Here is a 72,089-nt window from a genome sequence, read left to right on the forward strand (position 1 = left end):
GGTACTAGTTTTTGGTGAGTTCTTGTCTTAGAACAATGATCTAACTCTAAGAAAAGTGTCTCTATAATGTCCAACTCAAGGTGATTCCTAAGAAGGTCAAGAACCTTTTTCTTCTAAGCTAGTGGAATCACATCACCCACGCTACCTTTCTTCCATCAGAGCCCCACCCCCACAGAAACTTCCTTTGAATACTCACTATCCCGTTTGCCACCCCAACAGACATTTTGAAACGAGATAAGTAAAACAGAGGGATAGAAGAGAGAACCGACTTGATCAGGCAAATTCTCCCAGCCAAAGACAATAGCTTGCCTTTCCAACTACTCAGTCTTCTCTTCACTCTATCTACCACCCCAGCCCAAAACTCTTTTTTCTTATGACACCCTCCTATCGGCAAACCTAAATAAACAAAAGAAATTGTCATCACCTCACAATTAAGAATTGTCGCAAAACGCTGAATTGATATTTGTTTTACCCCCACACCTCCTAACTTGCTCTTCATAAAATTCACCTTAAGCCCAGACGCAAGTTCAAAATAATTCAAAGCCGCCTTAATATTGAAAATACTTTTAACATTAGCTTCACAGAAGAAAACAGTATCATCAGCATACTGCAACATGTTAACCTTCACCTTCTCTCTACCAATCTCCAGACTATCTATCATCTTCCTCTTAGTTGCCATTCTAGACACGCCTGCCAAGCCTTTCGCTGCAATAAGGAACAAAAAGGGGACTAACGAGTCGCCTTGTCGAAGTCCTTTTTTTGGGAAGAACTCCTTAGACGGACTACCATTCACTAGCACAGATACTGAAGCATACTTCAAACGGTCTTTTATCCAACAAATCCATTTGCCGTAAAAACCAAGCTTTTCTAACATATAATAGATGAACTCTCATCTTACTGAGTCATACGCCTTTTCAAAATCGGCTCGGAAGAAAACACAGTTTTTCTTCCTTCTGTCATCCATACGTGTGTATAATTCATATACATTATATCTAATAAATTACTGTAACATCATTCTATAGTATCATGCATTATTTAAATAAATTAAACTAATAACATTCAACACAATCATTACAATATATATCATATCCTTGCATCACAATTTGGAATCAACTCAAAAGATATATCATTCTAAGATATATGGGTTCCATTCATCCTGCTATGCTTAAATATAAATTATAAGAAAACTAAGAGAATAAGCTATAACTTTTATGAACACCTTAAATTCAAACAAAATAACTTAAACTTCAAAAATCACAACAATTTTAACTAAAACTAAGAAATTTAACTTTACTCACTAAAACAGACATAGTAAAGTCATAGAAATTATTTTAATTAATTCCAAAGTTATTATAAAGTTAACATCAAATACTACAATTTTCCTTAAGACTACAAAATATAATTAAAAAAGAATCTAACCACTGGGTGCCTACAAAATCACTTATCAAAATTAACAAAAGAAATTATCCCAAAATTCGAGTTCCTAGCTATGGAATTTTCAAAGTAAGACCAAATTCACAAGACACTATCTTTGTCCAGAACAACCCAAAGCTTGCATGCTTTCCCAGACAAAAATAAATAAAAATGGAAAAATAAGTGGGAAATTGAAGAAAGGAAAGACGAGAAAACTTTAAATTTATACTCCATATTGATACTATGTTCTCATTCTTAATTAGCTTGATTGTGGGATTTTGAAGTGAATGAGAAGAAATAATTTGAAGAATAAAACTTGAAGCGGAAGAAAGAAAAATGAAGTTGTTTCGTGAAAGAGAAAAAACTTTTCAAATTGTCTATTCATAACCCTACTTATCTACTAATTTCACCTCTCTCTTTTTCGTTAAGTGTATTTATATTGCAGCCTAAATAAAGCCCAAAAGCCCCTCTGGTTTTACTTTTAACATTTTCTTATAATATTGTTCTTACCCACTGAATTAAACGTAATTATTATAATTCAATAACATTATCAAGAAAACTATTAAATAGCAATTAGATTTAAATATAAAAAATAATTAATCATTGTTTAAATTAGATAATATTTTTATTTTTATTTTTATTTATTTTATAAAAGTTTTCATGTTAGGCACCATTATGCAACTTGACATCTCAGCAAGGCTGACACCTCAAGTAATAACAATCATTTGTCATCACATGGAAAAAGTATTATTAAAAAAAAGAAAAAAAAGAAAATACAAAAATATGGGGGGACTAGACCAAAACCCACATGTTAACAAAAACGATACATACCTATTCATAAAGAATTCTAAGAACAGACTAGATGGAAGTCTATTATACCAATGAAATGATTCTCTATAAATGAACCCTAAATTAGCCAACTTATCAGCACATGCATTCCCCTCCCGAAAAATATGAGTAACCCTAAACCTGATTGTCCCATAGTAAGTAAGACAAGAATTTCATCGATTACGAAACATCCACGGAACATTAGTCCTAACAGTAAACGCAGCACAAACCAAGACCGAATCACATTCAAGCCAAACATTAGTAAGTCCCATCTTTTGAGCTTCCTCCATAGCATGTATAACTCCATAAAACTCAGCAACCAAAGCAGTCTGAACTTCAAGAAACCCTGAAAAAGCACCAATAAATTCTCCCATACTCCCACGAAAAATACCTCCACAAGTAGCAAGACCAGGATACCCCCTAGCAGCCCCATCCGTGTTAATTTTAACCCAACCTGGTGAAGGAAATTCCCATCTAACAGGAAGAGGACGAAGAACTTTCCCACTACGAGTCTTAATACCAAAAAGCTTAATCACGTTGAAATCCAACATATCATTCTTCATTGAAGCTTTAGACGAATTTCCCACTAGACAAGTTAAATCTTTAATTACCGAAATAGCCTTAGAAACTTCAATCTTATCCTGAAATCTAGCATAATTCCTCATACGCCATATCATCCATATAGAAAAGGTTGTCACAGCAAGCTTAATCAATTTAACCAAAGGACTACCATCACTCTTAATAAAAGAAAGAAGATCATCCTTATTAGAGAAATGAGAAGTAAGAAAAATCTTTCGAACCCAACCCCAAATATGTAATGCAGTAGAACATTCAAAAAATAGATGTTGAATAGATTCTTCATGCTTTTAACAAAGCGTACACATAGAACATATATGCAAACCCTTATTCTGAATATGCTGATCCGTAGGAAGTCGCCCATGAAAATTTTTCCAGAGTACTAGAGTTTTGAAAGGCGGAATAGATGAAGACCAAATGAACTTACCCCAATCACATGGAACTCCTGGTTCCAAGAAAAAAGTCCTAGCCGATTTAAGAGTGAAACGACCAGACTCATCTAGAGTCCAATTAGGAATATCTTGTTCCTCTCTAGCCATGATATGATTAAAAAACTGCGGCATCTGCTGTAAAGATAAGGGAATATTCCAATCATAACCTGGCCAAAATTGAGAGACTGTATCTGGAATGCTAGCCCCATCAGATAACCCTGCAATATTTGCTAAAGAAGTAGTAGAACACCATTTATTATTCCAGAAATTAATAAAAGAACCTGTACCAACAGTCCAAGAAGTATAATCAAGTATGATAGAATAAAATTGCTTAATTCCAAGCCAAAGAGAGGAGGATCTATAAACCATTCTAAACTCGTATTTTGATTTAAGAACTCTGGCTTTCAAGAGTAAAGACCAAGGTTTGTTGCTATAAGCAAAGTTCCAAGCAAGCTTAAGAAGATATGCATTATTTTCATGATGAAGATTAATAATATTCAAGCCTTCATCCTCAAGAGGTGAACAAATTTTCGCCTAATTAACGGTAGCGATACCTTTTTTCATAATATCACCAGTCCAAATAAAATTCCGACACCACTGCTCAACTTGCTTAATAAGTGAAACAGGCCATTTATACATATTAAAACTATAAGCTAGAAATCCAGTAATCATTGTATTAACCAGCTGGATCCGACCCATCATGCTAAGAGATTGACCTTTCCAAGATGCTAGCTTCAATTTGACTTTATCAGCCAAAGGTTGAAGAAACCGACCCTTTGGAGCACCAACAAAGATAGGCACTCCTAAATAATTGAAAGGCAAACAACCATGACTACAAGAAAGAATATTTTGAATTTTGGTGACAAATCTTGGAGAATTATCCATGGTGAAGAAACTACTTTTAGAGTTATTAATATATTGACCAGAAAAATCACCATATGTTTTAAGAAAAGTACTCAAATTTCGAAGAGACTTAATATCCCCCCCTACAAAAAATAAAAATGTCATCAGCATACAAAATATGAGAGGGAGTGAGATAACCTTTCGGACTAGCCATATTTAAAATCTTTTTATCATTCACAAGCTTAGAGATACCTCTACTAAGAACTTCCTCTGCAAGACAAAAAAGTAAAGGAGACAATGGATCACCTTGTCTTACACCTCGACTGCAGGGAAAAAAACCCACCAAACTACCATTTATTCTGATAGAAAGCATAGCTGAACGAAGAATTGTACTAATCAAACTGACAAACGAGGGGTGAAAACCAAAGCGTTTCAAAACTAATAATAAGAACTTCCAACTCAGAGTGTCAAAAGCTTTATGAATATCAACTTTGTAAGCCACATTACCTCCTCTAACCTTTTTAGAAAGCATGTTAATAGCTTCAGAAGCAATACCAATGCAATCCTGAATCTGTCTACCCTGCACAAACCCATATTTATTAGGAGAAGTGATTCTAGCAGCCACAAGAGCAAGCCTATCCACTAGTATCTTGGAAATAATTTTAAATTTGAAATTAGCAACATCAATTGGCCTGTAATCTTTAATGGAATCAACACCCTGAATCTTAGGAATAAGATACCACATTACTGTTCATTCCAAGGAGAACCCAATTTTGTTTAAAGAACTGTTGAACAACATTACAAACATCTGTCCCAATAATTTCCCAGCAAGAATGATAGAAAACACCACCAAAACCATCAGGACCAGGAGCACTATTACCGTTAAGATTAAAAACAGCATTCTTGATTTCAGAAAAATCAGGACATTTAATCAACATCATATTCTCCTCAGAGGAAACCATCGCAGGAATATAAGTACCAATAAAATCTTCCATATTATCAGTATCCAAAACATTAGAAATAGACTCAACATAAAGATTTTTATAAAAGTCCAAAATATGATCCTCAATGATTTTAGGATCCTCCGTAACCTCATTATCAATCCGTAGACAATGAATCCCACTAGAATTATTTCTCCTTTTAACCACAGCATGGAAAAATTTTTAAAGATTAAAATATTATTAATATTTAAAGTGATTTCTATTATTAATAAAAATTTATAAAATGATTTCTAAATTGGTATCTAAACTAATTATCAAGATTTTAGTTACTAATATTTTAGATTATAAATTGGTCTCTAAAAAACTAATAAAGACTAATTTTGAAATATAAAGTAGTAAGTAGTTAAAACCTTGGTAGCTATTGGTTAGATATCAATTTAGAAACTATTTTACATACCAATAATTTGTTTAGTTTATAAAATGATCTCTAATTTAGTGAAATAATAACTAATTATTATGATCTTTAAAATTAATTTATACTTAATGATTTTCTTGTAGTATATGGTAACTCATATAATTACTTCAAATACATATTTAATTAAATTTAATTTAATTATGTGACACCCTTTTATTCTCAATATTTTTTAAGTAATAAAATGTGGAAAATAAAAGATAAAATGGTTCACATACGTCACTTTGAATAAAACTGAGGAAAAATTACAAAATAAAATAAGTTTAGAAGATCTTTACAATTCTTAATAATATAAATCATAATAAAAATTCAAAATAAAATTAAAATAAACAATTAATCATTTATGTCACAATGTCACACCTAAATCAAATTATCAAATAGAATAATAATAAATAAATCATAAGTTTCTTCACCTATCACATCTCTTTCCACTCATTAGGAATATGTTAACTTAGATTGTGATAGATTGTGTTTGGATCGAGGAAATAATGTATGGATGTGTGAGGATTTAAGAGAATGAATGAATATGTGAGAATTTGAGAGGAAAGTGTGAATAAAATGAATTTGTTTGACTTGAGGTATGCTAGAGTAGATTTGTGAGAAAAGTTTACTGAAATTTGGGGTGATGTGATGACTATGAGAAATTTTTTAATATTTTTAGAAGGTGTAAAATATAAATTTACAAATTTACTATTGTATTTAAAAATATTTAAATAATGAAATATGAAGTATTTTTATGTAGATTTGAGTTAATTAAAATATTGTAAATTATTTGTTATACTATTGAATAATTTATTTTAGTACTGTTATATAATTATTTTTGAAAAAATATGAGTTACTTAATATTGTTGAAACATACAAAAAAAAAATCGTAAAAATATAATTATCTAAGCTTATACAAATTTACAGTTACATTTATTTATACATTTTCAAAGTTTTTCTATTAATTGAATTAGATTGTATGTACCATGTAGATATTTTAGAGGATATTTTATAATGACATTCAACCCAAACAAAAAACACAAATAACAAAAAATCACGTAAGAGTGAGGAATATATCTTAAATATGTTATAAATACATATAAAAATTTCAGGTGAAACTAAACATTCACATGCATGCATGAACATATACCTAATTAAAAACTCACTTATTTTGAATCAAAAGCACTAATTCTCTTATATCTAAATACATGTGTTATCATTGCATTGCATGAAGTCGTCACATATGAAGTAAGTTATGACTCAAATATAAAAGATGATTCTCATAATCTACTATAAACTAATATGAATTATAATAAAATCGAGATGATGTAATTGATTATGGATATGTGTCATTAACAAAAGTATCTCGACTTTACTTATATCACACAGTGTTGTATTTTAGTATATTTGTTTTGAAATATTTTTGTCAAAAGTGATGTATGTGCACAAATATGATATATTATACTATACATACGTATAGATTTATCCAACTAACATTACATTTTTTTTTATCGGCAAAGAATAAAATGAATAAAACGGGACACTTCAGGGGTATCCCAACCCTTATACAAAACCCAACACCCGCATATAAGATACAGGCTACAAAACAGGCATAAACAATGAAGCATCTAGTAAAAACCCAAAATAAAACATGGCAGAGAGATTTAAAGGTTATAACATAAATAACCCACTATTGAAAACAGCGTATTAAAACTAAGCTTACACATAACCTGCACTTACTCTAATTTTAGTTGCTCCTAGTAGCTTCAGGACTTGCTAGCTGAACTAGTCTTGTTGGTCATCACACGACAGTCCTTCTTGCCAAAAACTTCCACCTCCAACCAGCAATCTGCACCTGACATCTACTACCAACCAACCAGAGACTTCATAACAAACCTGCATTCTTTCCATATCTTCGTCCTCACCCAACCTTACTTAAACACCCTTGTCCACCTTTGTCTACTACCATGCATGGAATACCTGCTACATATTAAACCCACCTGCCAAAGACATCCAACACAGCTGCTGCATAGGCCTGTCTCCATCAAAGATTCTGCATTGCACCCTGCTCCTCCTTGTTGTTACTCCAACACCCTACAACCACCACTTGCACCGCATTCGATCGATTCCACAGCCTCCAGCTAAGCATGACACTACCTATCCTACTGCACCGAGTTCCACCCACCTATTTTGGCATTAGCATGGTGAAGATCCCCTTCACCAATGTTCCTCTTTATTCCATATCCCACCTTATATCTCTTATATTCCAGCATTAGATAGAGTTGCGCCAACATCAAGTTCCACCTTATCTGCATTAGTACCTTCTCTGCATAACTTAAACATCGGTAGAGATTCCCAATACTTTCACATTCTTCTTGTTAGAATTATTCCCACTCCCGAATCTTGACTCAACCCAACCACTTTCCTTTCCCCATTGACAGTCTTCTGACCCAAGACTGCTACGTCTTCCAGTACCCCCATACACCTCACTTCACTCCTCTTAACACCTTTAGCTCACAAGACACTGGATTGGATTTAGGTGCCATTCTGCTAGGGTATAATTAAAGGAATGCATTATGTATTTCATCCATAACCATGCTTTGATTTGAGCTAAGTGGAAAATTTCTTCCTCGTCAACTACCCCTTGTTTGAATACAATTATATTCCTTTGCTCCCACAGACACCGTACTACCGCTGCCCACACGCCTTTCCAGACACAATTCTGTTTATGGTTAATCTGGAGTAAGCAAAATTGTTCAAAGTGACACTGCAAGTCATAATGTTGGACATACAGTATTCCCACCCATCTAAGACAGCGATCCCATACACGTTGAGCAACTTTACATGTCACAAAGAGATGTTGTGTTGACTCATTCTCGCTGCCACACATCACGCACAGTAGTGAGGGGACTGTTACCCGTCTTCTCACAAGGCATGCTCTAGTAGGTAATCTATCTAATAGGACCCTCCAAGTTGTTACCAACACATTAGGGAAGGCTTTAGTCTGCCATAATTGCGTAAACACCCGACAAGGTCTGCATCTAGAACGTTGATTGATACGTTCATACGCTGATTTCACCGAAAACATACTTGAGCTATCACCACGCCAACTCAAGGTATCCTTGGCTTCCCTGCTCAGACTAACTCTATCTACCGTTGTTAACAGCTCGTTCTCTTGTTCCACTTCCCACTGGAACCGTATCCTTCTCCACCTCAACCTCCAACTCCATATGTCTTCCTCCCATACACCTACCTCACTCACCCTCCTACCTTGATCCAATGACACGGAATATAGCCTTGGATATATGACACTTAGAGGACTAGTACCTAACCATGCATCCTCCCAAAACCTCACTTTGTCCCCGCTTCCCACCTTCCAACCTATTTCAACATGGAACCAACTTTCTTCTTCTCCCTCCCCACAACTTTTACCTAGATCTTTCCACCACCAAGAGGGGTACTTCTTATTGTTGCAGTATCGATCTTTCTCTGTGCCATATTTTGATATCAGAACTTGTTTCCACATACCTTTTTCTTCACCCATAAGCCTCCACTTCCACTTTGCTAGCAGCGTCCTGTTAAAATTCCTGACATTTTTAATTCCCAACCCGCCCTCCTCCATGGGTTTACACAATTTCTCCCAGCTCACCCACAGTATAGTCTTCTTCTTCTTCCCACAACCCCATAAAAAACTTCTCTGGATGCCAATAATTCTATCACATACCACTTCAGGTGCCTTAAAAAAGGATAGGTAGAAGAGCGGAAGAGATGTGAAGACCGACTTGACAATGCATATTCTTCCCGCCAATGACAGGAATCTCCCCTTCCAAACGTTCAGTTTTGCACTCAGTCTATCAATGATCGGTTCTCAAAACACTTTCTTTCTAGGGTTACCTCCAACTTCCAGTCCCAGATACTTAAAGGAAACCCTCATTAGGTTGCAATGCAGAGCTTTCGCATACACATCCAACGCCTCTGTGCTAACATTTACACCTGCTAACTTGGATTTATGGAAATTAACCTTCAGCCCAGATGCCAGTTCAAAGCATCTGAGAATGACCTTTATTATGAACACATTAGGAAATGATTCTTCACACAAAAACAGCGTATCGTCCGCAAATTGTAGGACACTAACCTCAACCTCCTTCCTGCCCACCTTGATGCCCGTAAGCAAGTTGGCTTTAAGCGCCTGCCTTACTAGCCCAGACAAACCTTCTGCAACCACAATAAACAAAAAGGGAGCCAACGAATCTCCCTGTCTCAATCCTCTTGTGACTTTGAACTCCGATATGGGGCTACCGTTAATCAATACTGATACCGATGCAGACTCCAGACAGGCTCTGATCCACATGATCCATCTTCTATGAAACCCAAGTCTCTGCAGCATATCAAGGAGGAACACCCAACTTACCGAGTCATACGCCTTCTCGTAGTCTACTTTTAGGCATAGACCCCTTCTTCCACATCTATTTAACTCCTCCACAACCTCATTGGCTACAATTACACTATCGAGTAACCCTCTATCCTTCAGAAAGGCTGACTGACACTCATCGATGACCGATGGTAACACTTTCTTCATACGGCACGACAAAACCTTTGATATGATTTTATACAGGGATCCCACTAATGAGATACGTCTATACTCATCAAGCTTTGTTGGATCCCTTACTTTAGGAACCAAAGCTATAAACAACGCGTTACACCCTTTCGGTATGTTTTCAGATTCCTGAAATGCTTGGACTGCAGTAAGAACGTCGTGCTTGAGGACTTCCCAATTATGCTTAATAAAATTGAAGTTAAACCCATCTGGACCTGGGCTTTTAGACCCTTCACACATCCACACCGCCTCCTTCACCTCTTCTTGTGTGATATTAGAGATATGCTCTCACTATCCTCCTTAGAGAGCTTCTTGAACTGAACGTTATCTAAACGTACCCCAAAATCATAACGAGCCTGAAATCTTTCTTCAAACATGGCTTTTGCTTCCCTTCTTACCACCTCTGGCTCCTCAGACCTTTGTTCTCCCACGTGTACTCCTTTTACCTCATTTCTAAGCCTCCTCCATCTAATTACCGAGTGATAGTACTTAGAATTGGCATCCCCATGCACTAGCCAATTGGTTCTAGCTTTCTGCCTAGCCAAAGACTCTATTTTCTTATTAGCCACTCTCACTTGACCAATGAGATCCAGCCTCCTCTCCCTGCTATGGTCGTCCAGGTTGTCTACGGCATCTCTTGCATCAAGATCCTCTATTTCCTTCAACATTATTTTCCTCTCAGTTTCCATATGTCCGAACACCTCTTTATTCCACACTTTGAGGTCACACTTAAGGCATTTCAACTTGTCTTTAACCTTTATTATGTTGTCTCCTTGGATTGCGTATGCGCTCCACTTAGCTTTTACCATCTCCTTGAACCCTGGTTCCATCTGCCATGCATCAATTGTCCTAAACGGCTTGGGTCCCCAGTCTCTTGACTGACACTTTACTACTATGGTGCAGTGATCTGACACCTCCCTTGGCAAAATGTATTGCTTAGCCATTGGCCATTTCCGCAACCATTCTTCTGACTCCAATACTCTGTCCAGTCTACTTTTTGTTGTCCCGTTTGCTCTATACCACGTGTATTTCTTGCCCACCAATGGTAATTCCACCAGAAAGTTGCTTTCAATAAAGTTATTGAAGCCTATTATCTCTTTCTTCTGACTGCCCCTTTCACTTACACCTTTCCTTTCACTTTCACACCTCACAGCATTAAAATCTCCGCACAAACACCATGCCCAATTCAGATTTGTACTCATAAGGGTCGTAAGTCCCTCCCATAGTGACTCCTTCTCGCCTATATTACATGCCGCATATACATTGACCACTGCGCATCTCAGATTGGCTTTAGTGTGCAACCCGAAAATCATAATAAACCCTGTACCTACCACATGGCTTTCATACTGGAAAGCTTGCTTATTCCACATTACAAGCAAGCTTCCAGCACCTCTGCACCCTTCATTATGGATCCATCCTACTTCGTTGCTCCCCCACAATGAGAAACACCTAATGTCTGAGAACTCTACTGACTTTGTTTCCTGCAAACAAACCACCTCCACATTGTCGTGAGCTATAGTGTTCCTCACGTATTTGGCCTTCGTCCCACCTCCCAACTAACATTACATTAATAGTTTTGCCGAATATTACAAATTTAATAAACCATAATGTACCATTTAATTATTAACATAAAATATGTATGATAAGATGTTAAACCTTACAATTAGACATTATTATTGATATTCTAAGAGATAAGTTACTTAGTGCTAAACATGCTACTATGTATATTTATTTTTGTTAGAAATTGAAAAAGTATAAGAACAAAAGGGGATTTAAGCTTAATTAACAAAAAATTAAATTTATTAATGACCTAAAGTTGAATCTTGTCTTTCCGATTTCCAATCATGCACAGTAAGCCAACCTCTCTCTAATTTCAATATGATTGAACATGTGATCTGTTTTACGTACGTGCATGCGTGGTTTGAAAAAGAAAAAAAACACGATAATATCAATCTAGTAAACAACTAGTCCATTAATGTAAATTTTTCGAGTCACTTATGAGATAGCATTATATGAAAAAGGAATGTGATAAAGGTATATGAAAGGAATCATGCACATAAATCCCATCATGTTAGAACAAAAAAATCTAACTGATTAAAACAGAGATGAAATCTTTAGTCAAATCGGAGGCATTGCATTTGGTGGTAGCTAGTGTAAAATGTGATGGACAAATGCTAAAATCATGGAGTGGATTGGTTGAATTTGATGGTGGATCCACACCCACCATGATCACACTCACTTTGGGTCATCTATCTACTCAAAATCTAAATTCTGACTGTTGTGATTGTGAAGAATGATGAATTATTGGGGTAAAAAGTGGGGTAGATGAATGTGTCACTGTTTTGTGATCCTCTTTTTGAACGAGAAAAGAGGATAAATAAGTGAATTATGTTGGAGTGAGATGGTAGTGTGTACCATTGGTCGCAAGCAATAGTGGGGACTGACTCAACTTACCATAAAACTTTATAATGACAATTGTGTGGTGATGGTTGAGGAAGTAGATGAAAAATTCCACTACTCATTATGCTGAATTTTCTCATTTTCATATGAAAATAGAATAATTTTATAGGTTAATTATCCAAATGTTCAAGTTTTAAATTTTTTAAAATGGGTGAACGATTTTATAGTGAAGTTTTAGAGTCTGTTTAGATTAGAGGTGTATTAACAGCAGAAAAATAAGGAGAAAAAAAGAAAGCCACGTAAAAATACATGCAATTATATATTAATAAAAAAAGTAACTATATTAATAATATAAATATTAAAATATTAAAATAATAATAATAATAATATTTAAAATTAATTTATAAAATAATAATATTAGTTAAAAAAATTAAAATAATGATAATAAGTATTAATTAAAATCATTTAAATTTTTTAATTTTATTGAAAATAAATTCTACATACCCAAATATTAATAATAATAATAATAATAAATATAATTATTTATATAAAAAAATTATAATAATAAATAATATTATTTATATATAATTAATTAATTTTTTTATATATTAAATGAATTTGAAAATTTTAATTTTTTTTTCAATCACAGCATCATATTATTTATAGTTTTTTTATAAAAAAATTATGTTTAAAAATGATAAGAGACTTGTATTTTTTTTATATAAAAGTTTAGTTAAATTATTTTAAAAAATATTTTATATTTTATTATTTAAATATTTTAAAGATAAAGTTAAATTTTTAAATTTACATTTTACACATTTAACAAAAATTAAAATTTTCTCACAATCATCACATCACTATTCGATAAAATTTATTCACATATTCAGTCTAACATACCCCAATTCAAACATAGTAAGTTTTTTTCACACTTTCTTTTCAATTCCTCACACTTTCATCTTTGACATACTTAACTTTCCACTTCCCAATACAAATAAAACATTAATGTATTTGAAAACAGATGATATGATTTAAGTGAAATTATATTTTAATAAATTCGTGTAAGATGATTTATTCATTTCAATAATTTTTTAATATTTTTATTTATTTATTAATTAACTTATCAAATTAATTTTATTTTAGTATAAAAAATCAAATTTTCCATTAGTTTATTATCTTGGAGATCCAAAATTTAGGGATTATGTAATATATTAGTCTATAGAGATAGAAATTTTATGTTTTTGTTGATTATTTAATGTTAAAAAACTGAACTATTTTTAAGATCTTATAAAAAATGTTATATTAAAAAAGAAAGGAAATCAAGAGTATTTTAGTGCAAATAGTTTACTTGAAATTTTATATCACTTTTACAATATATCATATTAGAACAACTTTGAAGGTTTACAACTTGAAGAAAGAATTCTTAAATATCAAGAACAATATTCTTTACAACCTCATGGCAATTAAAATTAAATTATAAAAGTAACAAAAATTTATTTCCAAAGTAAGATATATTATTATTAGAGAAAAACTAAATAAAATATTATATTTTAAATAATATAATACAAAATCTTAATTAAAAATGTTGTATTATAGAACCTCAAAGAATTATATTAAATGCTTTATTTTAAGACATTAAAAAATGGTTGAGAACCACAATTAAAAGGCATATTTTGTAAATTAAAAAAGAAGAATGTCTAAGATGTTCTTGATGACTACCATACGCTCCTCCGTTCCGTGTGGACCCGTCCGTACAGTTTCTTTAATTCTGAAACACCAACGTCAGGTCACCGTGCAGTTCATGCCCACGTGACCCGACCAATCTCTCACATCCATCATTCAACTTTCTCCGTTTCGTAACTCCACCTCCACACCTATTTATCTACCATTATCCTTGTGAGAAAAACACCTATTTTTTCATTCTTTAGTGTTTTATTAAATATTATATTATTTAATACTTTTCAATTGAATTATAATTTTTTTAAAATTTATCATTAAAACTAAAGTTTATTTTAGTTTTAAATAATTTAATATCATTTATATACATATAAATTCAAATTAACATAAATAATAATAATTTAACAATAAAGTTAATATAAATTTATTAACAATATAATATTTTGTTAAAATTATATTTTCTATTTTTTTTTTCTTTCATAATATATACATATATTATTGGTTATTAACAATTAAATAAAAAAAACTCACTTTTATGTGAATTAACGAAATTTGTCAATTCAAATATAATCAGTAGTGTAATTTTTTTTTTATATTTATTCATGAATATTATTGTTTTTTTTTCTTTGTCACATGTTTGCTCTTCATCTTTTTCTTAATGTCATAGGCTTAGTAGGCACCCCACTCTATTTACAAAATCTTACGAGTATGTCATAACTATACTCATATAAAACCAGGACCATCAAAACTTTCCATAAAAATATCTATGATTTAAAGATTTTATTTAAACTATTAGTTCTCATTCTCTCATACTTAGAATATTTTCTATTAGAATAAACAATTTACTAATTCATTCACAAATAATTTACATTGTATTTGATTTAGGGTGGTACTGTAGTCGCATATGGATTTCTGAGAGAGGGGAAGTGAGGATGAAAGGGAATGAAAATATGGAGGATTTAGGATGCTCTCAAATATGAAGAGAAATAAGAGTGGATTTTGTTGAAAGCCACATAAGATGTAAAGATCAATGTGCCCTTACTTTATTTACGTTAGAGAGTTGCATACACTGTCATTACATCTTCGCATGGAGATTCCTGACTTTGATTAAGGAATCTCTTTGACCAATTTGAATGGAAAATGAATGCACAAGTGTGTTGGTGAGAGAGTATGTGCATCATAATTGTGATGCACGAATATATACAATAAACTAAAATAATCAAATTTATCAACTACTTTTTAAATTAATAAACTTCAAGCAGTTTTCATCAATTAACATCTATTTTATATAACAAACAATCATGCAAGAAATTTGGAATTTGTGACCATGTCATTTTCACATTCAAATCTTCTAACCTAGTGTTATACTGAAAGATAAAACTAGTTTCCCTCACCTGAAAAATTTATAAACACCCTCCAAAATTTAAGTTTGAGATACTACACACTAAAAAATTACATTAAAAATATTAAAAATTAAAGTTATTCTTAATTATAGTGAAAAACCCTTAAATAACTATGAACGAAATAACGGAGTGTATTCATAAAACAAAAATGCAATAATAAGCATTTAATGTACTTTAATACATTAATTTAATAAGTTATTGATGAACATTAAGTAATAACAAATATATATAATGCTTTAAGCTAGTATTCATGTAAACATTAACGAATGTTATTTATTACACTTAATATATATTTCGCATTAATAATTTAATTAAATATAGCATTTATGAAATATATTATATTCATTAAGTTTAATAAATATAATGAAAAATATTTAATGAGCTTTGCTCAAAGTATTTAAAGTTACCGTTACTTTTAAACAATTCAACAAGAATTAGTACATTTTATTTAAACAATTAGAATTATTTATACTTATATATAAAGATGTTCTTAATTTTTTTATTAATATTTAATTTTATTATTGTATTATAAATATTGTGTTCTTTCTTATTTTTTCTAAAACATATTAAAACAGTTATTAAAAGTAGTTTGGTTTTGAATGTAGAATAATTTTTTTTTTAATTTAATTTTTTTGTATAAAGGGGATTCCGGTCTCTAACTTCTTTATTTTTTTTTTCTTATTTTATTCTTATATTAATATTTAATTTTATTAATTTATTATGTGCGTATTTTTTATTTTTTTTAAACATATTAAAAAATTTATCAAAACCAGTTTTGTTTTCAATGTAAAACAGTTTTTTTTTTAATTTAATTTTCTGAAATATATCTCAATTTCTTCAAATTTCATGAACGGTTCAATTTGAATTTTTGGGATTTTATCACAGTTTTCTCTCTCTTTATTCTTCCTCACTTTATCTATCTTTTTCAAATTTCTTGAATCCCAATAACACAACTCTCATGTTGTTTGTGTCTCTCATACATACAGATATACATAAATCTATATTTCATTTAATTAAATATATAAATATATATATAATAATAATAAAAAATAAAAATACGAATGTACATCTGTGGAAGTGTATGTGTTCTCGCTAGTTATTATAATGTAAATAGATTTCACATGATATTATTACATTATTATTATTTTATTTTATTTTTATTTTTTTTATTATTTTCTCTAATGACAATGAATTATTATATTTTAGAGATTTTTTTAAAGATCGTGCCGGTGCGAAACATTTTTTTTCTCAACTGCGTTTTTTTTAATTTATAAGAATTAAATTTAAACATTATTTTTGGAAATTAAACTTCTTGTTCATACCAAGATTTTTACAAGACTCTCGTTTATATTAATTAAACCAATTGGTTTAAAAATAATTGTTCAACATTAAGAATCATTCAAAATGCAAGTTGGATCGAGAATCAATCTTATGACAAGTTCATCAAGTAACAAATTTTGATCGTTATAGATTTGGTGATACCTGATAGAGAATTGGTAATATTTTTAAATCAGTACAAATTAGAGCACATATTATTATGAATTTGTTTTCATAATTTTATTACAAACATGTAAAATAACATGTCTAATTTTCGCTCTCCAATTTTCCTACAATTACTTTTCCAAGTTCGGGCACTTTTGCAAGCAAGAATCAACCACACCAGTGACAACACCACGACCATCTGAAACATAAAAGCCATTGTAAATGAGATGAAAAAGAGTTAAATTAAAAAATAATAAAAACATTAAAGAGATGTGAATGTGATTAAAGAAGAAATACCAATATTGATGGTGACAGATTTGTTGACTCCACAATTTGAAATACAATTGAAGGCAATCGTAGATCCGTTATTACATTTTGCAATACATTTTGCAAAACATTCAGGATAGGGAAGTTCTGAAGCAAAACATGCTAGAGCACATTCTGCTGGACAGGGAAGTTTTGCCTCAATATTTAGAATTTGTACAAAACCCAACATAATCATCATCAAAATTGCAACTCTCTTAGTTTTCATCATCTTATCCCCGAAAACTACTCTAACTCTCTACACTCTAGATCAAGGTTTTGTATAAATGAGGGTTGCGTTTTAAGGAAAAACGTGTATCAATTTAAAGGCAAAATAAGTGTCTTCAAAGTAACTTTCTCTGCTAATAGGTGTCAAAAAGAGTGTAAATTTATGTCTCATTAAATTTGTGAATAGATTATGTATAGGGCGGGCTAAAACACGTTCTGCATATTTTATTACTTTAATATTGTTTCACGATTCACTTACATTTGATGTTGAAATTTTTTTTTGAATGGAATGATTTTTTTAAATGTTATGTGATTGAATGATATGTATTATATATGAACGATAAAAATTGTATGAAATTGATGTCATACATTAGGGATAATGTATGAGTTGTTGTTTGATGATATTAAGTATGAAAAATCTATGTTTAACAGATATCATCTAGCTTCACTGATGATCTAAGTCATATAAACTAAGATATCAGGTGATGAGAAACTGAGAGGGAGTTCATACACACCGGTCCCACGGTAAGACACTCAGTATTGGATGTTTGAACTTATCCCACTGTAAGACACTCGGTATTGGATGTTTGAACTTACCTTGATCCTTTCTCTTGGATTTGCTGGTAATCTTTGGATCAAGTGTTAGTCTCTGGTAGAGGCATACTTAATGAGTTCCGGAAGACATAGTGGGATTGAAATGAAATCCAATGACTATGATTGAAAATAAATCCATATGTAGTCTATATGAATGATGAAACTGATATTAAAATTTTATATGAGAATATTTAAAAAAATGTTTATAAATGATTAGTTTGATTGTTTTTTTTTTCCATGAATTAAATATGTTATGAAATTTCTTTTCATTAGCTTACCATTACTTTTCTTATTATGTTGTGAATTGTGATGACTGTATTACGTACACAAGCAGATGATCACATAGGTGTTGGAGGGTCTGGAGGGCTTTAGGATGTAGTTTTGAACTTTATATTGTTAATATTTTTATTTCTATAAATCATAATCTTGTAATAGAAATATTTTGAAAAACTTGTATAGAATCAGTAGAACTTGTATTGTAATAATTATATGTATTTTTTGGGGGTGTTACAAAAGGAAAGAGAAAAAAAATGGAAAATAGGGTACGCACAAACAAGTGAGAAGTAACCAAATAAAGATGAATTAAAAATTGCTTCTTAAATCAATTTAAAAAATGTTTTATATGAAATTACGAAATGTTCAAGATAATTTAAAAGAATAAAATATTGGGATAAGAGTAAAATAAAAAAAAATAAAACGATTATAAAGAAAATTTTATTTTATATATAGGTATAGATGATAAGTCTATTATTACCTGCAATATATGATTTACATTATGATAATAGTTTATACCCACGTTTATAAAAGATATTTGTTATTGAAATGCATATAATATATTATTATCACACGTTAAAATGAATGTCATGCATTCTGTAATATAATATTAGCAAATTAATATATATTCCTTAAATGTATACACCTTTCAAGGAAAATTTTTTATATCTCCAAAATTAACAATCTAAAAAAATTATTGCTATAAAATTTAATATATTAGTAAATTAAAAATTCAAGTGTCATTCCTTTATTCGATGCACATGAAATTATATGAAATAATTTGCATAATATGCAAAAATCTCGATAAATAACATGATGTCCATATTTTTAACTGTTCATGTTGACAAATTTTTGGTCAGTATATTACATTCTTAAAATAAAAATACAATTAGTAAAAATTGTTTTGTAATAAGAATTTAATGTACTTTAATACATGAATTTAATAAGTAATTAATGAACATTTAATATATATGTACTTGGGTAATGCTATTAACCTAGTATTTATGTAAACATTAAAGAGTATTATAAATAAGCTTTTTATTTACTTTAATACATGAATTTAATAAGTAATTAATGAAAACTTATTGTATATGCATTTAGGTAATGCTAATTAGCCTAGTATTTGGGTAAACATTAAAGAGTATGATTTAAATACATTGAATAAAAGCATTTAATATATTTTAATTCATAAATTTAATATGTAACTCGATTTCACATTATATTATCACATTATTTTTTTTTCTAATGGCAAAGGATTATTTTGTTTAAGAAACTCGTAAAATTAAATTGCCATGATAATTAAGGTAAATATGATGAGTATTATTAACATGATTGAACATTCATATTAATAATATAAATATATATATTCATACTTCAATTTCTTGACCAAAAATTACCATAAGAAAAAAATATAATATATATAATAATTAGTAGGATTGGAACTATTTTATTTATTTATTTATTTTTAAGAAAAAAAATATAAAGTAATTAGTCACTATATCTACTAAATTATATACTATTTTAGACAATAAAAAATTATTGATACTTAAAGTGATTTCTATTATTAATACAAATTTATAAAATGGTTTCTAAATTGGTATCTAAATTAGCTATCAAAGTTTTAGCTACTAATATTTTAAATTATAAATTAGTCTTTAAAAACTAATATAAACTAATTTAGAGTATAAAATTTTAGTTATTAATATTTTAAATTATAAATTATTCTTTCAAAAACTAATATAAACTAGTTTAGAATATAAAGTAATTAGTAGTTAATCATTAGATACCAATTTAAAAATTACTTTATAAATATTCATTAATAGTAAAAACTATTTTTTTAATTTATAAAATAGTCTTTAATTTATTTAATGCAGTAACTAATTATTTTAGTCTCTAAAAATAATTTTATTTAATGATTTTCTTGTGGTGTATATTTTATTTGAAATTTATTGCTGACTAAATTTAAAAAAAAAATCACAAGATTTATGATAATTTCATATCTATAGGTGGTAAGTTTTTGGAATGATCCGTTTTATCTAAGTATAATTTACATGATTGGTTTTGAGCTCAACATGTGTGTGAGGGCTGTTTAATTATCTGTGTTATTCATATAATAATTGCCATAATTATTCTTAAGATGAAAACTATCATGATATATATTTACTGATTATAATTTTGTGATCATATAGTTCAAATTAAAATTTATTAAATACATAGGTTATATTTCAAACTATGCTAAAGGCTGCGTATTTGTTTCTTTGGACGGTTAATTCATTAATTAATCAAAGTAACAGATTTTTTTATTTGCTGTATTGGAAAAGCTTCAAATTTTAACTCCAATTGTTTTCTCAATTGGATGGTTGAAATTGAATGTTTATTTTGCACTAATTTTTGCTTTAGAGACTTTTATTTTATTATTTTTATAAATTAGTGCAAAATATTACCAATTATTTGACTACTATGTTTTGAAATAAAAACTGGTTAATTGATAATGAATTTTTAACTACTTTTTCTTGTAAAATTATCTATGGAGATTAAATTTAGTTTTTTTCATGACATATATATTGAGAAAAGATTTACAAAAATATTGTAATAAATTAATGGGTTAAATATGTTTTTCGTTTCTATTTTTATGTGAAATTGATTTTCATTCTTAGTATAAATTTTAGACCTTTTAAATATTTGTAGTAATGAAATTATTGTAATGGGTTAGTGCCAATTTTTTACGTGACAAACGAATTTTCGATATAAACTAATATGTTAAAATATATCTGAATGACTTATCGTTGACTTGGATATTATAATATAGTTTACATTGAAAATTTAATTATTATGTCAAAAAAAACTGATAAGAAGTTATTCCAATAATTTTCTTACTACAAATTTTTAAAAGATCTAAAGTTTGGATTGAGAATGAAAATGAATTTCAAATCTTAAATCCTAATATAAGAAATAAGAATGAAAAACATATTTAACTTTAAATTAATTAATCAATTGAATCATGCATCAAAAACATGTCTTCCTAATTGGGATCGTTGAAATGAAATGTTAATTTTGCACAATGTTGTCTTTAGAAAATTTTATTTTGTTTACCTTATGGTGGTGCTATTGGAAATAAATAATCACCACTTTAAAAATTTCATAACAATCATCACGCACAAGAATTGTCTATTATTGTTTTGAAATATTCTAACAACAACTTATTAGTTTTGCAAGTTTGGACACTGTTGCATACAAGAATCCACCACATCAGTCACAACACCACGATCATCTGATACAAAAACCATTATAAAAAACCCATGATTAATTCAATTATAAACCATAAAAACAGTAAACAAAGATTAGTGTGATTAGAGGATAAATACCTATATTGACGGTGATGAACTTGTTCACGCCACATTTACTTACACAATTGTAGGTAGAGGGAGACATTGCAGGACATTTTGAACAACATGTTAAAAAACATATCGCTTTAAAAGTTGCACGTAAACATTTTAGAGCACATAATGCAGGACATGGGAGAGTTGGCTCAGTTTTTACCATTTGTGTAAAACATAACACAATCATGATCAAAGCTGCAATTCTGTTAGTTTTCATCCTATTTTTTTCCATAGCTTCTCTCAAAGTCCCTATACTCTATCTCAATATTTCTTGTATAGATGTTTTTGTTGTGATATTTTAAGGAATATCAATATCAATTTATATACACACAATAATATTTGTAAACTAACTTAAACAAAAGTCAACTTATTTTAAGATTAAATTCACATTAAATTTGGTTATAAAGTCTTTTAAGATTAAATTAACTCTCATTAAAAATTGTGTCAAATCACTACAAGAAAAACTCAATTTATCTATGGAAGAATTTCGTAGTGTGTCTGTGGGTAACGAAAACAATATATTTTATTTTTAAATTTTCAATTATTATTATATATGACATGACATTTATTATTAAAGTTAAAACTAAACTACACTAGATAAGACTCAAAGCCAAGTCTCTTAAGGAATGACTAAAGAAGCTTTAACCATTACACCAATCAAGTTTTGTTGTCATGATTATTATTATACTTATTAGTATGATTATTAATTTTATAATATTAATAATATGTATACTTATTATTTATGAATATTAGTTATAATTTTATGATTATTTATATAATAATAATATTTTTAATATTATGTATATAATTATTATGATAAAAGTTGGTAGGTAATAGAGATCCGTGGATAATAGTTGGTAGGTAATAGAGATTCGTGAGTAATAGTTGGTAGATAATATAGATTTGTGGATAATTGTTGGTAGTTAATAGAGATTCGTGGGTAATAGTTGATATGTAATAGAGATATGTGGGTAATATTTGGTAGGTAATAGAGATCCGTGAGTAATAGTTGATAACTAATAGAGATTTGTGGGTAATAATTGATAGGTAATGCTGAATTTACCTACGGATTCAGATTTGTGGGTAATATCCATAGGTAATGTTGTCCATGGTTAATATTTGTATGAAATGCTGAATTTATCTATGAATTTAGTTCCGTAAGTAAAAATCCGTAAATAATACTGATTTTTTTTTTGTAGTGAAGTCTTTCAAGAGGACCACATCCAAGTTGATGTGTGTATAACTAAAATAGAGAAGATAAGTTTCTTATGTTATTCAATAAACTAAGAATTTACGAGATTGAACACTTGAAATAGAGGGTTAAACACTCTCATTTGAAAAAAATAAATATTGAAAGTGATTAGTATAAATAATCAAATGTGTGCCCTATAAATTATATGATTTAATAAGATTGAGACTTGTGTTTCTTAAAATGCAATATATCATTTGAACAAAACCACACAAAAAAAATAATTAAGGTTGTGACATAAGAGGAAAAATACATTTGGATATTTGAGTGAACTTTGTAAATGGTAAAAAAAGTCAAACAATTGGGAGAGAATAAAAATTTGTAAATGGTAAAAAAAGTCAAACAATTGGGAGAGAATAAAAATAATTGTGCAATGAAAGAAAAAAAAGAGCTACTAAGGACCATGGAGAAGAATGAATATAAGTTTTTTTGGTTTTGTAATAAACAATAAGTGCTTTGGTAATTTAGAGATGGAATAAATGTGAGGACATTAATGTGTATAAGAAAGGGGACGCTATCATGAAATGAAAATTAATTTTAAAGATAAAAAAAATTGTTATATTGACTAAATTAGATAACTAAATTGTTATATTGATTAAATTAAATAATTTTTGGTAATCTCATCCCAACCTTCTAAAAAACAAAAGGCCTAATAATTAATATAATAACTAATTATTTGTTGTCACTAAGATTAATTTATATTTGATGACCTTTATGTATATGTTAATTTACATAATAAAATTTAAAAAAAGATATTACTTATACCTAGTTAGGATGAAATCTGAATTAAAATGAATATAATCAAATTTCAAAAGATCAAGTTTATTTCTCATGTCTACTTTTTTTTTATCCGTTATAGTGTAAAAAGTATTTAATGTACTTTAATATATTTAATGTATTTGTCATGTCTACTTTTTTTTATCCGTTATAGTGTAAAAATTATTTAATGAATTTAATAAATAATTAATGAACATTTAATATATATATATATATATATATTATATTTGGATAACTTTATTTATACTAACGTTAAAGAATGCTATTTATTGTATTTATTAAATGTCTATTTTGCACAAACTTTTATTTTGGGGATTTTTTTATGATCATTTTATAGGTGTGAAGTATTTTTTTATTTTTTATTTTTTTATAAAGTTTTCGTGTTAGGCATCACTATGTAACTTGACATCTCAGTTAAGCTGACACCTCAAGTAACAACAATCATCTGCCATCACATGAAAAAAAATATTATTAAAAAAATAAAAAAATAAAGAAAATACAAAAATATGGGGGGACTAGACCAAAACTCATATGTTAACACAAACGATACATAGGTAGATTATACCTATTCATAAAGAGTTCTAAGAACAGACTAGCTGGGAGGCTATTATACCAATGAAATGATTCTCTATGAATAAATCCTAAATTAGCCAACTTATCAGCACACGCATTCCCTTCACGGAAAATATGAGTTACCCTAAACCTGATTGTCCCACAAAAATTAAGACAAGTATTCCATCGATTCTGAAGCATCCACGGAACATTAGTCCTAGCAGTAAACGCAGCACAAACCAAGGCAGAATCACATTCAAGCCAGACATTAGTAAGTCCCATTTTTTGAGCTTCCTCCATAGCATGTATAACTCCATAAAACTCAGCAACCAAAGCAGTTTGAACTTCAAGAAACGCTGAAAAAGCACCAATAAATTCTCCCATACTCCCACGAAAAATACCTCCACAAGTAGCAAGACCATGATACCCCTAGCAGCCCCATCAGTATTAATTTTGACCCAGCCTGGTGAAGGAAATTCCCATCTAATAGGAAGAGGACGAAGAACTTTACCACTACGAGTCTTAATACCGAAAAACTTAATCACGTTGAAGTCCAACATATCATTCTTCATTGAAGCTTTAGACGAATTTCCCACTAGACAGGTGTGAAGTATTTCTCAATTGGTTAATTACTAATTTCTTGTGCAAAATATGATTCTCAATTGGTAATGATTTTATTTTTCTCAATTACGTTTACAAGACTTAATTTGAATATTATTTTTGGAGATTAATCTTAGTCATTCACGGATGAACAACATATTAGTAAGATATTTACAAGAATCTTGTTTATATTAGTGAACATAGTTAAGAATCATTCAAAACCCTAATGCGTTTATTTTTCATTTTTCACTCAAATATAAGGATTATCTAAAACCCGTTCAAATTTTATCAACTGTTTTTGTATGTATGAATTTGAGCTTAAATAACATTTTTTTAAATAGTTAAAATATCCTAAGTTTTTCATTTCAATAGTTAAAAAAGAAGATTAGAAATTCTGGAAAAATTGACACAAAATCAATTTCATAACAAGTTCATCAAATAACAAAAGTAGTTCGTCCTAAGTTTGACCATACCTAATAAAAATTGGTCGTATTAACTTAAACTTAATGAAAAACAAAGAAAATAATAGTCTAACTTTTTTTCATATTCTTTATTGCAATTATCTAAGAGAAACAATCTTGCTCTTGAATGTTCTTACAAGTTATTATTTTTGTTACTTCAGACACTTTTGCAAGCAAGAATCAGCTACATTGGTCACGTTACCACGAACATCTGATACACAAAATCATTGTAAGAAAGATTTAAGAACATAATTAACTTGAATTATAAACAAGAAAAATTAAAAGAAATATGAATATGGTTAGATAATAAATACCAATATCAATGGTGATGGATTTGTTGACGCCACAGCTTCTAGCACAATTGGAGGCACCGATAGATATTTCACATTTTATAAGGCACTCAATAAAACACAACGCATACGATTGTTCTGAAACTAAACATGAAAGAGAACATAATATAGGACATGGGAGTTTTGCCTCAATTTCTAGAATTTGAACAAAACCCAACATAATCATCATCAAAATTGCAACTCTATTACTTTTCATTGTGTTTTTTCCCATAACTTTCTCCCAGTCTATACCCCAACTCAAGATTTTGTGTTGCTGTGACATTTTAAGCAAAATCAATATCATTTTATAGGCACATAATATTGTTTGTAAAGTAATTAACCTTAACTTCTCCTTAAAATTGTGTTAAAGCCTTTCATATATTAATCAAGTCAATGAATAAAATAATACTTAGATCCATGATATTTTATTTTTATTTTTAGAATAGTGTAGTTAGTTTTACTTTAACTCCTCACTAGTCATGTATGAAAGCCTTTAATAATGAAGTTTGGTCGGTTTTACTTAAACTCGTTAATTATGTGTCAAAGCCTTTCAAATTAAGGGCCACGTCAACTTGATGTGTGAGCAAGTAAATGAATTTATAAGACTAAAATCACACTTAGGTCGACCATATTTTATTTTATTTTTAATTTAATTTAACTCCTAATTAAAATTATGTATGTCTTTTACTATTAAGGTCCACGTCAAGTTGATGTGTGTGTAAGAATAAAACACACACTTATATCTTATTTTATTTTGATTTTTAATGTTTTTCGATAAGTTTTATTTAAACTCCTAATTAAAATGACGTGTCTAACTCTTTAATCAAGTTGTTATATTTATAAACAAATGTTTAAGACTAAAAAAACTTGGGTCCCCACATTTTTTTTATTTATAGTAAGTTATGGGTTGAGCCGCGTAGCGTGTCCCATATCAATTGTTATCTCTAATTATCTTTCTCTCACTTAAGTATATGTTTTTCTTAAACCTTAACTTAAGTAAGGAAATCCTCATACAGATTAAAATTTGAATTTAGTTACATACAAATATTATAAAGTTATTTTTTTATTATTTAGATTGGTGTTTATGTCCCATAATAATGTTTGTTTGTGTATTAAGTATTGATGTTTATATGATAATAGAGATCTTTGAGCTTCATTGATCATCTAAGTCACATAAACTAAGATATCAGGTGATGAGAAGCTGATAAGAGAGTTCATGCATACCGTGACATATGAGATGCACGACTTGAGTTGTATTAAACTTACCTGATCCTTTATGTTAGATTCGCTGATAATCTTTAAATCAAGTGTTAGTATATGAGATGCACGACTTGGGTTGTATTGAACTTATCCTGATCCTTTATGTTAGATTCGCTGGTAATCTTTAAATCAGGTGTTAGTCTCTGGTAGGACTTACATAATACGAGTCTTCCGGAAGACAATTCATGTGTAGTCTGTGGAATTGAAATGAAATTCAATGATTGTGATTGAAAATAGATCTATGTATAGTCTATATAAATTATGAAATTGATATTAAAATTTTATATGACAATATTTAAAAAAATATTTATAAATAATTAGTTTGATTTTAAAAAAAATTCATAAATAATTAGTTTGATTGATTTTTTTTTACATGAATTAAATATGTTATGAAATTTCTTTTATATCTCACTAAATAGTTAGTATAGTTTAGTGATTAATGGACTTATATGTTAAGGTTCAATCGAAGAAACAGCTCAAAAACATAAAATACAATAAAGATGAAAGTGTAAAAAAGGAATATGATGTAAATGTCCTATCCTAAAGCACCATTCACCTCATTTGACTTCTTCTTACAGTGTAATAATACTTAATAAAAATTTAATATATATAAATTCAATAAGTACTTATGAATTTAATAAGTACGTAATGAACATTTAATATATATATATATATATATTATTTATTCTATTTATTAAATGTTTATTTTGCACAAACTTTTGTTTTGTGGTTTTTTTCTTATGACGGTGCTATCGGTGTGAAATATATCTCAATTAGTTGATCATTGGGTTTTTATGTAATATTTTATCGTCAATTGATAAAAGAATTTACGTTCTTTTGTTATTTACAAGATTTTAATTAATTGAAATATTACTTATGAAAATAAAACTTAGTTTTTTTTTCGGATGAACGGCATATTATTACAGTTTTTTACAAGAATCTTGTTTGTAATAGTTAAATTATTTGATCTTAAAATAATGGTTTGAACATATTGAAAGTGATGTTTAATTTTTATTTTTCTGAAAAAAAATTATAATACACTGGTGGAATTAATTGGTAATAATTTTATGATATGGGTATAGATTTAGAGTGTAGAGATTAAAAAAAAAAAAACTCGTCATGTGAACTTAAACTCAACGAAATTAAAGAAATAACAGTCTAATTTCTTTTTCATGTTTTTATTACAATCAATTATGAGAAACATGTATAATCTTGCTCTCGAATGTTCTTACAAATTATTGCAACGTGAGACACTTGTCCAAGCAAGAATCAGTCATACTAGTGATGTTACCAAGAGCATCTGAAACATAAAATCATTGAAAGAAAGATGTAAGAACATAATTAACTGAATTATAAAGAATAAAAAATTAAAGAAATATGAATATGGTTAGATAAGAAAAATACCAATATTAATGGTGATGGATTTGTTGACGCCACAGGTTCTAGCACAATTGGAGGCACTGTTCGAACTTGGACACTTTGAAATGCAGGAAATAAAACATGAAGCATATGGTTGTTTAGGTATACATTCTATAGCACATAATACAAGACATGGGAAGCCTATTGCCTCAGTTTCAAGAATTTGTACAAAACCCAACATCATCATCATCAAAACTGCAACTCTATTAGTTTTCATTGTATTTTTCCCCATAACTTTTCTCCAAGTTTCTGCACTCTAGCTCAAGATTTTGTATAGATGCTACTGATGAGAAATTTTAAGGGAAATGAATATCAATTTATAGGCACATAAAATCAAGGGTCATGAAGTTAAGGTATGTATAAACTGTAAGATTAAAAAATGCAGCACTTAATTTTAGTATAATTTTGTCTGTTTGACTTTAACTCATTAAAATAATATTTGTCAAAGCATTTCATGATTAAGTGCAAGGTCAAATTGATCTGTATAAATGAAACTATAAGACTAAAGTTATCTGTTACTCGTATCCTTAATAAAATTATTATTTTAGTATAGTTTGGTAACTGTTACTAACTCCTTACTAAAGTTATCTGTCAAAACAACATCCATAAATTAATAATTTTACTTATTTCATATTTTTATTTATGTATGATATTAAATAATTTAGTGTTTTGTATTTATTTAATGTTTTGAATAATTTAGGAATTTAATTTATTTCAGGTTTTTATTTAAGTAGAACATTAAATAATTTAAGTTTTGTATTTTATTAAGATTTTGAAAAAAAATAATTATTTATTTTAGATTATTATTTAAGTAGGAAATAAGATAATTTAGAATTTTGAAAAACTTAAAATTTTTATTAATTTTAGATTTTTATTTCAGAATGACATTAAATAATTTAGGATATGTATTTATTTAAAATTTTGAATAATTTAAAAAATTTATTTATTTTAAATTTTTATTTAAATAAGACATTAAATAATTAGGATTTCTATTTATTTTAAATAATTTAAGAATTTTATTTATTTTATTTATTTTATATTTAAGTAGAACATTAAATAATTTAGGATTTGAATTTATTTCTGATTTTGAGTAATTTAGGAAGTTTATTTATTTCAGATTTTTATTTAAGTAGCACCCAAATAATTTAGCCTTATTTATTTAGCATTTTGAATAATTTAGGAATTTTATTTATTTCACATTTTTACTTAAGTAGAACATTAAATAATTTACAATTTGTATTTATTTAGAAGTTTAAAAATTTAAAATTTTTATATAGTTCATATTTTTATTTAAGTAAGACGTTAAACAATTTATAATTTGTATTTATTTAATATTTTTGAATAATTTAAAAAATTTATTTATTTTATATTTTTATTTAAGAATGACATTAAATAATTTACGATATATTTTTATTTAGAATTTTTAATAATTTAAAAAATTTATTTATTTCAAATTTTATTTAAGTATGATATTAAATATTTTAGATTTATATTTATTTAAGATTTTGACTAATTTAATATTTTTATTTTTTTATATTTTTATTTACGTATGATATTAAATATTTAGGATTTTTGAATAATTTAGAAATATAATTTATTTCAAATTTTTATTTAAGTATAGGACATTAAATAATTTAGATTTTGTATTTTTTTAAGATTTTGAAAATTTCCAATTTTTTTCATGAGTTCCACAATAATTGTTGTAATACTTAAAAAAGTACTATTTGGGTTCTTTCTTACGATCGTGCTATTGGTCTAAAATATTTCTGAATTAGTTGATTACCGAGTTCTTATGTAAATTTTAATATTCAACATGATAATGTTTTTTTTAATTACGTTTTATTTAATTTACAAGACTTTAATTTGAATATTACTTATGGAGATTAAACTTAGTTGTTTTTGGATGAACGACATATTCGAAAATCTTTATATGTTATTTAAATCATCAGATCTAAAATAATGGCTGAACATAGTTAAGAATCCTTCGAAGACTTTTAGGTGAAAGTTATAAAGAACAATTTCATGCCAAGTTCATCAAATAACAAAAGTAGTTAGTGAGATACCTAGTCAAAATTAATCATGTTAACTTAAACTCAATGAAAATTAAAGAAAATAACATTTAAAATTTATTAACTTTTTAAATTTGTTGTACAATCATATATGAGAAACATGTCTTGCTCTCAAATGTTCTTACAAATTATTGCAACTTCAGACACTTGTCCAAGCAAGAATCAGTCACATTAGTAATCAGTCATATATGAGAAACTACCCTTTTTGTGGGTCTGACACACCATCTGCTGCGGTTATATGCTTCACCACCCTCATTCTTGATGATATTCCATAACAGGTTGACTTTTAATGTAACAAAACAAAATTATACATGTACCATCAATTTTCAATTTCAGTTGGATGAATGACTTACCTTCTTCTGCATTTAGATGCTTCCGTGTCGTGCAAATCTTGTGATTATTCATCTACTTTGTTTGATAGTTTGAGTTCTTTGACATTTTTATGAGGGATAGGTTGGAAACATGAAATGATGGGATGAGGGTTGTTATGAACATGAGGGTAGAAAGGTTTGTAAATCTCTTCCAATTCATTAAGCACCGTTTTGGTTTATGAGAATTTCTGAGAATCACAAAGTAGGTCATCTTGTTCAGCACAAAAACCTTGAGAAAGAATGAGATTCGGGTTGTCCATAGTGGTGGCTAGGGCAATGGTGCATCCCACAATAGCTTGCAAATCTCAGGCCATAACGCGTGAAAGTTCTTCAAACTGCAAATCGCATATAATAAAATTAAAAGAGATTAAGGAAGAAAAGAGTTACAAAGAATAGAGAGAAAATAAGAGAGAGAAAAGGTAATGAGACCAAAAGATTAATTTGAGAGAGTTATAAATGTTCACGAAACAAAAAATGGAGAATCTTGTTAATGGAATGGTTTTGGTAATTATTATAAGAAACACAAAACAATAATTATATACATACTTACGAATTTGCAAGAGTCAACTGTGTAGAAGCCATTGAAAAATACTACTTACTGGTTGATTTGATTTCGTGGTTCTTGAAACAAAATTACGACTAATATTTTGAATAAGAAAATAGAAAACGAAAAAGATATTTGATGGGTTTATAAAGCCTTCAGTTTAGATTTAAATTTAAAATTTTGAAAATTTTAAAATTCAAAATTTAGAAATTTGAAAATTCTGAAATTTGAAAATTTCGAAATTTTAAAATTTAAAGATTTTTTGGGTTTAAAAAATTTAAAATTTTTGAAAATTTAAGAATTTTTAAAATTTAAATTTTTTGAAGTGTTTTACTGTAGGGTTTGAAATTTTGAAAAATTGAAATTTTTGAAATTTAAAAATTTCGCAAATTTAAAATTTAAAAATTTTGAAAATTTAAAATTTAAAATTTTGAAAAGTTTCAAATTGAAAAAGTTTGAAAAAATTTGAAACCTGAAGGATTTTACACAGTGGCAGCAGTTTCTAAATGGAATCCTTGTAATTGAAAACCAACTACCATTATGAATCCACTCTGCCACAATTCTACACCGGTGACCCATCGAACAACTCTCTCCTTGCCTATGTCTGCGGTGAGTCAATCAAAATTGCCGACTTCGTTACTACTGTCATCCGTTCCACACTCGATGTTGAGTCGGAATCCATTACCGCCATGGCACTGAACCTGACAATTGCAGCGGTACGTTCTTTCCCTTTCAATGTTTTATGTATTAGCACAATAAGAATAATATTATTATCAATAAATAAAACATAAAAAATAAAAAATAAAAGTAAATTCATACAATGTAATTTTATCTACTATTTTATAATTGAAATACAACACTTACTGGTTGGGTTCCTGGGTTCTTGAACGTAAGAATGACTTCTCATATTTTGAATATGAAGACGAAAAGATAGTTTGATGAGAGAAAATAATGGGAGAAAAAGATATGTTTAGTTTTGATTTTTAAAAATAATGTTATCTCTTCTGTTATATATTTCTGTTATACATTTAAAACATTTAAAAAAATGAAATAATATATTTTTAAATTTTTAAAATAATGAAATAAAATATAAATCTAAGAATAAAATTGAAATAATATTGTATGGCAGTTAGAAGGGAAATCCCCTTTATATATAGGTATAGATTACCAAGAGCATCTGATACATAAAATCATAAGAAAGATGTAAGAACATAATTAATTGAATTATAAAAAATAAAAAAATGATTAAATATGTTTTTTTTATATAAAATTATTATTAATTTGTTCTTAAAATTGATAATTTTTTTAAAAAAAAAATTGTTGTTGTTTTGAAACTCAACTTCAAATTAAACTATTTTTACGTATATTTTTATACTAAAAACACTTTGATATTCTAAATTCTAAATTTTGAACCATAAATAAAAACATATTTAATTTATTAAAAAATATGAATATGATTAAATAATAAATACCAATGTCAATGGTGATGGATTTGTTGAGACCACAGCTTCTAGCACAATTGGAGGCACTGGTGGACATATGACATAATGTAATACAGTCATTAAAACATAAAGGATACGGAAACGGTGCTGAATGTGCACATTCTATAGCACATATTATAGGACATGGGAGTACTATTTGTACTCCTTCAATTTCTATAATTTCTACAAAACCCAACAAAATCACCATCAAAACTGCAACTCTACTACTTTTCATTGTATTTTTCCCCCATAACTTTTCTCTAAGTTTCTGCACTCTACCTCAAGATTTTGTATGCTATTGATGAGAAATTTTAAGGAAAATGAATATCAATTTATAGCCACATAAAAAGAAGGGTCATATCAGGTTAAGGTATGTATAAATGGAAAGATTAAAAAACGTACTTAGGTCCACCATATTTATTTATAGTATAATTATTTTGTTAGTTTTACTTTAACTCCTCATTAAAAACAATTGTGTGTCAAAGCATTTCATGATTAAGGCCTGGTCATTTTACTATAGTTGGGTAGTTTTACTTTAATTCCTCATTAAAATTGTGTGTCAGAGCCTTTCAAAATTAAGGGTTACATCAAGTTTATGTGTGCTTAAATGAATGTGCAAGATTAAAACACTCACTTAGGTCTAACATGTTTTATTCTTATTTTTAATGTAGTTATTGATTAGTTTTACTTTAACTCCTCATTAAAATTGTGTCAAATCCTTTCAAGATTAGAGGCCACATCAAGTTTATGTGTGTATAACATTAAAAGACATACTTAGGTCCACCATATTTCTCTTAGTATAGTTTGATTAGTTTTATTTTTATTCCATAAAACATCAATGCTAAATCAAATCAATTCTTCTAATTAATTTTATTTAACTAATGGCATCTCCAATGCGAATTTCTTTTAAAAATAAATAATACTTTAATATAGGTCCACAAATATAAGTTTATTAAAAATTGGAGAGAGTTGTTTACATAAATAACAATTTCCAATTTTAAAAATATCATATTTACCGGATGTTTTTATTAATAAGAAACTCATGTAAATAAGAATTCTAATAATAATATATCTTATTTTTTTTCATGTCTTACCAAATTGACAAAATTAACGATATTATATATTTATCTAGAATATATTCATTTAATAAATCGATTCTTTAGGCCTATACCATTATTGATGGATATTAAATAAACGTTATATTTTTAAGAAAATAAGATTTGAATAAGATAAAAATTAAAGACTAAAACATTAAAAGTGAAAGGAGTGAGAAAAATAGTTTTAAAGTATAAGTGGTATAATTAAAATGCCACCGAAATATTTTATTATTAAACTAAAAAAGGTATATAAATAGAAATTCAATTATTCAGGTTTTATTTTAAAAGAACTATCATCTTTCTAAAAACTCCATTTTCTTTTTCTTTGTCTTCTCTCTAAGATTCTAACCTCCTCGTTCATTAGTCTGACGATTGAAGTACGCTATTAGAGTCCTGTCAGCGAAGACTATAAGGCTGCTCGATCAGAATCTCTAATAGATTTGAAGATCGGAGTCTGCCATTGGATTCCTGGAAGTGAACTCTACAAGATTGCCCGATCAAAATCTTAGATAGGGTTAGGCTACCTTTGAGCTTTTGGTAGTTTGGAGCTCTTAGGGAGCATCTGCTCAAGTTTAGGTAAGGGAAACTATTTTAAATTGTCAATAGAAGCCTAGGCTAGAAGATTTGGATGTGGGGGTGACGAGGTCACCAGTCTCAAATTTTCTTGCAAGATTTCTTGTGCTTTAGTAGATTGGGATTTGTTTGAGATTGAAATGTGAAAGTGTAGATATAATAAATGTTGTAGAATGTATATGAGTTTGGAATTGAATGAGTTATTGAATGTATTTGAATAGTTTGTTGAATTAATTCAAATGAAATGTTTGATGAGAATTGCTTGTTTGATTTTAAATTATTTTGGTTTAAAAATCAGATATATATATATATATATATATATATATTGACATAATGGATAATTGACTCAATGGGAGTGCTTATATAATGTTGATAAGGAACTGTCAATGTAATGTGTAGTTTTATAAAATTATGAGTTAAATGAAATTCTAAGCTTTGGTATGATTCAATTGTGTGATTTAGGATTGTTTAGAAAGTTTAAAATATGATGTGATTAAATGGTGCATTGATGTGTTACATGAGATATGGAAAGGTGTGAAAGTGTGATCAAGACATAGTATTTTCAGGAAAGGAAATACCGTGTTGAGATTGTTGTTAGAGTGTATTGATTTTTCAGACCCGTAATGAGACATCCCGACTCTACTGATAGAATGGAATCAAATAAAGAAGTCATTCAGTTGGTGATAATCGAATGTGGTTCATATGACTTTGTTTGTGGTTTGAAATATAATCTGGTCTTTCAGGTCATATGAATTTACTCTGTCATACTAGAAGATGAGATATTGACATGTTATGTGCATGGTTGTGTGGATTTCACAGCGAGTAGTATGACAGATATAGGTCTCAGGGTGTTAATTTCAATACACAAGTCTTTTAGAAGTAGAGTCAAGTGTCTATGTGTTGTGAGTCAGTAGAAGTCTGACATGTGAAAGATGAAATATGAATTTTAATAGACACTTGATGGTTTGAGAAATTGTATCAGACTTGATGAATTATGTTTAGGGGTGGCAAAGCGAGTCGCCTCGCCTCGCATATGCCCGCAAAATACGGGCCAGGTTGGCCCGCCCCACATACAAAATGCGGGCTAGTTTTCATGATCCACCCTGCATGCGGGTTGGCCCGCTTTTTTTTTTGGAACGTAGAGGAGGAGTGGAGGCAATAGCGGTGTGCAGCAGCATAGTAGCAGTAGCGGTGTGTAGCAGCGTAGCGGCAGTAACACGCAATAGTTGCAGGTGAAGCCACGCGGAGTCGCAAGTAGAGCGAGCGACGATGCAAAGGAGAGTGCGTCATGTGTTGTGTGCGTTTTCTGGAACAATGTAACTGCGTTGTGTTTTAAGTAGAAACCTAATTTTCTTTCACTCAAAGTTGTCACTCCTACATTGGACCATTGTTGTCAAGTCAATTAATTTTTATTTTTTAATTTTTTTTTGCAGTCTAGCGGGCCAGCCCGCCCCACTGTTGGCTCGTGCGTGCCGCAGGTTATATGGGGCGAGCTAATGCGGGTCAGCAGGTTGAAAACGTCAGCCCACCTCGCATTTTTTACCGCGGGCCGGCTCGCACAGTCCGTCCCACTTTGTCACCCCTTATTATGTTTATTAATTTGAAATTAAAATTATATAGAAATATTTCTATATCTAGCTTACCATGTTCTTTGTTTCTTTATCTATGATGATCGTGTTTTACACAAGAGCGGATGAGGTTGCAGATAATAGAGCTCCTCAGTGAACAGCTGAAGGATGAGATTGCTTTCATTTGAATGCTTCATTTTTTTTAAACTTTTGGAGTATATGTTAAAATTCCTATAAAAATGATATCTTTTTTAGATAGTTGTACATATTCATATGTTAATTACATATTGCTTGTTTTACTTTTATTTTATTATATAAATAAAAAAAAATTAAAGATGTTACAAAATTATAGAAAGGAAAATAATATAATCATTTAGTATATAGATTTTATAATAAATTAATATGTAAAATTTATTATTAAATATAAATAACTACAACACCTTCTAAAAGTCTCACTTGTAGGGATGGCAAAGCGGGCCAGCCTGCCCCGCATTGGCCCGCCCCGCGCTTGGCCCACAAAAATGCGGGTCGGGATTGGCCCACCTCGCAAAATTATTGCGGGTTAGAATTTCCGACCCGCCCCGCATAAGAGCTGGCCTGCGTTTTTTTTAAAATTAAATATTTTTTTTTTTTACATTTTGTTCTTAAAAAATTGTCAAATTAAACCTATATATTTGTTACTATCAAACCCAATTTTTTTTCTTCCTTTTCAAACATAGTCAAACATCAAAAAATTAAATATTAAGATAAATATCAAATATCACTATTCTTCCACTTCCAAAACATTAAAAATATCTAATTCCAAAACATTAAACATTAATTCAAAAACATTAAACATTAACATTATTGACATTCTTCCATTTCATTAACATTGGATGCCGCCTTAGAAGAACTTTCATCCATTTTTTCATAATTATAATCTTCCCCCGTCATCTGCACACATTAAAACAATGACATTTTTTTTCTTGCGGGTTAGTGGGCTAACCCACCCTGCCCCGCTACTGGCCTGCGCGGGTCGCGGACTAATGCGGGACGGGCTAATGCAGGTTAGCAGGTTGAAAAAGGTTAGCCTGCTCCGCGTTTTTTACCTACGGGCCGCGGGCGGACCCGCATGGCCCACCCCGCTTTGTCATCCCTACTCACTTGTATACTACCCTATAATCATACTAATCTTAAAAAATGTCAAGAAAAAAAAGTTATGGTAAATAAGAAGTAATGTATTATATTGTATAAATAACCCAAAATAATTATTTATTTATTTCAACTGACCCTATCAAAATTGATGACTAAATCTTAAGGTAAAATAGAGAATAAAGGATATTTCCAGCAAAAATGAACTTATTCTATTTAAAAATATGATAGAATAAAAATGTTCTTTAAGTCCTCAGTTATAACATGGTGTGATTAAATTCTAAAATAGATGATGTATGGAGTGAGAAATAAAGAGAAAACGGAAGAATATGAGAGAGAAAAAAAAAAGGAAAAAAAGGGTAGTGTGGTGGGGGATTTGTGCATTTTTTTTAACGCTGTTACACCTAAATTTGGAGTTTAATAAAGTAAGTTTCTATTATTCTTACACTACAAAAAAAAGTGTATATTGTGGCGTTTTTTTTTGTATAAAGTGACGTTTATAACCGCCACAATATACGCTTGTGGCGGTTTCCCACACCGCCATAGAATTGGCCGCCACAAAGTTTAATGTGGCGGTTTTATGTTACTCGCCGCAACACCCGCCACTTTAAACATAATGTAAGTAGTGGCGGTTTTTATATGTAACAAGTGTCAGTTATAACTGTCGCAATTTACATTCATTGAAGAAGATTCTGGCGCCATAATATACATAAGTAGTGTCAGTTATAACTGTCACAATTTACATTCATTGAAGAAGATTCCGACGCCATTATATACATAAGTAGTGGCATTATAAATTTTTTTATACAATTATAAAATTTAACTACCACCTTTTCATAATAAAATAAAATAATGTATAAAGTTATAATCATCCATTCATTTCATTGAAAGTTAAAATACAAATAATAATATTCAAAAGTTTATATGTAATTGAAAATTAAAACACATAAAAAGTTCATACATCCCTAATCAAATTTAAAATTACAACACATAATTGTTCAAAAGTTCATACATCCCTAATCAATTTGCTTCGAGCACTTGATCCTATTACTTGATTCTATTATTTTATTAGGTGATGAAGAACCAGTCATTGTTCCTCTAACTGGATCTTGCCATTGCTTGAAAAGATCCTGAATGAGTTTCTGTCTATGAACTTGGGCTCAGACTAAACCAGCCTACTTTGTAATTTCAGGATAATCTTGAGAAGCCACAACCTGCAGTTTTAACACACCATTATTATTTAAATAGCTAAAGAAAATGTCAGTATTTCTCCCAGACACTTTTTACATTAATTTTCAATGCAACATTTGCAAGGTATTGCTTGCTCATTTTAAACACATGCTTAATCCAACAACATTGTGAAACTAGTCCAAGATTTGTCTCACATATACATTTGAGGTCACCTACACAAAAAATAATTCAAAATTAAGATATTTTCACATATACGTGTGCATAAAAAAAAACAAGTTACAACGATCACAGTCAATGCACCAACCATAAAGAGATCCATTATTGTCAGGCAAAATAACAATGAGCAAATCAGGCTCCCTTCCTTGAAACTTATTCTTTGCATCATGATAACGGGTTTTCAGATCTTTCTCCACTTGATCAAGGCGAGCACTAACCAGTGGGACAATTGGCTCGAAATTAAATGTCTGAGCACATGAAACAAATGAGTCAAGCAATCAAGCAAGCTGCATGCAAAACAAATTGATTAAAGAGGATGTATACAAACCATGCCAGATATATAGCACATCTGAGCAAGTTCATAGCAAAAGCCACGACAAACACTATCTTTAGCTATAATTATAGTATATTTTGGACAATATTCTGAGTGGTTGCCTTTTTTTTTATGTAAAGTGTGTTTGTAGTATGATATTTAACATACTTTCATTGATGTTCACTTTTGAAACTGGATTTAGATTCATGAATAAGTGCCCTATGTATAAAATTGTTGGTATTCTTCCTTATAATTATCTCCCTTCTTCTTTTTTATATTTTATTGCATTGAAAGTGATCTTAATTCTTATTATCTTATTTTTTTAAGAAAAAATATTTTAGTTCTATTAATTAAATAATTTTTTTTAAACACCTATATCACCCATTTTTTAATAGTGTATAATATGTTTTTCCTTTAAAAAAGTATTTAATGTACTTTAAAATATGAATTTAAGAAGTGCTTGATGAATATTTAATATATACGTATTTAGGTAGTGTTATTAACTTGATTTTTTATACAAACATTAAAAAATACTATTTATTGTATTTATTAAATGTTTATTTTGCACAAACTTTTGTTTTTGTTTTTTTTTTACGATCGTGCTATTTGTGTGAAATATTTCTTAATTAGTTAATTACTGAGTTCTTATATAAAATCACTAAAATAAATCTTTTATCGACTAAAATGAATTGTTAAAGTTAAAAAATTATCATTAAATTGATTAGCGACTTCAATAACCATCACTACATGAGATAACAAAAAAATAAATAATTTTTTTTATTAATTCATGATTATTATTATTAGAAAATCGAACTTAAATATTATAAGTGGACATAACATTTATAACCACTATACTAAAAATCTTTATGATTATACTACAATAATAATAATAATAATAATAATTATTATTATTACAATAATACATAATGATAATTATTATTGTTATCATAATTAATATTATTATTAAATAATAATTATAATCATAACAAGAAAATAATTATAATCTTAAATTTATCATTAATTTTTAGTGATTTAGTGAAGAAACCAGATCAGTTTCTAATTTATAATGACATATCTGTATTTAACGAACTTAATTAAATTAATTGTTAATTTTTAATGATTTAACGATCGAATTAAACTAACTGTTAATTTCCAGTAATTTAGTGATCAAAATCGAATTTTATAGTGATTTATTTGTATTTAAAATATTAAATTAAATTAATCAGTAATTTATATTGATTTATTTCTTAAAAAAATCAATTTAATTGCTATTTCATTTATAATTTGCAATCCATTTATTGCTGTCACAAAAATCTATCTCTAAATTTTTTTTTAAGTGAAATTTATTGTCGATTAATAATTTTTTTACTTTTTTTTTTAATTTACAATACTTTAATTTGAATATATTTGAATATTAGAGATCAAACTTAGTTGTTTTCGGATGAAAGACATATATTTGTAAGATTTTTACAAGAATCTTGTTTATGTTAGTTAAATCACCAGGTCTAAAATAATGACTGAAGATAGGAAGAGTTTTTAGGTTCATTGAAAGTGATATTTTATTTATTTTATTTTTTAAAAAACTACAATATAGAAAGTCTGGTCGAAGTTATGGAGGTAAGAAATTATGTAAATTAATTTTTATAAAGTAATTCACATGACATAAAGTTTGGACTTTGGGTCCGAATATAATTTAATAATAATAATAATAATAATAATAATAAAATTAAAGGTCCATTAGTTAAAGTGAGAAATATATATCTGATGATACCTAATGAAAACCTATATATGATGGAGATTGGGTTCTGTCTCTTTAAATAAATGTTGTATACTTATTAGCCATCAAAGTGCGTGACAATAATGTAATTGCCAAGAGATAGATTGAGACAAAGTAGATAAAATAACTGCTCAAGTAGGATCACTCATGGATCAAGGTAAGTGCCTATTTCTTCTTGATTGTATGAATATGTGTGAAAATCATGATATGATAAAATTTATATGTGAACATGAATGTATGCGTTCATAATCATGTTTTAATTTTTTTTTTTTAAAAAAATACAATATATTAGAAAGTCTGGGAAAACTTATGGAAAACAATTGCAATACCTAGTAAAAATTAGTCAAGTTAACTTAAACTCAATGAAAGTTAAAGAGAATAACATCAAATTTTATTGATATTTTTATCAGAGTCATATATGAGAAACATGTATAATCTTGGTCTTGAAATGTTCTTATTGTAACTTCAGACACTTGTCCAAGCAAGAATCAACCACATTAGTGATGTTACCAACAGCATCTGGTACATAAAATCATTGTAAGAAAACTGTGAGAACATAGTTGAATTATAAAGAATAAAAAATGAAAGAAATATGAATATGGTTAGATAATAAATACCAATATGAATGGTGATGGATTTGTTGACGCCACAGCTTCTAGCACAATTGGAGGCACCGGTAGACATTTGACATTTTGAAATACATGTTGCCAAACATAAAGGATAGGGTTCTTGTGAAGGTAAACATTCTACAGCACATAATACAGGACAAGGGAGTGTTAATGCCTCAATTTGTAGAATTTGTACAAAACCCAACAAAATCATCATCAAAACTGCAACTCTATTAGTTTTCATTGTATTTTTTCCCATAACTTTTCTCTACGTTTATGCACTCTAGCTCAAGATTTTGTATAGATGCTATTGATGAGAAATTTTAAGGAAAGTGAATATCAATTTATAGCCATATAAAATAAAGGGTCATAACAAGCTAAGGTATGTATAAGCTGTAAGATTAAAAAACGCACTTAGGACCACCATATTTTTTTTAATATTTAGTTTAATTATTTTGTCAATTTTACTTTAACTCCTCGTTTTAAAAAAATTATGTGTCAAAGCATTTCATGATTAAGGGCCAGGTCAAATTGATCTGTATAAATGAATGAATAAGACTTAAAAACAAATTAGGTCCACAATATAGTTGGGTTGTTTTACTTTAATTTCATATTAAAGTTGTGCGTCTAATTCTTTTAAGATTATTAGGATGTCTTTGAATTGGGAGATGATTTAAGGAAATAGATGTGTGAGGATTTAAGGGGAAAGTGTGAAGGTACTTTTATTAATTTATGGAATTATAAATGATGTTCTATTACTTCTTTAGTAAATGCTGCAGGTTATCGGATGGTGCTAGCATTTCGAATACCACTACAAAAAAAATCAGTATTATTTATGGATTTTTACCTACGGATTTAAATCCGTAAGTAAATCCAACATTATCTATGGATATTACATATGTATTTGAATCTATAGGTAAATTCAACAATACCTAAAGATATTATTACCCTCAAATCTAAATCCGTAGGTAAATTCAGCATTATCTATCAATTATTACTCACGGATCTTTAATACCTACCAATTATTACTCACAGATATCTATTACCTACTAACTATTGCCTACAAATATCTATTACCTACCAACTGTTACCCACGTATCTCTATTACCTACCAAATATTGTCATAATAATTATATACATAATATTTAAAATATTATTATAATATGAAAAATTATAAAATCATAACTAATATTCATAAATAATAATTATAATAATTAATAATCATAACTAATAGTTATAGATATCATTAATATTAATATAATAATATAATTAATATGATAATATAAATAATATTAAGATGAATAATATTAATAGTATTAATGATATTAATAATATGAATAAAATTAATAATATTAGTAATAAAAATAATAATATAAATAATATTAATATCATTTTGAATACTTTGGATTTTAATGTTCTTTTGGATTTTGATGTGTTGGTATGTTTTGGCGGTTGCCAATGATGGGTTCCTATGTAGGTGATATTATTGGATTTTGAGTTAGTTGACAACTTTTGTTGAGAGATTGGTTTAGGTTCGGGTGTAAAGTTTTATCTTATTTTTCTCTTTATTTTTGTATAAGGGTTGAGTCACGCTATATTTATTTATTATTTCTTGTTGATAAAAAAAATATCATTTCATTAAAAATGATGTAAATTTTGGAAGAATCAAACTAGTATATTTTTTTATATATTTTTTCTTTTGTATCTTTTCTCTTATTTTTTATGTTTTGTTTTTGTATTGCAAGTTGTTTTTTTTTCTCTTATTTTGATGAAGTGTTAGAAGAAACTTTGTTGTAGTTGTATTAATCAAATAAAAAAATATTTTAGGTTTTGTTTGAATTAGGAAGTGAATTTGAGATTATTTGAAGAAAAATGTGAAGGAAGTGAGGTTGTTTGTGTTAAGATAAATAGATTAAAAAGTGTAAGAAAACTTTATAAAAATTTGTGAGTAAGTGAAAGTGTGATTGAAATTATATATAACTTTCTTCCTAATTCTTTTATAAGAAGAAAGTTTTATTGTAAATTGATTTGATCGTGGATTTTTTTCTCAATTGCATTTTTTTATAATTTACAAGACTTTAATTTGAATATTATTTACGGAAATTAAAGTTAGTTGCATTTGGATCAACCATATAATATTATTATTTTACAAGTGTGTCGTTTATGTATAACAGTATATAAAGAATTTTTTTTTTTACATATTTTTTTTTCCAATTTTATTTTCTATAATATTAAAATATAATAAATTTAAAATTAAAATTTATTTATTTTAAATTAAAAATTGAATTTGAAAAAAACAAAAGACTCAACATTTTCCTATTTTATCCTTTATAATATTAAAATATAATAAATTTTGACATTTATTTAAATTTAACTAAAAATTTGAATTTTAAAAATCTTAGAAAAAATTTGAATTTGAAAATAAAATCAAAATAATCCAATTTTTTTTAATTTTACCTTTTAAATAACTACTTTTTAAAAAAAAATTCAAAATAATTCTTTCCAATAAAAAAATCACCTACATGAAAAAAAAATTACATACAATAAAATTTACAATATTATTTATTTTTATAATTGTTTAGTCTCTTGTTTAAGAAAAAATTTACTGTTACAATATTCATTACAAGAAAATCATTAAATAGAAACTAAGAGACCAAAATAATTAGTTGCAATAGTAACTAAATTAGAGACCATTTTAGAAACTAAAAAAATTAGTTTCTATATTAGTTTCTATTATTTTTAAATAGATTCTAAATTGGTATCTAATTAGCAACCAAAGTTTTAGAGACCAAATTTAGAAACTAAATAATTGGTAGTTAAAAGCTTGATTGCTAATTAGATACCAATTTAGAAATTATTTAACAATAAAGAAAACTAATTTAGAAACCAATTATTTCATGTTTTTCTTGTAGCGATTATAAATTATCAATTATCATAGTAGTTTTTTTTGTTTTTAACTTAGTAATCTATTGTTGCAACATATTATTATAGTTTAAATTAGTGTTTTTGTTTTTAATAAGTGTGGATAGAATTATATAATAAAATTTGTAAATTTATGTTATATATTAATTTAATAAAGTTATAACTATTATAAAATTATAATATAATATTTATAGAAAAAACAATTAATTTTAAAAATATTTTAAAAATACGGACAGTAACTAATGTCTGTGTTTCGTGAGTAATTAAATCAATTGGCCTAAGAGAATTTCTTCAACATACCTAAGAATCGTCCAAAATGTTTTGGTTTATTTAATCTGATTTAAAAAAAAAAACTATAGCAGATTAGAAATGGGATTAATCGATAATCCTCATAACAAGCTCATCAAACAACAAAAATAGTTCCTCTTAAATTTGGGTATGCCTAATTAATAAAAATTCGACGTATGAACTTAAAATTAATAAAAAAAGTTAATAATTTAAAATGTATTTATTTTCATGTTTTCATTACAATCAATAATGAGAAACATGTCTAATCTTACTCTCAAAATTTCTGCCAAGTTATGGCTTCTCTAGTGCGGACACTTTTGCAAGCATGAATCAACCACATTAGTCACATTACCACGAGCATTTGATACATAAAATAATCATTGTAAAAAAGATGTGAAAACATAATTAATTCAATAATAAATAATAAACACATTAAACAAATATTAATGTGATTAACGAATAAATACCTATATTAACGGTGATAGACTTGTTTGTTCCACAACTTCTAACACAGTTGTAGGCACTGCTAGAAATATCAGGACATTTTGTAATACAAGTAGCAAAACATTGTGGATAAACATTAGAAGAAAAACATCCTATAGCACATAATATAGGACATGGGATTTCTGCCTCAATTTTTAGAATTTGTACAAAACCCAACATAATCATAAACAAAATTGCAACTCTATTATTTTTCATCATGTTTTTTTCTCTAAGTCTCTAAACCCTAGTTCAAGATTTTGTATAGATGTTCTTGCTGTGAGATTTTAAGGAAAATCAATATCAATTTATAGGAACATAATGTTGTTTGTAAAGTAACTTCAACTCCTCATGAGTCAAAGTCTTTTAAGATTAAGTATTATGTTAAGTTCATTTGTGTATGACTGAATGGATAATAAAACTGAAATATAGACTTAGGTTCACTATATTTTATTTTTATTGTTAACAGTTTAGTCAGGTTTACTTTGACTCCTTAAAATAGTCTGTCAAAGCCTTTAATATTAAAGACACATTAATTGATGTGTGTATAACTGAATGTATGACTTAAAAACACAGTTAGTCTACCATATTTTGTTATTTTTTTAATATACTTTATTCAGTTTTATTTGGTAAATTCTCTATCTATACTATTTACACTTTTATTTTCTCATATATCATCCTTTTATTTTTATTTCTCTATCTATCACCCTTTTATTTTTATTTTCCTATCTAACACCCATTTATTTTTTATTTTCCTATCTAGCACTATTTTAAAAATAAATAAATAAATAATAAATTAAAAAATTTGATAATTTTAATTTTGAATGCATTAAAAAAATAAATATTTGTAATGTTTAAAATAGTTAAAAATATAATTAATGAATAAATGAATGATTTTTTACAAAATAAAAATAAAAAAGTAATAAATTTAAAATGTTTAGTTTAAAAATTATTATTTTTAAGAATGAAGAAAATAAAAAATTAAACTCTACAACAACATAAAAGTTGAATCTATAAACATAAATTAGTATTTATTTGTATTATTATTGATGATGTAATCATGTTAATTTCAAGTAAAAAATACAGGACATAATTATAAAAAAAAAACAAGTTGAATAAGGACTGATATGAACCTAAGAGAACAACATGATCGAACAAAAAAATGTTTATATTGTCAAACACGGGACACACATAAAGAACCTGTTCTAACATTATTGGATTGTAAACTTCTCGTCATTAATTATGTTTCATTTCGCACAAACTATTTAATGTACTATTGAAGAAAATATTAAATGAATGATCATCTTTCATTTATTTTCCTTTTTATGATCAACATATACTTATTTAGTATCGTCTTATATCTCTTATACTTATCTTATTTTGATTTTTTTTTATATATATCTTTTATCTTTATCTTATTTTGTTTTGCCTTTATTTTATATCTTTTATGTTTTTAGTTTTTTTTTTGTCGTTCTTTATTTATTTCTGTTTTTTGTTTTTATTTTATTGTTGCTATTTTTATTTTCTAGACTTATTTATTTTTGCATTTTTTCTTCTTCTCATTTTTAGCATTAGGTGTAACATTTGCATTAGTTTTTTTTTTAGGATTTTGCATTTAAGTTAGACACTTCAATATTATTTGTGTGTCCACTATTAATAAATACTAATTGACTTTGGGTTTTTTATAATTATGTCAAGTATTTTATACTTGAAATTAACATGATTACATCATTAATAATAATAAAAATAAATAATAATTTATGTTTATAGATTCAACTTTTATGTTGTTGTAGGATTTAATTTTTTAATTTCTTCATTCTTAAAAAAAAATTAAATTCAACATTTTAAATTTATTACTTTTTTATTTTGTAAAAATTCATTTCTTTATTCATTAATTATATTTATAACTATTTTAAACATTAAAAATATTTATTTTTTAATGTATTCAAAATTAAAATTGTCAAAAAAATATAATTTATTTTTTATTTATTTATTTTTGAAATGGTGCTAGATAGGAAAATAAAAAATAAAAGGGTGTTAGATAGGGAATTAAAAACAAAAGGGTGCTAGATAGGAAAATAAAAACAAAAGAGTGCTAGATAGGAAAATAAAAGTGTAAATGGTGCTAAATAGGGATTTTACCCATTTTATTTTAGTATAGTTTTATTATTTTTATGAATAATGTAATTTTAAAAATGTAATATTAAAAAATTATATAAATGTTATTTTTAAAAAGAGAAAATTATTTATTTTGAAAGAAGGGAAGTCATTCAATTATTTATTTTATTAAACAAACAAACAAATAAATAATTTATTTATGAAAAGATAAAATTATTCAATTAAAATATGATATTAAAGAAAACTATCAATTTTTTAAAATATATCCTCTCTTTATATATAATTTATAGATAATAGTAATATAACTATTATTCAATTTCTAAAATCTATACCTTCTCCATTATTACTGTTTTTTTTTACAAAAATTTATTCATATTTTATCCTTATATCAATATTTTATTTTATTATTTTATTTTTGATTATTTCATCATTTTATAATTACTTAAATTTAACAATTAAAAAAATATTTAATATTAAATTTGAAAGAAACGGTTTGAGAGATGTGCACTACATTCATTTGAAAAGAATTAGTCAAATAAAAATTTGAATTCAAACGTGGTTTGATGGACAGTTACTTTATCTCCCTCCAACGAGCAAAAAAGACACAAAAAGAAAAATTTGAGAGAAGTGTGAGAAAAGAGACTGAAATGGAAAAAAGAACAAAAAGAAAAAGAAACATAAAAAAATGAATGTAAATCACAAAAAAATAGTTCTTTTATTAAGGAAATAATAATTATAAAATTATATGCAATTATTGTATGCAATATTTGACGATATTGTACCCAATTGTATGCAATATTTGACGATATTGTACCCAATTATATGCAATTAATTTAATAATTATAGAATATTAGATTGTAATTTGGGAGAGAGAAACTCCTATATATTTCCTATACATGACTGATGTAATATACACATAAGAGAATAAGAAACATTTTTTCTTCTTACCATTTTTTTATCATTTTCTTATATGGTATCAGAGCACCGATCTTGAGCACCGATCTTGTGCCCCGACAGCCTCTCCATTTTTATCCCCTAAATAAAAAATCATGTCTGGCAAAGAAGGCACCAGTAACGAGTCCGATAGAAACCTCGTACAACACTTCAGTGACGAACAAATTCAACAATTGGCAAGGCTATTTACTCGCTCAACAATAACGTAAAAGTGACACGTTTGTTAGCTCTGTAGGTCTGCTTGCCCATAACTCCTCTTCTAATTCTGCTTTTACGAAACCATGGATTTTGGAGGGCGAAGCAACCCATCACATTGCATCTGATTCACAATTTTTCACACACACTTCATCATCATTTTATTTCAAATGTTAATCTGCCCACAGGCTCAACTGCGCCCATCTCATCTACAGGCACAATTAAATTCAATGACAAAATCACTCTCAAAGATGTTGTTTGTGTTCCTTCTTTTAATTTAAATCTCATGTCCATTAGTAAGATAACCAGTTCACTAAATTGTTGTGTCGTTTTTACTCCACATGGTTGCGTTTTACAGGACTTCGCTACGGGGAGATGATTGGCTCGGGTAAACAACACGCAGGCTTATACTACATGTCCCCTCTTCCAAACCAAGCCCACGCATCTCAAATATCGACCGATCCTGATTTATGGCATAAGCGCCTTGGACATCCTTCTCCGGCGTGTCTACAACTTGTATCTTCCCTACTACCTATCCCTATCAGTAAAAATCTCATTCCCATTCATAATCATTGTAGTATTTGTCCCAAAGCTAAACAGACAAGGCTACCCTTTCCTTTAAGCACAATAAAATCTCATTCTCCATTTAATCTATTGCATTGTGACATTTGGGGTCCTCATAAAACCCCAACTCATTTTGGAAAACGTTTTTTTCTCACTATAGTCGATGACTATACTAGATGTACTTGGCTATTTCTTATGAATCACAAATCTGAAACCCAACATCTCTTAGAGTCATTCATTACATTTGCACAAAATCAATTTCAGGCATCTATTAAAACCATCCGCGTTGACAACGGACTGGAATTTATTTCAATGTATGATATTTTTCTCAAAAAAGGTATTGAATGTCAACGCACTTGCGTTTACACTCCTCAACAAAATGGGGTAGTAGAACGCAAACATAGACATGTTTTAAACACAGCACGAGCCCTCCTATTTCAGTCCAATTTACCATTAGAATTTTGGGGAGAATGCGTTTTAACCGCCACATATATCATTAATCGCTTGCCATCACCTTTACTAAAAAATAAATCACCTTTTGAGCTACTATATAATCAACCACCTTCACTTTCTCACCTAAAAACTTTTGGTTGCCTTTGTTACGCAATTGTTGTTTCACCTAAGCAAAAATTTGATCCGCGTGCCCGACAATGCATCTTCATTGGTTATCCTCACAGTCAAAAAGCATACAAATTATTTGATATAGATGCAGACACTTTTTTTACAAGTCGGGATGTCATCTTCCATGAAAGTGTTTTCCCATTCTGCCAACAGTCACAGACACAATCCTCACCTCCATTACAAGGTATTTTGCCCACTATTGACATTGACTTACCCACTCCTGTCCAACATTCACTCGATCAACCTTCTTCTTTTACTCATCACAATGCACCTGAACCTCCATCAAACCAACCTTTTTCTCCTACTCGTCACAATACACCTGAACCTCCATCAAACCAACCCTCTTCTCCTACTCGTCACAATGCACCTGAACCTCCATCAAACCAACCTTCTTCTCCTACTCGTCATAATACACCTGAACCTCCAGTAGACCAACCTTCTTCTCCCATGCCAAGAAGTTTAGCACCCATTACCAAACCTTCTCCAACCGACCTTCCTGTTTGACGATCCAGTCGCACATCAACCCAACCTTCCTGGCTTCAAGACTACGTAACGGGATCCCAAGCCAATCATTCGACCACTGCCCAAGACCGACCGAATGGAACCAGGTATCCTATGCATCATTTTCTTTCTAATTCACGATTTTCTTCTACACATAGTGCATATCTTGCTAACATCACAGCCACCAAAGAACCTCACACTTATGCTCAAGCTATCCTTGATCCAAATTGGCAAAAAGAAATGGACGAAGAGCTTTCTGCCTTGCAGCTAAATCAAACGTGGACCTTGACATCGTTACCCGCTGGACAGAAACCCATCGGATGCAAATGGGTCTATAAAATAAAGTACAACTCAGATGGTAGCTTCGACAGATATAAGGCGCGCCTTATCGCAAAGGGGTACACTCAGATTGAAGGTGTCGACTATTCTGAAACTTTTTCACCAACAGCAAAATTAACAACTTTGAGGTGTCTCCTCACCATTGCAACAGCCAGAAATTGGTTTACTCACCAGCTTGATGTGCAAAATGCCTTCTTACATGGCACATTGCATGAAATTATTTACATGGACTTGCCACCCGGACATCATCGACAGGGGGAGAACATTGTATGTTGACTCAACAAATCCCTTTATGGTCTCAAACAAGCATCTCGAACATGGTTTTCAACATTTTCTCATGTGATTAAATCTGTAGGATTTCAACAGTCCAAGACAGATTACTCTCTATTCACAAGACAGAATAACTCATCATTTACTGCCCTTTTGATTTATGTGGATGATATTCTTCTGACAGGAAATGATTTGACAAAAATTCAGCGTGTTAAAGATTGTTTATTACAACAATTTCGCATTAAAGATCTTGGAGACCTAAAATATTTTCTAGGGATTGAATTTTCCCGTTCCAAAGCTGGTATTTACATGTCCCAAAGAAAATATGCGCTTGATATTTTGCAGGATACGGGACTCACAGGTGCTCGTCCAAACAAATTTCTAATGGAACAATACCTAAAACTCACACCAGACGATGGAGAGTTATTAAAGGATCCAGTCAAATACAGGCGACTCGTGGGACGACTGATATACCTCACGGTTACTCGGCCTGACATAGCATTTTCGGTTCAGACCCTAAGTCAATATATACAGGATCCACGGAAACCTCATTGGGATGCCGCAATTCGAGTCCTAAAGTACATCAAAGGATCACCAGGACAAGGATTGTTATTGCCATCCGAAAACAATCTGACATTGACAGCTTATTGCGACTCAGACTAGGAGGTTGTCAGACAACTTGGAGATCAGTATCTGGATATTGCATTTTTCTTGGTTCATCTATTATCTCATGGAAGTCAAAAAAACAGACAAACGTATCAAGATCATCAGCGAAAGCAGAATACCGCGCAATGGCCAATACTTGTTTGGAGATAGTTTGGTTGCGATATCTGTTGCAGGATTTAAAGGTGCCATGTAACTTGCCAGCTCAACTTTTCTATGACAATCAAGCGGCATTACATATAGCAGCAAACCCAGTATTTCGTGAACGCACAAAACATATTAAGATAGACTGCCACATTGTGCGAGAAAAATTACAAGCTGGGATAATCAATCCTTCATATGTACCGACACAGTATCAGCTCACAAATATTTTTACGAAGGCATTGGACAAGGAACGATTTTTGACGCTACGACACAAGTTGGGGGTTCTTGATCTTCACCTACCAACTTGAGGGGGAGTATTAAGGAAATAATAATTATAAAATTATATACAATATTTGACGATATTGTACCCAATTATATGCAATTAATTTAATAATTATAGAATCTCATGATTAGTATCCTACCTAATTAGATTGTAATTTGGAAGAGAGAAACTCCCTATATATTTCCTATACATGACTGATGTAATATACACATAAGAGAATAAGAAACATCTTTTCTTCTTACCATTTTTTATCATTTTCTTATATTTTTTTCATTCTCATCAATCAAAAGATATTTCTTATTGAACCAATGTCATTATCATTTATTTGTTCTGATCAATCAATATAGGTTGTATAAATTCTAATTGTTTAATTGTTAATTCTCCTCATTTTGATTTCTTATACTCTGCTTTTCATTTTCGTATAGCAAGTGGAGGTAGAAGAGGAAAAAGATAGAGAAGCAGAATATCCAAAAGTGTTACTTGAATACAGAGCATTCAAATTTTTTGCACATGTATAGAGTTATCTTGATGTCATTGTTGATGTGGGTGTCGACGGGGAGGATAGGTGCGTTCCAAATACAACATTGTTGCAGAGAATAGGACATGGATTAGAAAATAGATATTTTATTAGGGTTTTTTATTGGAGTTTCTCATCTTATTATTCTTCTTTTTCTTTTCATTATTATATTCCTCTTTTTTAGTTTTATATTAGTAACCAATCAAAATTAGTGATCACAAGTATTTAGAATCAAACAGATGATGTAATTGCTTCAATATAATTATGTTCATTGTGTTATAAATTTGAATTTGTTTAATATATTTGTTACTATAACTTAATTATTAAAGTTATATGTTGAAACTCATAGCTATGAGAAAATGTTTCTATCTTATTTTTTCTTAGTAATATTTGATATTTAAAAGATACAAATACACATATAATATACCTATAATAATAATAATAAAAAAAAAATACAGATACACAGACGCAAGAGCGTATGTATTTCCTGTTGGGTCTATTAGTGTCTAAGTTCAAGAGGGGAGGGGTGAATTGAGCTTATAAAATTTTCGCAAGAACACACAATTTTTCAGTATTCCAGAGGCAAAAAGAACAGATTGTTTTTACATGAAACAGATTGATTCTTCAGAGCAGTCTTGGCACAATTTGAATTTTGTTCAATGTAAAATTGTGATCAACAGAGAATTATAACAGAACCAGATCAGCTTAATATTGTGAGGATGAAGGATACAGCTATGCTTAGAAATCAAACAAAATTACACAACACAAGATTTCAAGAAGAATGATCCTTTCTCAGGTTTTAATGAATGGACAGTTTGTTCACAATTCACTTAAACCATTATATGCAACAACCTTGTTTATGATCAGAAAACTTTAGCAAATCAGGAAGAACAGTTTTCACTTAAACCCAGAATTAACAGATTCAATTTCAAAAGAACAGATTTAGTTCTTGACAGAATTAAGCAAAAACCAGAAATGAGTGCAGGGATGAGAATACAAGGTACACAAGTTTTTATACTGGTTCACTCATACAGAGCTACATCCAGTCTCACCTTACCCCAAGGTGGAATTCACTAAAAACAGTACCAATCACTTACAAACACAGCAGTTCTTGAACACTACAAGAACAACACACACAATGCTGAAAAACCCTATTTCAGCACACCTTGCACTCCAAGAAACCCTATAAAGGAGTGACTAACACTTACACCTTTACACAACAGAATAAAGGAAAGATTACACCTGAAAAGAAGATGCAAGAACTCAAAACCAGTAGTTCAATTTGCTGCAGAACTGCACCAGCACCTTCACCAAGATCAAAGGTTTCCTAGAACAAGCACACTTCAAAATCTCTTTGGAAAACCTTTCAAAAATCTTTCAATCCTTCTTCTCACATGGAAATTGTTTGATCTCTGTCAAAAACGTAATTTCTCAGCACTAATTCATGTGAGAGAGACTTTTCTTTATATAGAAAACAGTTTCTAACTTCTTATGAAAACAACAGATTCATTTTTGAACTTAACAGATTTATTTTGTGAAAACTGCCAACTCAGCTAACAGAAATAACTGTCTGAGTTGTACCTTTGGTGCCCTAACTAACTTGTGAAAAACTTTTCAGCAGACCAAAGAATAAACCTGTTCTTTCACAGTAAAACAGATTAAAGTATAACAAACAGGCCAGCTCAGCTTAACTAAAAAAACGAACTAACCTTTCCCTTGGTGCCCTTACAGAAATTTAGAAAAGCCTTTTAACAGAGAAGAAATAAACAGATTCTTTCTCCATAAAACAGATTTATTTGTGTACTGATTTAAAACTTTTAAAATCATTTTAAAAGAACTTTTCAAAAACCATTTAACCACAACATGTGCTTGATCTGGACTTGGTTAGGCATCTAGGATAGGTTATACAGCAAAAGACAATCATACACACTTACAAGCCTAATTACAAATGAATCTAAAAACCTATTACAATCTTCAAAGCACTCAAGCCATTTTCTTCATCAAACACACATCAAGCCTTGGTAGGGAAGAAGCTTCCTCCAACTTCAACAATCTCCCCCTGTTTGATGGAGACAAATTCCCTTTGCTTTGCACAGCTTTGAAGAAAGATCATGACCAAACCTGTACAAAACTATATACAAAGAAAACAGGTGTTAGAGCAGAATAAACAGATTTAGAAATGATATACCTGCAGATTTAACATCTGAATCATATCAGCAGCCCCTGTGAATATTATCTGCAGAACCTGTACCAGGCTATTCTTCTCCCCCTTTGGATTCATCAAACAGAATGGGAGCACAAAATACCAAAGAAAAATAATAGCCATACATAATAGTTCAAATAAAACCAACATAGAGGTTCATTACAAACCACAAAACAACTAAAAACCAGTGCAGAATAAAAAGGCAATACAGATTAATCCCAAATTGTTCAACAACATATAAAAGATAAAGACTTAGAAATAGGATCACTTCTTGTTGTCATAGAGCTCAGCTAGCTGCACTTGAACTCCTTCAAGTTGATCATCCAAGTGTTGAAACCTGGCGTAAGTCATCTCATAGTGTGCCTTCTGCTCATCTGTGAGTATGTCCAGCCTGCTTAGCACCTGTCTTTCAAACATAGACAGAGGTTCACCTCTGTACTCAGGTGCCTCATATGCAACTATTGCATTCTGACTCGTGGCAGCAATATCTTCATGTTCAGCAGAATGTACTGGTGATTCGTCCATGTGTTGCACACCATCAACACTTTCTTCTTCTTCATTTCCTTGAGGAGCAGCTTCTTGCTCAGCCCTCTGTCCAGCATTTCTTCTAAAAACCCAGCCATCTTCATCCTTATAGAATCCCATTTTCATGAGTGTGGAGTTATCTATTTCACTTGCAGCCTTAATAGAGTCATTCCTTTCATTGGTAGTGTCCACTTTAAAGTGATCAATTAGTTTTGACACAAATATTGCATAGGGAAGACGATAATCAGGTAGTCTTGCAGATTTCAGCATATGTTCAACCATAGTACTTACCCAATTTACCTTAAGCTGGTTCATGATGCAATATAGTAGTATCAAATCTTCCTCATGAAGTACAGCATGATTACTTCCTCTAGGGGTAAGCTGCCAAGCAATTATATGAGCTAAGAGTCTAGGAATTAGAGTTAGGCTACCTGCGTGATACCTAGCTACTGGTTCAGTGGGATTCCTCACACAGCTTCTATAAAATTGTAATTTGTTGAATCCTTGAATTTCAGCAGTGTTTCCTTTGCTCACTTTCAGTCCTGAATATTTGATTCCACCCACACTGCTCCAGATTTCCCTAGTGATAGTCAGCTTCACTCCTTTTACATGGGAAACCAGATTTTTACCATCTTGTTCAAGGTTGCAGTAAAACACCTTCACAAGATCTGGATAAACATTTCCATTCATCTCCAGAAATCCTTTCAGCTTTTGATGTTTGAGCAAGTCTTTGGCTTCTATCAAATTCTCCTCTCTCAGCCATGAGAACTCAAGCAACTTGGGTACATTGATTTGCTTCCTGCCAGTCTCATGTATGAACCTTGTCATTGCCTCTGAATCTCCAGCAAACCAGTTTTCCAGGATACCTTGGCTACTTTGAGATTGCTCCTTGGATTTCTTCTTTCTATGTGAGGAGGATGCCATGCTTAATCTGTTTTTCCCTGCATCAATATATTACCATACAATTCTAGAAGAAAGACATTACAGATTATTATTCAAAAGCAGAAACAAAACATGTGGTGAAGCAATGTGCACCTGGACAGCTTATAGTGCAAGTGAGATGGTGTGCGAGACGAGCTAAATTGTGCTAGGTTTATATAGGATTATTAAACCAAAATTGAAAAGCACAAATTTTAATTCAGGGCAATGTAATCAGATTTTGGAAATAATGAATTTTGAAGAAAAATCAAATCCCACAGATATGCTACAGATTTTATTCCAATGGTGCAGCAGGTTCAGGTGTGGATTCACGTAAGAATATCTTGGAACCTGATTTTGGTATATCAAATCTGTTGCATCTACACAAAATCCAATTAGTTAGGATACCCACACATTGATTTGCATGGATCTGCTGGTCAATAACCGTAAAAGCAGTCAACAATAAAGTGAGAGAGAGAAAAATAAATCTTTCTCTTTCCTAGTCACAGTTGTGATTTCTGAGACAGGGAACGAAACATGTTAAAACATAAAACAACAGATTGAAATTTTCACTGCAGAGGACAATTCAAGCTAATAACACCCAATTCATTTAAAAGAAAGTGAAACCTGTCTTTAGCAAGTGGTTTAGTGAATAGATCAGCTAGTTAAAATTCAGTACCAATGAATTTTATATCACATGTTCCATTAGCTATATGTTCTCTTAGAAAGTGATGTCTAATTTCAATGTGCTTAGTCCTTGAGTGCATGACAGGATTCTTAGACAGATTTATGGCACTTGTATTATCACAATTTATAGGTATGTTATTTAACAGAATACCAAAATCACTTAGCTGCTGCCTTAGCCATAAGGTTTGAGCACAACAGCTTCCAACAGCTATGTATTCTGCTTCTGCTGTGGAGAGAGCAACACAAGCCTGCTTCTTGCAATGCCAAGAGATTAGACTTGATCCAAGCATGTGACAAGTCCCACTTGTGCTCTTCCTATCAACTTTGCAGCCTGCAAAATCAGAATCTGAAAAACCAATCAAATTCAAAGATACCTTGTTAGGATACCACAATCCAACATCCTTAGATCCTTGCAAATATTTCAGAATTCTCTTTGCTGCATTGTAGTGTGATTCCTTTGGATCAGATGGATATCTAGCACATAGACATACAGTAAACATAATGTCAGGCCTGCTGGCAGTTAGATATAATAAGGAACCAATCAAACCCCTATACTTCGTTTGATCCACTGATTTTCCTGCAGAATCTTGATCCAACTGACAACTTGTTGAAATAGGAGTGCTGATTGCTTTGCATTGATTCATATCAAACTTCTTGAGCAGTTCCTTGCAGTATTTTTCTTGACTTATGAAAATTCCATCCTTGAGTTGCTTAACTTGTAGTCCAAGGAAGAAATTCATTTCTCCTAACATTGACATCTCAAACTCACTTTTCATGGTTTTCACAAAGTCTTCACACATCTCTTCATTTGTGGATCCAAAGATAATATCATCTACATAGACTTGCACAAGTATGATATCTTCACTTTTCTTCTTTAGAAAGAGAGTTTTATCTGAATTGCCACGGCTATAACCTTGAGAAAGCAGAAATTCACTTAGCCTTTCATACCATTGCCTAGGTGCTTACTTCAATCCATATCAGGCCTTCTTAAGCATGTACACATGTTCTGGATTTTTGTGATCTTCAAACCCTGGAGGCTGAGATACAAACACCTCTTCATTTATGTAGCCATTTAGAAATACACTCTTGACATCCATTTGAAACAGCTTGAAACCTTGTATGCTGGAGAATGCTAGAAGAAGTCTGACAGCTTCAAGACGTGCTACTGGTGCATAGGTTTCACCAAAATCAATACCTTCTTCTTGGTTATACCCTTTAGCAACCAGTCTTGCTTTATTTCTAGCGATAGCTCCATGTTCATCCATCTTGTTCCTGTACACCCACTTGGTTCCTATGATATTCATCTCATGCTTCCTTGGAACCAAAGTCCACACTTCATTGTATTCAAACTGGTTCAGCTCTTCCTGCATTGTTGTTATCTAGTTGCTGTCTTGCAGTGCTTCTTCCAGACTTTTAGGCTCAATCTGTGACACAAAAGCTACTGTTCTGCAGAAATTGTTGAGTGAATTCCTTGTTGAGACTCCTTTCTCAATTTTACCAATTACATTTTCAAGAGTGGGATCCCTTTGAGTCTTCCATTCTTTAGGCAGTCCTGCATTCACAGTAGATTCTTTGACAGAATTTGGATTAGTAGCATCAAGCTCACTAGACTGATTCTGTTGCATAATTGTTCTTAAATCATCCATACCAGGTTCATCCATAACAGATTTGGGCACAGAAAAATCTGTTTCATCAAACACAACATGTATAGATTCTTCAACTGCAAGCAATCTTTTGTTATACACTCTATAAGCATGACCATTTATAGCATAACCAATATGTATTCCTTCATCTGATTTAGGATCAAACTTCCCCAGATTATCTTTACCATTATTTAAAACAAAGCATTTGCAGCCAAACACCCTAAGATGACTAATGCTAGGCTTCCTACCTTTATACAATTCATAGGGAGTTTTCTTAAGAATTGGTCTAATCAATGTTCTGTTAAGCACATAAGAAGCAGTATATACAGCATCAGCCCAAAAATATTTAGGTAAACCAGATTCATTTAGCATAGTCCTAGCTAACTCTTCTAGTGATCTATTCTTTCTTTCAACAACACCATTTTGTTGGGGTGTCCTAGGAGCAGAATAACTATGTATGATCCCATGTTTTTCACAATATTTATCAAACTTTGCATTTTGAAATTCTCCCCCATGATCACTACGAATCTGTTTTATCCTATTTTCATTTTCATTATGCAGAACCTTAGCAAGTTTCTTAAAGGCTTTATATGCATCATTTTTAGAAGCAAGAAACAAAGTCCATGTATATCTTGAAAAGTCAACAACAATCACCAAAGCATAGTAATTTCCAGCTAAGCTAGCAGTCCTAGATGGTCCAAACAAGTCCATATGCAAAACATCCAAAGCTTTATTTGAAGAAACCATATCTTTTGATTTAAAAGAGGTTCTAATCTGTTTTCCCTTTACACAGGCATCACACAATCTGTTATTTTGAAACTTTATGTTTGGTAAACCAGAAACAAGTTCCTTAGATTTTAGCTTATTCAAGTGATTTGTGTGAATGTGAGCTAGTCTCCTATGCCACAGCCAAGACTCATCATTTTTAGATAGCAAACACTCATTTTCAGAACAATTCTTTATAATGTCTAGGAGATAAATGTTGTTTACCCTTTTTCCAGTGAACAGCACCTTACCAGAATTTTCATTTGAAATTGTACAAGTATTGGCTTCGAAATTGACCTTGTATCCCTTGTCACACAGCTGGCTAATGCTTAGAAGACTATGTTTTAGCCCTTCAACATATAGGACATTCTCAATAGTAGTTGAGTTTTTAGTACCAACATCTCCTCTTCCAAGAATTTTTCCTCTATTGTTATCTCCATATGTGACATGCCCTTCAGCTTTGAGTTTCAAATTTATGAACTGAGTCACATCACCAGTCATGTGTTTTGAGCAGCCACTGTCAAGATACCACTGGTTTCTTCTGCTGTTTTTCTGCAACAAAACAAATTTAGCACTTATGGTACCCCTTTAGTTTAGGGTCCAGCATGATTAATACCTTTCCTTAGGAAGCCATTTGGCCAATCCTTTAGGAACAAGGTACCTCCTAGCTTTACAATTTTTAGATACATGATCAGACTTCATACAATAAAAACATGTTGCAATATGCATTGTTTTTGAATAACTAAAAGAGGAAAAACCTGTTTTGGAAGGAACAAAGAAACTGGACAGCTTTTTCACATTACCTTTCATTCCAAGATTATATCCTAAACCATTTTTATTGAAAATAGCATTCTGTGAACCTAATAAGGTTTCAAGATTTTCTCTTCCCTTAGTGAATTTTGAAAGCGTTTTTAACAAATACTCAACCTGTTTTTCCAGCTTTTTACAATTATCACAAGTTTTAATTGATGCATGCAAACATGTCAATTCAAGACTAATCAATTCAGTTTTAGCTTTGTGCAGTTCTTCTTCAAGAGCTTTGACCTTAGGTTCAAGTACCCTATTTACTCTATTCAATCTGTTGCACATTATAGCCAACCTGTTTGCTTCATCATGTGTTTCCTTAAAGGCTATTAGCAGCTGATCATAGTTTTCAGAATCAGTGGAGAAATTACTTACTGAGTCAGAGTTGGATCCCTCGTCATTCACCATGAAGCAAAGATTTGCTTTTTCACTTTCAGTTGAGGAATTACTAGATGAGGATACATCATTTTCTTCCCATGAGATATATGCTCTTCTACCTTTGCCTTTGTCACTCCTCTTGCTTGCTGATTTTTCTTTACTTTGATTGTTTGGACAATCAGCTTTTATATGACCTGGTTTACCACATCCAAAGCACGTGTAATTGGAAGAATTTGAATCAATGGGTTGTTTGGAATACCTCTTTCTTTGCTGAGTTCTGTCACGGTTTTTCTTTCTAAGAAACCTGCTGAATTTTCTGGTGAGCAGACTCATAGTCTCATCATGTTCTGGATCACCTTCTTCCTTACTTGTATCATGTTCCATGGTAGTTTTCAGAGCAATTCCTTTGGCCTTCTTTTCCACTGTTTCTTGTTCTTTCAATCTTTTCAGCTCAATTTCATGTTCTATCAGCTTTCCAAAAAGTGCAGCAGTGGACATCTTGGATAAATCTTTGGATTCTGAGATTGTTGTTACCTTAGGCTGCCAGCTTCTATCAAGACATTTTAGTACCTTTATGTTAAGCTCTTCCTTGTCAAAGACTTTACCAAGGCCCGTGAGGTGATTTACAATGTGTGTAAATCGTTTCTGCACATCTGCAATACTTTCTTTAGATTGCATTCTGAACAGCTCATACTCCTGAATGAGTGAATGCTTCCTTGCCCGTTTCACATCATCAGTCCCTTCATGAGTCACCTCTAGTACATCCCACATCTCCTTTGCTGAGTTACATTGAGAAACTCTAAAGAACTCATCCATATTTAGTGCAGAGGTGATGATATTCTTGGCTAAAGAGTCATATTGGGCCTTCTTCTTCTCGGTTTCACTCCATTCAGACCAAGGCTTCTTTATTGTTTCATCTTTGACAACCTGCATAGGTATAAAAGGTCCACTGACCACTGCATCCCAGATTCCCATGTCAATAGACTCCATAAAGATCTTCATCCTGATTTTCCAGAAAGCATAGTTAACACCACCAAACATAGGAGGTCTATTAATAGACGCACCTTCAGCAAAAGGCATTTTAAACTCAGACATCATACACACACTTGAGCAAAATACAAGCCCTAGCTCTTGATACCAATTGTTGGGTCTATTAGTGTCTAAGTTCAAGAGGGGAGGGGTGAATTGAGCTTATAAAATTTTCGCAAGAACACACAATTTTTCAGTATTCCAGAGGCAAAAAGAACAGATTGTTTTTACATGAAACATATTGATTCTTCATAGCAGTCTTGGCACAATTTGAATTTTGTTCAATGTAAAATTGTGATCAACAGAGAATTATAACAGAACCAGATCAGCTTAATATTGTGAGGATGAAGGATACAGCTATGCTTAGAAATCAAACAAAATTACACAACACAAGATTTCAAGAAGAATGATCCTTTCTCAGGTTTTAATGAATGGACAGTTTGTTCACAATTCACTTAAACCATTATATGCAACAACCTTGTTTATGATCAGAAAACTTTAACAAATCAGGAAGAACAGTTTTCACTTAAACCCAGAATTAACAGATTCAATTTCAAAAGAACAGATTTAGTTCTTGACAGAATTAAGCAAAAACCAGAAATGAGTGCAGGGATGAGAATACAAGGTACACAAGTTTTTATACTGGTTCACTCATACAGAGCTACATCCAGTCTCACCTTACCCCAAGGTGGAATTCACTAAAAACAGTACCAATCACTTACAAACACAGCAGTTCTTGAACACTACAAGAACAACACACACAATGCTGAAAAACCCTATTTCAGCACACCTTGCACTCCAAGAAACCCTATAAAGGAGTGACTAACACTTACACCTTTACACAACAGAATAAAGGAAAGATTACACCTGAAAAGAAGATGCAAGAACTCAAAACCAGTAGTTCAATTTGCTGCAGAACTGCACCAGCACCTTCACCAAGATCAAAGGTTTCCTAGAACAAGCACACTTCAAAATCTCTTTGGAAAACCTTTCAAAAATCTTTCAATCCTTCTTCTCACATGGAAATTGTTTGATCTCTGTCAAAAACGTAATTTCTCAGCACTAATTCATGTGAGAGAGACTTTTCTTTATATAGAAAACAGTTTCTAACTTCTTTTCAAAAAACAGTTGAAAAGCAATTATGAAAACAACAGATTCATTTTTGAACTTAACAGATTTATTTTGTGAAAACTGCCAACTCAGCTAACAGAAATAACTGTCTGAGTTGTACCTTTGGTGCCCTAACTAACTTGTGAAAAACTTTTCAGCAGACCAAAGAATAAACCTGTTCTTTCACAGTAAAACAGATTAAAGTATAACAAACAGGCCAGCTCAGCTTAATTAAAAAAACGAACTAACCTTTCCCTTGGTGCCCTTACAGAAATTTAGAAAAGCCTTTTAACAGAGAAGAAATAAACAGATTCTTTCTCCATAAAACAGATTTATTTGTGTACTGATTTAAAACTTTTAAAATCATTTTAAAAAAACTTTTCAAAAACCATTTAACCACAACATGTGCTTGATCTGGACTTGGTTAGGCATCTAGGATAGGTTATACAGCAAAAGACAATCATACACACTTACAAGCCTAATTACAAATGAATCTAAAAACCTATTACAATCTTCAAAAGCACTCAAGCCATTTTCTTCATCAAACACACATCAAGCCTTGGTAGGGAAGAAGCTTCCTCCAGCTTCAACATTTCCATTAATATTAAATAATATAGTTTATTATAAAAAATTACTCTGCAAAATCTCAAAAAAAGGTCTTAAAATTACACATTTTAACTAAAAATAGGGGGTAGTTTCTTCCTGCACCCCCACAACTTTATAAATCCCGAAACTGACCTTCAACTTTTATTTGAAATCAAGATCTGGGAGTGTGTTACGAATTCATCAATTCAGAAGTGAATAATGTTGCTTTCTGGATGAGAGGGTGTTTCGAAAGCAAAGTTTTCATAAATTGTTAATTTCTGGATTGTTAAATCCAGAAGCCTAATTTCTATTATGGATTGGTGGATCCAGAATGACTTTTTTTAATTATAGATTTCTGAATCCAGAATGCATATTTTGAATTACGAATTGTAGGATCCATAATGGTTTTTTTAATTATGGATGTTCTGCTTTTTTTATTTTGGATTAACACTGTCATTCATGTATTACCGGAAACACCAATCCGAAAGGTTACCGGACGCGCCAATCCAAAATTTGATCGGATTTCACAATCCAAAATGCAAAAAATTAAATGTAAAATTTTGTATAGAGACAGTTTTGTCTTTGCACAATATTGTGTTGGTGCAGGAAGAAAAATATGGGGGTGCAGGAAGAAACTGCCAAAAAAGGGTTTTAAAATCTGATATCCAATTGACCCTACCCAAGTTGTTGTTGGGCTTGTGTGCAGCCCCAAATGTAACCCTTTGTAGATCCTAATCTAACATGTGCGAACAGTAATAAATTTTGTTTGGAAGAGTATATCTTTTCTGCATAGGGATTTGAAAAAAATGATATATACACGTACATACAGCTCCTATCCCGATGATCACAGTTACAAAAAGATTAACACGAACAAACTTAGATAAGGTAATAATTTAAAACAAAGATAAAACAATTCATATAAATTATCTTAGATAAGGTATCTTCATGGTCATGTAGTATTTCTCTCAGTTTGTACCTCGTACTAATTAAGTCTCACACATGCACAGTTCTACATCCATTGCTCTGGGCTACAAAGTCTTGTCTATTACAGAATTCCTTGTTGGACTAGAACAAAAATCATATTGATTCATCAAACATTCTTCAATCTTTATGAGAAGAAAAATACTAGATTTTTTATATTCTAATAGCAAGCATTCCTTCCGTTATAGTATTTCTAGCATATGTAATTTTGTCATATTTGTTTACTATTAGTAAAGAACGATATTAGATCAATCTTAGGCTTAATTAAGTTTTAAATACTTTATAAATTTATGTATATTTTTCATTGAATTTTTATTAAAAATTTGTATTCTGCTAAGTGTTTAAAATATTTTTTATTTTTGCTGAAGTATGTGCTTTTAATTTTTTCATTAATAGGATAATGTGATAATTATTTTTGTCTTATTGTCTCTAACTCGTCGATCAGTTTCTTTTCTTTTCAATATTTTTTCATTGGTTGATTAACTCACTTCTTCCATCCCTAAAAGCAAGTTCATCAACGGGTTGGAGGATATTCAAAAGGAATTAAACAAATTGTTCGACAAGTTAGAATAAATAAAAAAATGAAACAAGTTGATTGGCGGGTTAAAGACAAAAAAAGTCGCAACCGCATTATCTTATTTCCTTTGAGTATTCTTATAAAAAGTAATTGATATGTAATTATCCACATATTTAAATTTGGACATAATTTTTACCTATGGATTTTAATCCGTAGGTAATTACTTACGAATAAATCTATAAGTAATATTGGTAGGTAACAAATCATAGGTAATATCTGTAGGTAACAATTTCCCACTTTAGTCCGCTAAAATTATGTACAGATTTTATCTACAAACTTTTCTTGTAAAACTATTTTATTATTATATACGAAAACATTAGTAGGTAACTCATTTTTACCTACAGTTCCAAATTGGTATTATAAGTAGGTAATAGCACATTTTCTTGAAGTTTTAAAAGAAAAGGAACGAAGAAGAGTTTTAATTCTTCAAGTTGGAAAAAAGAAAAAAAAAGATGAAGGTGCTTCTTATAACAATACGATTGTTGTATTTTAAAATATGTATTCTTTGTCTAACGAGGAACCAAATACCACAAGTAATGACATAAAAATTTTATGTAGTAAAAAAGAGAATGAAGAGATTCCATAAGAATACTTGTCTATTGCTTGAAGGGTGCTTATAGCATTGGCCCGAGCACTCTCCGGTAGACATCGACTCGTGTCGTCTCCGGTAGACATCGACTTGTGTCGTCTCCGGTAGACATCAATTCAGGTTGACTTCGATCGACATTGGTTGGTCCAGATCGACTTCGCTCCACATTGACCTGGATTGATTCTTCTTGATATCGAACCAGACCGAGTCCGCTCGACATCGATCTGGGCTGAGTTCGCTCGACATCAACTTGGGTCGAGTTCGCTCGACATTAATCCGGGCTGAGTTCGCTCGACATCGATCTGGGCCGAGTTCACTCGACATCAGCCCAGGCTGACTCGACATCATTCTTGGTCAATTCGGCTCAACATCGGCCTGGACCGACTCGGCTCGATATCGGTCCAATCTGACTCGGCTCGACATGGGCATAGGTCGATTTGGCTCGACATGGGCTTGGGTCGACTCGGCTCGACACCGGCCCTAATCGACTCGGCTCAACACCAGCTCTGACCGACTCGGCTCGGCATTGTCCCTGGCTTACCTGGATCGACATCGGACCAGGTTAACTTAGCCTAACATCGGCCCGAGCCGACATAGCTCGACATCGACCTTGCTTGATTCGGGTCGGCATCATCCCTAGTGGAGTTGGCTCGACAGGGACTCAGACTGACTCGGCTTGATATCAGACATGGGCCCGCAACATGAGTTCAGGCCGACTTAACTCAACATGGACCCGAATTGACTATGCTCAACCTGGACTTGAGCCAAGTCAAAATCCAATTTGGATAATCCAAAAATATATCTAATCTATATCTAATCCATATCCAATTAAATGGATTAGATTTAAAATTTAAAAATATGAATTTGAATTTGAGATAAATCCATTTAAATAAATTAAAAATAATATGAATTTGGATAATTATGAATTGAATTTGAAAATTTGGATTTTTTCCACCTTAATGAAATTGTTAAACATTGTATTCCATATATAAATATTCAAACTCTAATCTTTTATATCGGCACATTTTTTTTCATTAGAATCCAACTCATAACTAAATTTAACTAATCATCAAGGAGACAAAGATCATATCCGTCCATGACTTAGGCTTTGTTTGGATTGAGGAGGGGAGGGAGTGGATTTGTGAGGATTGGAGAGGATATGTGAGGATATGTGAGATTGTTTGGATTGAAGGATGATAGAGTGGATTTGTGAGGATGGTTGATTGTAAGTTTACAAAATTGTCCTTCTTATTAAAAAAATATTTAAATAATGAATTATGATTTTATTTTTTTAGGTTTGAATTAATTAAATATTTTTAATGTATAATATTCATAATTATTTATATTTTTAATAAAAAATTAAAAAATATAATATAGAATATTTTGGTGTTAAATTGAAATAAATTTATTAAATACATTAAAATTTATGAAAATAATATTCATTTGTTAATTTATATAACTATATATATTGTTGATATTATAATTTTATTTTATTATTTTATTATTTATAATTATATTTTGTTATTAATAGTATAATTAAATATTTTTGAAATTATAAATAATAAATAAATTTATGTAATATTTAATTTTATATATTAAAATAAAATGCATGCACAAGGATATTTTGGTAAAATGCATTAATCCTACTAAATCCCCACAAATCTCTTCATTTTGTGAAGAATGAAAAAAACCTTCCACCCTCTCCCCATCCTCTCCCCCACTCTCAAAACCATGGAAACAAACACAAAAAACACTCCTCCCTCCTCCCACTTGGAAGCAAACACACCCTTAGTTTTTAATGGGGTGATCTTTTCACCAGCGGGTTAAATTTTGTTCTTGGTAAAAGAAAAAAAAACATATTATTTGTTCTTTTGCTTTGATTGTTTATGGGTTTTGAGTTTTGATTTTTGTAAATAGGTGATGGGCATGACTTAAGCCCATAAGGTTATAGACTTAAAAAATCAATATCTTTCCACTTGGGATTCCACTTTCCCATAGGCATTTTGTGTGGTTGATTTTGAAGTGAAGTTAATGCCATTGGTTCCTAAGTTTTATTGGTCAACGGTAGTTCTTGCCTCTAATTGAGTGTCCATTGACTTCCATTAACACATTAACCATACCTAATTGGTTTACTAGTGGGATAAAACTTAATGGCGTATCTCTCAAAGCATAGAAACAAGGTGGAAAAAATAAAACTAAAATATGTAAGAATTAAAATAAAAGTTAAGATTATTTAATTACAATTTTGTCATAAATAAATAAAAATATGTGATATATACTATAATGAATACTTTAGACACCAAAATTTCACTTTCTGTACTAAACACACCAATTTATAATACTTTAGACAGATATTAAAGACAAATTTTAACTCATTAAACGTTTCAAAATAATATTTGTATTGAGTTAATAGGATAACTAAATCAATAACACAAATATTTCGAACTATTTTATTAATAAATAAATATAAATATTAAATGATATATTTCATTATTTAATAATAAAAATAATAATACATATTTATAATTAATTTTATTATTGTACCTTATTAATTTTTCTATTTATTAATATTGATAGTTAATAACTTTATTTTTAATATAATATATATTTTTTTATTTTAATTATGATTATTTTTAATAATAAGAATGATTTTATAATTGTTATCATGTTTATTATGTTTTTAATTTTTACAAAATGAGCAAGTTTTAGTTCTTAATTTTTTTAATTTTTCATCCATCACGTATAGAAAATTAATGATATTGCTCCTTGGTATTATTCAAAATTCATTAACTACTTATTTGAATGAGAGATTGCGTGATAATTTCAATTGACATTTACTAGTGCCTACAATATAGTATTAATATGTGATATCTATAACTTTTACAAATTTTATTTATTTATTTTAAAATTAATATTAAAAATAAAATAATTACTTCAAATTTTGAAAGGATAACAATTTTATTCTGTTAAAATGATCTATATTAAATTTTGCTCATTTTATAGAGACCATGTCAAAAATTTAAAACTTTTTAGAAGGATAAAAAATATAAACGTTTTATTAATTTTATAGAAACTAAATTTCTATAAATTTATTGATAAGTATTTTTAGAAGAAAATATAAAAAAAAAGTTATAATTTTGACAAATTATAGGGAAAATATTTTACAATTTAGCTTCTTCACAACTTAAATTATAAATTATTTTCTTTAACTTATTTAAAATCTATTTTTTAATATTACCATTCATATGTAATTAAATAAATGATAATTATTCACAAATTCTTGTTCTATTTTGTATTATCATTTTAGAGTGTAAATGCATGGAAAAAGAAGAAGAAGAAAGAAAAGGACATGTGAAACGAGTGTTTTGTTATTGAATTAGTTTATCGTTATTGCTCGATAACTGAACCGATTATTTAATTCTATTTAACTTGTCCAGACAAAATTCCTCGTGACCGGACACACCACAAATCACAGCATAACACAAAAAATTGCTTTCTTTTCCCATCGCCATATTAGGGTTTCAAACTTCCACTTTCCCTTTCTCCTTTCACCTTCCATATCTCACTTGCCTTCAATTCATTTCGCTTTCTTTCTCTAATTCGCCTAATTTCACCATATCGTGCGACACGGTACAATTACTTTTCTCTCTCCACGTTTCTTCCTTCAATGTGCTCTGCACCTGCCATGTCGTTTTGGCGGTGATTTTGTTTTTGTGAATTATGGATTTTTTTTCCTCATTTGTGGGGCCGTTGTGTAGAGTTTGGGTTCGCAGTTTGAATTTAGTGGAACTGGAATGCTCGATTTGGGGTATTTTGTTTTGAAAATAAAAATAATGAATGATGTAATGTATGCTGTGTGCTCTGTTTGGGTGGAATGTTTGGTTTTGTTTTGATTCTGTGGGAAATAGAAGGAAACCTGGGAACTGCATCTTGGTTTATGGTTCTATGTTGTGTGCTTGTTTATGAAGTAACTGTTTAGGGGCAATTTTTGGTGGAGAGAGGAATGCAGTTATAATCTTATTGAGGGATTTATTGTTGCTTTATAAGGAGGGCTTGTAAATTTTCATGTATGCTTATAGCTTGATTGTTGGTTAAAACGGAGTATTTTTTGCTTGTGTTTTTAGAGATTTTATTTAGTTGTGTTCGTTTTGAGTGGATTGTGGCTCCCTTGAATTGAATCTTAAAATCTCCGTCGGCAGTGGCGGTGGCATTGGGGCCATGTATGGTTTCAACCTGTGTATTTGTGTTATTATTGCTTGTGTAAGCACTGGTACTTATAGCTTATTGCTTATGTCTTTCCTCCCTGTATCTGTGGAGCGAGCTTTTTATGAGACTATTATTTGCGTATATCAGTTTTGGTTATTGATGAATTTCTAATCCTAGTTTCATTCAGCCAAATGCTAATTTAAAGCGTGTCATTACCTTACCATTATGAATAAGCTTTAAGTATATGCCGATGTTAGACAGTTTAGCTTTTCCCAACTTTGATGGCTGGATTGGAATGGTATGTATTTGTTTAGACTAAAGTAATTGAGTGCAAATTTTCTTAAACATTGGAAACTGTAAGTTTTTTTATCTTTCTTTGTTTTAATGTGCTATGTGTTAGTCATGAGTTTATCAACATTTCTATTTCAGTACTTTGGTCTATGGTCTAGCATAAAGGAATGCTCAAAGAAGTTATATAGCAGTAATATTTTGTAAGATTTTTGGATGATTAAAAACGGTGGAGCTCAACCATTCATTGACTCAGCTACTAAAGTAGTGCCATTAATAATTTATTTTGTGAAATTATTTTTCCCATTCATACATGAATATCATAAATTTCTTTTCATCTTTGGGAGGGGTAGTTATCTCAGGTGGGGTTGGCCAGTGACCAGGCATTTGACATTTATGTTAACTGTGAGTTCTGAAGAAGTTTACCAAGATGCTTCATATTGAACTTATTTTTGGGTGAAGGTTGCAAATAGTACATGATATAGACACATAATGCGTTTTACCACTTGGGTAGTTCTCATTCCTAAAGTTGTAGATTTCTTCTGATCAAGTTTGGCATGGTTGACCTTCTTTTGTCTTGTTTTTTTATTATCATTGACGTTGAGTTTGCGGGTCAGGTCCTTGTTACGTAGTTGAACATGCATTCTCTTTGTTCTTAGAGTCATAGACTGAAGAAAACAAATGCCTCATTTTACCACTAGGATTGCTATTACTGAACAACTTAATTGATCTATTGTCCATAGAACACCGATTGTTCATCTTGACTTTGTGCAAATGCACTCGCATTCTCCCCTGCACACATGCCTTTTGACATACATGCGAGGACAAATGATTCATATTGTTTGTTTGAGTTGGTTTAATTTTGGTTGTAGAAGTAGATTTGATGTGTGTTTGTGCTTGTAGTAGAGTGCTAGTTTGCGAATGTTGCCTCTGATTAACCAATAAACCCGCATCAAGTATATGCATTAAAGGCCATGCTACTCTTTTCTTCAGGTATATTGGAATCTGACTTGGGTTCTAATTGATGCATTCACACAGTTAGCGGTTGGGCTCCAATTCCAAGATGAACAATTCTCACTCAGATAATCATGCAAGTGATTTATTCTTTGTAATTTCATCAATTAGTTGTCTGTAGTAGTAGCCTAGTTGGTCTGAAAGATAGAATTATCTACCTGCAGGATGAAGCAACTGTGGTGGGATTTGAAGTTCCAAAATCACCTGATTCCAGTTACAACAATATCCACCCTGGAAATGAAGATGAGGCAAGGGATCCGCCTATGGTGCCTTCACATTTGCAACACACTTTGCTTAATTATCCTGCTAGTAGAGACACTGCAGGAACTGTTCCATTGCCTCAGAATGTGATTCTAAATCATCTTTACATCGAGAATAGAGAGTCCCCAAGATCTGTGGTGGCGTTGGGATTCACCCATCGTTTCCGCTCTAAATATGTTACAGTCGTGCTTTACAAACCAGTCCAAAGAAGGGGAAATACAGGTATTTAATGTGCATATTCAAAACCTTAATCACCGACGACCGTTTGTAATGATTTATTGTAGACTCAATATTCCAATTACTGGAAATGATATTTTAATGAACTAAGTAGATTATTTCCTGGTAACTTAACTGTATATTTGTTTGTAAATTCGTTTTAACGTTGTGGCATAGTTATAAATTATTTGAGTTTTGGGTGGTTTGGTTCAATGGATAATGATATGATAATATGGGGATCTGAAATAATTCGCCAATAGTTTGGTAAGTGATAAATCTCAATTTCTCTGTTAAGCCGTTTTTTTATGTGTTTAAAACTAAAGATAAAAATTATTTTAACAAACAGTCTTCAATTCTTGTTTATTATATACTCATTTCATGTGCATTTTTAACCCTGCTTATTAGTTTTAGAAAATATGTCTCTTTATGAATTGTGTAATAACCTACGTTGCATTTAGTACAGCTAAACATACGTGTCAACCAGTAAGAATGTTGAAATATACAATTGGGGTTAACTTTGTAGATGATTGAAATGTAATAATTTAAATAAAATATACAATAATTAAGTTTGCGAACTTGAAGCACTGTTCTAATAAAACTGGTGTAATTCGTTTTTGTTATTATTCAAATGGGCATATTATATAAAATTTATAAACATATGTAGATAAATCATGTTTAAAAGTACCACTTCAAAGGAAAAAGTGGTGCTTTCAAATTAAATTTTGTTCAACTCATTTTTTTAGTCAAAGTCAAGCTTTGAAGCACATTTTTCTTTCTTTTTATTAAAATCATACTTAAAAGCATAATTTCAATTTATTTACTATATTTTTAAAAATTGTAATTCGAACGAACTTTTTTTAAAACTCGTGCTTGTTATCATTTTTTTTTTAAATTGTGTCACATTATTCTTTCTATACAAAATAAATAGAAACATATTAAAAATTAAAAATTACGTTTGTTTTTAATTTTTTTTAAAAACGATAAATCACACTTTTAAATAAATAATTTGATTAAAAAAACAAAAAGTTGATTTAATAAAATATAA

At 30.0% G+C, this 72,089-nt stretch overlaps 3 protein-coding genes and 3 long non-coding RNA genes across 7 annotated transcripts; 1 reads left to right on the plus strand and 5 right to left on the minus strand.

Moving 5' to 3' along the window:
• Nucleotides 1-10,337: 10,337 nt before the first annotated feature.
• Nucleotides 10,338-11,453, minus strand: LOC137823448 (uncharacterized). Its single transcript, XM_068628591.2, has one exon. The coding sequence runs from the start codon at nt 11,451-11,453 to the stop codon at nt 10,338-10,340; it is 1,116 nt and encodes a 371-aa protein (XP_068484692.2).
• A 5,555-nt stretch (nt 11,454-17,008) lies between these two features.
• Nucleotides 17,009-17,699, minus strand: LOC137832995 (uncharacterized). The gene is made up of 2 exons (XR_011084640.2): nt 17,340-17,699; nt 17,009-17,241 (listed from the first exon to the last, which is right to left on the minus strand). It is a non-coding gene; the product is annotated as an uncharacterized LOC137832995 (long non-coding RNA).
• A 10,491-nt stretch (nt 17,700-28,190) lies between these two features.
• On the minus strand, nt 28,191-28,741 carry LOC137832327 (uncharacterized). Its single transcript, XR_011084556.2, has 2 exons — nt 28,453-28,741; nt 28,191-28,348 (listed from the first exon to the last, which is right to left on the minus strand). It is a non-coding gene; the product is annotated as an uncharacterized LOC137832327 (long non-coding RNA).
• A 9,735-nt stretch (nt 28,742-38,476) lies between these two features.
• On the minus strand, nt 38,477-39,229 carry LOC150023026 (protein argonaute 1-like). Its single transcript, XM_090297292.1, has 5 exons — nt 39,190-39,229; nt 39,037-39,101; nt 38,797-38,956; nt 38,589-38,704; nt 38,477-38,515 (listed from the first exon to the last, which is right to left on the minus strand). The coding sequence occupies exons 1-5, from the start codon at nt 39,227-39,229 to the stop codon at nt 38,477-38,479; spliced, it is 420 nt and encodes a 139-aa protein (XP_090153418.1).
• Nucleotides 39,230-41,167: 1,938 nt separating this feature from the next.
• Nucleotides 41,168-41,708, minus strand: LOC150023027 (uncharacterized). Its single transcript, XR_016517154.1, has 2 exons — nt 41,416-41,708; nt 41,168-41,317 (listed from the first exon to the last, which is right to left on the minus strand). It is a non-coding gene; the product is annotated as an uncharacterized LOC150023027 (long non-coding RNA).
• Nucleotides 41,709-68,495: 26,787 nt separating this feature from the next.
• Nucleotides 68,496-71,246, plus strand: LOC137829134 (5'-AMP-activated protein kinase beta-2 subunit protein). Of its 2 annotated transcripts, none has more exons than XM_068635936.2 (3): nt 68,496-68,689; nt 70,592-70,643; nt 70,732-71,246. In XM_068635936.2, exons 2-3 carry the CDS (start codon nt 70,617-70,619, stop codon nt 71,056-71,058), a joined length of 354 nt encoding a protein of 117 aa, XP_068492037.1. In that variant the 5' UTR covers nt 68,496-68,689; nt 70,592-70,616; the 3' UTR covers nt 71,059-71,246. The 2 variants fall into 2 exon arrangements, with proteins under 2 accessions (XP_068492037.1, XP_068492030.1); XM_068635929.2 differs by having other exon boundaries at nt 68,497-68,689; nt 70,547-70,643.
• Nucleotides 71,247-72,089: the final 843 nt, after the last annotated feature.

This window comes from Phaseolus vulgaris, chromosome 11 (genome assembly GCF_051622355.1).
Source record: "Phaseolus vulgaris cultivar YP4 chromosome 11, ASM5162235v1, whole genome shotgun sequence".
NCBI classification, from domain to species: domain Eukaryota; kingdom Viridiplantae; phylum Streptophyta; class Magnoliopsida; order Fabales; family Fabaceae; genus Phaseolus; species Phaseolus vulgaris.

Excerpts from the sequence above, each read along its gene's own strand:
- LOC137823448 (XM_068628591.2), bottom strand. The coding sequence starts at position 11,453 with ATGTGGAATAAGCAAGCTTTCCAGTATGAAAGCCATGTGGTAGGTACA.
- LOC150023026 (XM_090297292.1), bottom strand. The coding sequence starts at position 39,229 with ATGAATCTAAATCCAGTTTCAAAAGTGAACATCAATGAAA. Across the intron at positions 38,957-39,036 it reads TGTGCTATATATCTGGCATG|ACATTTAATTTCGAGCCAAT; the intron begins GTTTGTATACAT and ends TCATGTGCTCAG. Across the intron at positions 38,516-38,588 it reads ATGTTGCATTGAAAATTAAT|GTTGTGGCTTCTCAAGATTA; the intron begins GTAAAAAGTGTC and ends TTAAAACTGCAG.
- LOC137829134 (XM_068635936.2), top strand. The coding sequence starts at position 70,617 with ATGAACAATTCTCACTCAGATAATCAT. Across the intron at positions 70,644-70,731 it reads ATTCTCACTCAGATAATCAT|GATGAAGCAACTGTGGTGGG; the intron begins GCAAGTGATTTA and ends ATCTACCTGCAG.